Below are 72,089 nucleotides of genomic sequence, written 5' to 3'. Positions count from 1 at the left end.
TTTTGAGAACTTCAATGATCATTTGATGGGGTTCTCCTTATGAGAGAATAGTAGTAGCAGTAGACAATTGATAGCTTTAATTTGTGGGTTTAGGGTTTAATGTCTAACCCACATAGTTGAGTTCAAAAGTCCATAAATGGTCTAGCTTACTAGATGACAGAATGGAAAGTAGGGGTTAAATGCTTAACCTTTTGTTCTTTCCTCTATCTATCTAGGAGAAAATATTTGATCAATTTGGCACCCTTGATAGGTAGGACTTGTAATATTTCTACATAGATCATGTTGTTGCTTCCTTTGCAAGATCATGAAAAAACATCTCTCTAGTGTCTTTGTATCTAGCATCATATGGGGCTATTAGGACACCTACCCATGTGAAACAATCTCTAATGTTCCCCCTTATTGTGCATCTCATACTTGGATACTGAGAACAATAGCATGCCATTATCCTTAGTTTTTGGGTTTTGTTAAATGGATATCAAAGAACATATACGCACCATAGTTTTGTCTCATATGTCAATTTGGCTTCTAACAAAAAACAACTCTTTCTTTCTTTGGTGAAATACTTAAAAAATCACTACAGCTCATGACCGTGCCCCTACCTAGGTCCCACACCATGTTTCATATGCTTCATTCATTGCTTAGTAATCACTTTTCTTTTCTTTTTTTCTTCATGAAATCTCTTTCCTATTTCCTATTTTCTACATAAAAAGATTTATTTTCACAAAGGTGGAACTACACTGAATCTTGTGCATATGACATATTTGACCCCATAACAACTCAACAATGTGAGCCCTTTATGATTCACGGGACCAAATCAAATGGGGAACGAGATGCCATGCCAACTTACATTTATGGCTCTCCTCGTATAGAAAATGCCTTCACTTTTCTAATAATGAGAATAACCACAAAATAACACCTTCTTCTTTTTCATAAGTCAAGATTCATCGTGGTACTACCGAAAAGATGCCCAAAGGCTACAAAGTATCCATACAATCTATTACAACCCTCCTACCCACATGAATCAACATGTGTAGTAGTGGAAACCCTCATGCAAGGTCTTTTCAAGACAGGGGGCAGAAAAAGCCATCTTGGTGGAGCGTATCTTCATTTTATTATGTCCCCAAAATAGGTGAAAACCTCTGCCTTTTTCCAAATTTCGCGAAATTGTTGTTGCTTGCGAAACACAACATCAGGCTCACCATGTATTGCTTCATATTGACCTCTTAGAGTATGCAGGAGCATCAACCATATCTCCTTGACTAATTCAACCGCATTCGGTTTGACATTCTGAAATATACACTTACATCTTGCCTTCCATAACATCTTATAGTAGGCCAAACCTTGTCTTCTTCCAAACAATGGATTGGTGTAGTATAAGAGGCCTTCAACACCTGTCTTCCATCTTTCAACAAAATAACACCTTTCAACCTCACGAGTCACGATAAGAAGGAGATGTCTCATTCATGGTTACAAAAATGAGGTAATAGACATTTCAAATCCACATACAACAACACACTTGAACGACTATTTTGCAACTCATAGTTATAGACACCCATTTTGGCATCTAGACACATAACGAATTGATGCCAACTATGCTCCACTTCAACCAAACCAAACACGTAGCACTAGCACTAGCACTAAGTTGAAAATGGGGCATAGACCTTCCAAGTCCACCTATGTGAAAATTCATTCAAAATCGTGATTTTGCAACTCTAGTTAAAGATGCCCATACTACATTGATAAATTTGCAAACAATTATGCTCACATAAGAAACAAACTATGGACTATGCTTCGATTCAACTAAACCACAAAAACACATACCATTATTTTCTTTTGCTCAAAGCAACTCCAAACAATAGACCCCAACCGTCATTCTCTATATAACACCTTCACTTTCAACGTCATATGAGAAATGTCAAAAAAATATCCAACCACATCGTGTTATCCCCATGAACCTTGGTTCTAAAAGAGCCTTAACACTTATTCAAACTCACTTATATGATTTAGATTATGAGATAGCATCATGGCATCATCCCCCTAGAATGAAGATATGCAAGGTATGCAATGAAAACCTAGTAGAGAATAAATATCACCTAGTTAATTTGCGAGAAGTATGATGACTTGTTAGGCAGGCATGATAATTTTAAGTCTCATCCTCAAAGCCCACTTAGGAGGTTGCATGCATTATTTTCACATATAAAGTTTTTACTACAGAGTAATAACCCCCTCATCAGGAAGGAGTCACCTACAATATATAGTTATTTGATCTTGTAGGTCAATTTTGGCCTCCTTGTGGAGGATAAAAAATATGTTCTATTTTGAAGAACTCAACTCACTCTTTAAAGTCACATATATTTTTTAAAACACATTTTACAACTCTCTTTCTCTTTCTATGTCTAAATTTGAAGTGGATTTAGTGTTACAAGTTACAACTAGTAAACTTGTGTTTGAATCCAACCAATTTACAATTGTCATTGTAAATGGACATCTTGATGATGTGGTCATCCAGTCTCCATCTTAACTGCATGGTTTTGAATCAATGCAATTTAGTAATTTACCATATGGTTGTGCTAAACAAGATTTAATAGTTATTCCATCCAAATGTGTGGTTATAATAGATAGTTGGCAAATGTAAAATGAATCCCTAGTTGGATATGGTCTCCTTGTCAGGGTATCTCTTCTTTGTGAAATATTTAGATATATTGTCATATCTCTTGCTAGAGAAAGCAACACTTAAGAAGAAGAACATGTGTGGTCATGCCATTAAAACGTAATGTAAAGAACAATATCATACATGTTTAACGACTCGTCAAACACGCGTCCTTTGAAAATCAATCTATAGATGGTCATATGTGTGTGTACATGTGAATAAAAGATATTTTGATATTTTTAGCATCCATAAAGAGGCCAACATTGACCCAAGGGACCTAAGTACACAAGAATTCTCAATGTGTGTCTCTTTCCTAAGAAGGCATATTCATGCTTCAAATCACAAAATCTCAATGTGTGAATAAGGCATACACATATGAACTCAATTTTGTAGGTGTTCTTTAGTGTGGGATTCTAATCCATGAGGATATTCAATTGTAAAGAATAGAGGAACAAAAGTGATGCATTAGAAAAAGAGCTTGCATCATTGTTTCACTTCTTCTTGTTGTTATTTATTTTGATTCTCTTGATCTTAGTTGGTTGTATTATCACTTTTTTTCTAAACACAATAAAATTGTATCAAGGATTTATTACAACCATTGCATCTTGTGCATTGATTGTATCTAATAATAAATCTTTTTTGTGTTGAAAGATGTTGCTACAAAATTTCTTCCATATAATCATGTTATAATGTTCGTTTATTTCCAAACATTTTCGACCCAAAACATGGTTTTCATATCGATAGACTCTTAATCCGAAGGGTCACGGAGGGGGTCATAAGTACATTAATCTGACACACTATAGAACGATTGTTAAGAAGTTGTGAATTGGCAAAAGATACGTGGATAGTTTTGCATAATATTTTAAGAAGAAAACATTTCAACAAACTAGTTATAATTCAAAAGAAAGTTCAATAAGGATGAGTCATTTCACATAGAAATAAGGACATTGTTGTCAATTTGAAAATATTTTCTTCTGTTTTTTTTTTTAACAAAAGATACACCTTGGTATTATAAAATCATTAGCAATACAAAAGTTGATGGTTGGTTCGGTGAGAACGACAACAACATCAAAACAAAGCTAATGCCAACCATAAATCCATCCATCCATTCATGAGGAGAGAAGGACCCAAAAACATTTTCAATTCTACTTTTGCTTCAAACATGATGGCTGGTTCGGTCAGAAGTTCTTTCTAATTTTGCAATCCACATCTATTGAAGTATGTTAAGAGCGATGCAAAGATAGAGCTTCAAATCCAGACACATACAACTAGGTGCAAGTGTCGTTATCTCCTTGCTCATCCTATCAGAAATGCCAGGAAACATAGTGGATCCTCCAGTGAGCACAACATTACCATAGAGGTCTTTCCGGATATCGACATCACACTTCAAGCTAGAGTTGTATATAGTTTCATGGATATTTGCACCCTCCATGCCGATGAGAGATGGCTGAAATAAAACTTTTGGACATCGGAATCGCTCTACATCTATAGTTTTTTTTAAGGGATTGAATAATCCAAAATGCATTAAACAATTGGTTGGTTGGTGGCTTATAGGTTTCACATCCATTGTTTAGCCCACCCGAATTGAAAGATCATTGAATTTTTTTTGGGTTTTTTCAAGCTCGCCACATTTAGCATACATGTCCACGAAAGCATTCCCAAGCTCAATATTGTCTTCCAACAATCTCGTACTCACGATTTCATTGTGAATTTCTAGGTCGTTATCAGCCACCAGTACACTGCCACGAGCCTTTAGCAAACTTACAAGGGTGTTTGCATCCAAAGAAAGACCATCATTTTGCATTTGTTCAAAAGGATTCCATGCTTCCTGCCAAATCTATGCTGGGAATATCCTAAAATTAGAGCATTCCAAGAAGCCACAACCCGAACCGGCGGCCCCTTAAGCACTTTTTGTACTTTTCCTACTTCACCACATTTGACATACATATCCACCAAAGCAATATCTAGTTTCTAACCTTTATTGATCAATCTTTCACTTACAATTTCACTGTGAATTTGCTCACCTCTATATAAAGCCCCTATGTTTGAAGAAGCCTTCGATATGCAAATAGAGGTGATTGTATTTGGCAAGAAGTGACTCCACTACATCCTCTTGAAATAAGTTTTAGCTTTGCTTCCTTCCCCTCGTGGAACATATCCAAAGATCAAAACATTCCACAGACACAATGTCACGAACACAAAGCTCATCAAACACTTCTTGCGGTTTTTTCTAGCTCACCGCATTTTGCATACATATCCACCAACACATTGCCGAGCTCGACATGCTTGTTTAAGCATTTCATATGGATAATCTCATGGTGGATTTGTTTCCCCCTATCTATTCCACATGCCTTCATGATGCAAGTGAAAGTGATGCCTATCTGTTTGAAACACTTCAATGCACCTTCATTGTGGCCATGTTGAGCATATCTTGAGATCAATGAATTCCATGAGACCAAATCTTGAATAGGAAGTTCATCAAACACCAACTGAGCTTTTTCCAAATCATCACATTTGGCATACATGTCAACAAAAGTATTATCAAGCATAACATTCTCTTCCAATAAACTTTTACATCAAGATGTCAGTAAACGTATACAATATCTGCCTATAGTCTTCGTACTTTCTCAATGTCTCCTAATTAAAATGTACATCTTGTTGTTGGTTGACTGGTTTTAGAGACAAATTGCACTTTGTATTTCAGATTGGATGTATGAGATTCCATGAATTTTCAGCTTGATGTATCCCATTGTATAGTGACACATCTTTGCCCTTTAGTAAGGCTATTTATGAAAACCTGGCCTCTGGCTGATATAGTCCGATTACTGTAGTAGCATCTTCAAAAATGCCACATTTAGCATATGCATCAACTAGAATCACCACAGGACACAGATCTAAATCAAACTCACTTTCAATGATCTCATTATGGATTTCTTGCCCTCTTATAATAGCTTTTAGGTTTATGCATGCCTTCAAGGTAAAAATATAGGTCACAAAATTCGGCATAGTTCCTTTCAACTACTCTTAGACTGCTATAGACCTATGTATGTACCAAAACATAAGTAATAATAGTTATACATTGACGCATGCCTCATGTGAGTGGAGGAAATACCCAGAGTGGTGGTTGATACCTCCAACGTATATTACCATTAACCATGCAGAATACCTTCATCCTTTCCCATCTCTTCTTAAAAACTTCTTGCTTTCGAAAGACTACATGCGGATAACCTTTGATAGCATCATATTCTCCTTTTAGTGTATGCACTAAGGTCATCCAAATCTCCTTGACTACATCCACAACATTCCATTGAATTTGTTGAAATATCCTTCGACATCTACTAGTCCACAAAACCCATATGATTATTGAACTAATCGTCTCCCAAACCACGCCATTTTGGACTGAATTAATAGGCACATATGGTGACACTTCCTCAATATATCAACCTCTTGTATATAATGCAAAGTTAACATTTTCTTTTTCATAATCTTGTACCTCACCCTTAATATTAGCCCACATAATTGTCCCCCATTTATATATTCTAGAGCCATAAATCTCATGCAAGAGACGTAAAAATCTTTTCCAAACCAATTTGGCAGCCATACATGACCAAAATAGGTGATGAAGAGACTCCACTTCTAAACCACAAAAATCACACATCTTATCCACTTCTTTACAATACATCCAAGCCCTAACAGGAACCGCATAATTAACAATCAACCATCTAAATAAAATAATCTTCTTTGGAATTTGCATAGCCCATAGCCATTTCCAAAATGTTGTCATGTGAGTAGGATCTACATTATAAGTCAACCATTTTGTTGTTGTTGTCGGCCAATGGGGTACCCTACGTCTTATCATCTCCCTTCCCAATCGAACGGAATACTGAAAAAACGAAATCGGCCTAACATCCTCCCAGAATATGATGTAGGCAACCACTTCCATTCTCCTGGGTCCCAATCCAATTCACATAATGGTTTTTTCCCCACTACCCATAGATCCCACCATGGATGCACATCATTAGGATTAGGGTTAAGAACCCAACCCTTATCTATGTTAGCTAGAATTCTAATAGGTTTTAATATAACATTAGCCAAACATTCATCTTCTCGGGTAATCATCCCTAATCGCCCATCCTGTAGAACATCATAACTTAAGAAAGTACCATCATCTCTAAGACCACGAACTCCTAATAAAACCTGAAAATTTGAAAATAATCCCATCCACTTATGACAATTAGAAAGTATATTATCCTGTAAGGGTAACTGCAACTTCCTTAACTCATCAACTATCACCTTTCCTCCTCTTATTCCTCTACATTCTTGTTGAATAATATGAGTAGGGTTGTGAACAAATTGTTGCCAATTACTAAGTGATGAGGCAAAAGATGGGTCCACTTAAGGCCAATTTAATCTAACTCTCATCCCCAACATAGACCCTTCAACATCTAAAAATAAAGGATTCCAAACCAATGGCTGATGTAACCACTCATCCACCAACTTGGGTCGAACTTGTTGCAAGTTATCCTTTATGGACCACCAGGCTCGCTTTATCGCAGTGAAGAATCTATCATTTTGAAACAGTATCTTATGCAAATGAAAGTTAGGAATAAACCACCATCGGAGAGACCTTGTCCATTCACCTCCAGTTTTCGGGAAGACCTCTTTCATTCTCAATTGAAGAAGCATCTTCCATGGCTCATTTCCTAGCAGTATGTCATATTTGAGAACAAAATTAGATGTTGAAGCCACTATACCATAATTTTCTTGCTTAGACTTGGTACAATGAAGAATGCCCATAGATTCCAGAACCCAATAGAATAGAAACGTTGAATTAATAAAATCTATAGGTACAAGAGATTGAATCAAATGTCAAGTGGCCAAAAGTTGATTGAATCAAATATTATGAAATGTGGCCAAACCATTACCAAAGTTATGAAGTTTTACAAGGATACTGATTCAATGATGGACGATGCGATATTTATTTGACTCAACATTACATGTACATGTGTAATTCGTAGGTGTCATGTTTTTAAATGAAAACAATTCTCTTCAATGGCACAAATAAATGAAAAGATATGTTGATGCATTATAGTGCAAACACTATATGTATTGTTCAAAGATCCCATGGGGCCCTTTTGAGGAAGTGAAACCATTAAGGAAGTGAATTGGGTTGGCCCCTATGAAACTTGAGTCTAAAACCAAAACATGATTGTGGATTTAAAAGTTGTGAGTTCAAGGCTCAACAGTGTGTTTCATGATGCTTTCGTAATAAAAACTCTTCATAATTTTAGATTGTGATCATGCATAGTAATAATTTTTACACCTAAAATTTATGGGTTAGTATTGACATTTGATATATTATTTGCAATTGAAACGATGAAAACAATGGTATGCCTCTTAGTAATGGCACATGATAAGTAATGTGAATTGCAAACAAGAAAATCAGTTAATGAAAGAATTGGTAATAGAGAAAAGGGAATATGTGCTAGTGCAATTAACATATATAAATCAACACAAAAGTCATTGATGGTCATACACATTATAAGTGTTAATTCTCATTAATTCTCTTTGGCTACTTCAATGTCTACAATTACCTTAGAAATTTAAGGTGATGCTTGTTTCGGATGCTCTTTTATGTGGACGTTCGGTGATGGCAATGATTTCTAACAAGGACATTGATGATGTGAAAAACAACTAAAAATGGGAGTTCGGAGAGATGAATCTTGGAGAATTAAGATCTACCTTGAATGTAGACATCATTCAATCTAGTGATCATAGTAGCAATCGCCAACGGTTCAGATTTAACCACACTGAACCCCAAAACCACGACTTAATGGTTTAATGGTCGGTTCAAGTTCAAGATCAAGAATTTTTAAATGGTTCAGTTTTGGGGGTTAACAGTGTCGTGAAGATCCGTCACTACGTGCGGATCGTGAGGCGGAACCGTCGGGGTTCTGGACTGGAAGGATTCGAAGTTCGCACAAGCTTTAGCGAGAAAGTATTTAAGATAGATTGAAAGAGAGAGAGATTGAGATAAGATAGAACGCTTGATTTTAGATTGAGAGAGAGATTAAGATTGAACTCTTGACTTTAGATTTAAAGAAGAAGATTAATACATCAATTGGATAATGAATTATATTCTTAATATTAATTTTGATATAAAGTACAAAGCTTGCTTCCAAAAATTTTACATTAGTCCTTTCATCTTTTTCCTCCCCTCTTTTATAGATGGCCTCAGGCATTTGAGGGTACAAGACATACATAAAATGCATGTTTGCCATTTGGCGCTCATGTATTACATGTGGTGCATGATAACCATGTCACTCATTTTAGCTCTCATGTATGAGAATTTACATGTAAAGTTACAATGATAAAAATATAATTTCAATAAAATGTGTTGGCTTAGTGGTAAGCCTATTGACTCTCAACTTGGAAGTGCAAGGTTCAAATCCTTACTTTCCCTCCTTCTGTATATGTATAAATATTTATTTATTTATTTATCCATCTAGTCGTCGGATGTCGGATGCCGGTTACTATTCGGTCGTCGGATCCCAGTTTCGTCGCCAGATGTCGGTTACCGTTCAGTCGCAAGTTGTCGGATGTCGGTTATCGTTCGATCGTCGAATCCCGATTATGTCGCCGATCGTCAGTTGTTAGATGCCGATTACGGTTCTGTCACCGGATGTCGGTTACCATCCGATCGTCGATTATCAGTTACCATTCGGTTGCCGAATCCCGGTTCCGTCGTCGAACGTCGGATGCCGGTTACCGTCAGCTCCATCGTCGGTCCGGTTTTGGTTGGCCAAAACCTTTGCAAGTAGCCATGCCACACCCATTCATCCAATAGCTTAATTCAAGTCACCTTGAACTCTCTATGCTCCACACATAGACACAAAGATAATAGCTTTTGCTCTACCTTATATATTGTGAGATCCTTATTTCCTGTCTATGTGGGATATCTGACAATTTTATTTTTCTCTTTGTCTTTGCAAACTTCCTACCCACATAAGTTTACACTTAGATGTCTGTTTCTTATGTTGTAAAGTGCATCCAAAAGCTTCCATCTTTTTGTACTAAGATATTAAACTTACTTAAAATTAGTATCTTCACTATTATTGTTTGATATGAATCACACTTGATTTCGTACGTTTTATGTGATTTTCACACCGTCGCCAAAAATCTTCACGACAACAATTCGGATCAATTCAATTTAAATGGTTTGAAACCGTGGTTTAAACTGTTTGACGGTTTAGGGTTGCCACTTGATTATTTTCTTAGATTATTTTTAGACGACCTTTTCATTTTTAAGCCTAATCCTAACATTTTCAGAAAATTCTTTAATACTTTGAAATATTAAAAAATATAGCATTTTATAATTGAAAATTTGAATTTCGACCTAACTTGGAAATTGAAACCAAACCCCGAAACCACGGTTTTAACTATTTAACAATTTGTATTTTTTATAGCGGTTTTGTTTTAACGATTTTGGTTTAAATTGTTTCAAGTTAACTGGTTTTGTGGTTCGGTTCGCTTTAAGTTTTAAAAAAATTTAACGGTTTGAGTTTGACACTCTCGAACCGAACCGTTGTCGATTGCTAGATCACAGCAAACAAAGTCAACAAAAACTAGGACAATATGTGCAAAGCACGATGTGATAACTTGTCTATTATGACAAAGTGATGAATCACATGTTAGCTAGAAAGACCAATATTTATGAATTAGAGATAGAGACAGAGAATTAACATACGTAAAAAAAGTAATTATAAATTACAATTATAGGCATGAATTGTTAACATATTGTGACATTGAATTTCTTTGCATGAGTCTTGTGAAATATCTAACTTTTCCAAAATTTAACATGATTTCTAAAATAGTAACTTCTAGTAAAGGCAATGTGAAGTGTAATGGTTTCCATTATGAATATAGAGTAGCTTGTAGTTTACATAAATTTGCTCTTAACTAACCCAAATATTGCATTGTAGGCTATAGGATATATATATGGAGAGATGATGATGAAAGCATAATTAACATCCTCGAGAGGCAAGAAACATGACCTAAGGGACCACCTAAGAGCTGGGGAGGGGGTTAATGTGTTCGACTTGGAGAATTCGTGTGAGGTTGCAGTGCATATGGTAATTAATCGAGGGAAGCATTGTCAAATGGTGGTGAGTGCTTCACATAGTTATTAAAAAGGCACAATGGTTGAAAATATATAGTTGTGCATGCCTAAACAATTCTTTGTAGGTGTCCCAACGTGTTGGGTTTATATGAATGTAGTTGAAGTTTGTTATTGTAGGCATCATTATTCAATTTGGATGTGAGCTCATCTACAAGGCATAATTTGATGTTCTTCATGAGTCATCATTAGTGCTCAGCTCAAATAGAGTTGCGACATTCCATCCACTAAACCATTTGTGCACCCAATTAGAATTGACAATTAATTTAATTCTCTTTGTCATTCAGATTTTGTTGTTGGTATATCAAGCTTGGATTGCTAGGCAGGGTACCTCCATGAACTTCAATTCAACCACATTTTGCAATGGCATTGATTAAATTAGTATAGCTAGTGAGGTTTGGATCCTCATGCATCGGTTAATGCAAAGACATAGGTTATAAGCAAGGTATGACCTTGTGATGTTTTCCCGAATTGTGATGCATGGGCATAGCCAAAATGCCTCATTCATCAAGGAACCCATCGAGGCTTCACAAAGCAAGTGTGATGCATTCTATCTCATAGAGAGATAGACAAAGCCAAATATCATCCATGGGACCAAAGGTAAAACTTTTATCATGTGAGATTATTAGTGGTTCTCAATTTTCAAATTTCATGTTGTGTACATGGATTGAACCATATTGATGTTGTGTGGGAAAAAAGTAAAAATGTGGTTGAAGGCGGAACATTAATATTAATTTGTGATGCTCCAACTCGCAAATTTGTTCAACAATCTTGTTGCCTATGTCAGAATGCCTAATCTCACATTAAAGAGAATGTGTGCTAAGTTGTATATAATGGGGGCCATGGCAGGCAAAGGGTTGGTTTCTAGTGTCCATATCAATAAGTGTAGGTTCTTGGTTGAAGAAGATGGTTTGTAGCTTGGTGGCATCAACATATGATACATGAGCCTCCACATCTTTCCTAAGTTGTGATACATTAATGTTGCAAAAATGCCTCATCCATGAAAGAATCTATTGACGTACCATGAAGCGAGCATAACGTATCCCCTCCTCCAAACCATTTATTCATACTTTGCAACCATCCACAACTCAATTTTTTGCTTCTATGAATCCTTTTTTGGCTTCACATGCAAATCTAGGAAAACAATAAAAGGGGTTCTTTTCAACGGTAAGCACATACTTAACGAGCATAATGCATCCCCTCCTCCAAACCATTTATTCATACTTTGCAACCATCCACAACTCAATTTTTTGCTTCTATGAATCCCTTTTTGGCTTCACATGCAATTCTAGGAAGACAATAAAAGGGGTTCTTTTCAACGGTAAGCACATACTTAACGACCTTGTCCACGCCCACGATCCCTCACAACATTTTCAAACAAAGGAAGAAAGAAATAGAAAGTAAACATAATAAAATCGTTTTACTAAATATCATGTATATGCAAATTGTCCTTTATTCAATAGTTATGAATCGACAAGTGGATGATGAACCTTAACCACTTTAGGTACTTAAGAATTCACATTATTTCTGAAATCCTTTATATCAAAGCATTTCAAGGCTTATATTGTAATCTACGATTAGATGTAGACGTATATGAATCAATATAACTAAATAAACGTTTGATTAAATGCATGTGATAGGCTTATATTTTGATACAGGTCACCATGTCAGCGCATTACGAAAATGAACCATAAAATCTACACGTTTGACTTTTTGTTCATTTCAGGATTTCACATGTTTTTTGAATTATGTATATTAATACATCATAAAGATGATGTTAACAATGAACATTATGATAGAGATGTCACACAATTCTTGTTTGCTTTGAACACATGCTTTTGTTGGTGTGACATCTACAAGGGGTCCATTATGATGACTATCATACTATAAATATCATTCACGATGTGAGGGAGGTTGCAAACATCCAAAACATGGTACGTAGATCATGTTAGCTTTGACAACTTCTTTGATTGCCATTGTATCTATCATTATCTTGTACACAAAGAATGTGGCATTTTTGTTGATTAAAATCTCGTGTCATTTTCATACAAATTTGAATTGAAAGTTATGACTTGTAACAACTTTGGTCTCACCGAATAAATATAATTAGAAAATGCAAACACATAGTAAACATGTTTAAGCTATATGCATGTATGATCACTGTCAACATTCTAGATGGCGCATTTGACATATCAGAGCATATTGAAAAGAAAATGCTTATAGTGGCAAAAAGAACATGGCATGGCCTTCTTTACTAAATCCCTTCAACTTTTAAGCTCTATATTCTTATGACAATATAAAGTAACCATATGCAAGTATTCATGCATTCTAAAAAGTATAAATAGTAATTCTTTTGAGTGAAAGAGATTAAATACAGTAAAAGAAACTACATCAACTATGTGTCCTTTACAATGTTAAGCCTTGTTATGTAACGTTGAACAAAATCATAGTCACAAATAATTGTGAATATGTGTCTTGCTGAATCCATGCACTACTTAGATTGTATAGCAATGTTTATCATGACATTGAATAACATGATTGTGTAACCTGATGCATTTTGTTAGTTCATTTATATTGGCCAAAAGAAGAACATTGCATGGCATTCATCTATATGATTTTCCATTTAACGTCAATATCTAAATTTGTATCACCATAGTCAATTGTTTGGAAATCGAATAAGTATCTTGATGGAAAACACTTGTCCTACACCCATTACTCTTGTGTTCTAAAAAGCAAATGTATACATTCTTTTTAAATGAAAGCATGGCATGCCAATGTACATTGTGAAGGCATTGCCTTCACAAGTTATCCTTGTGTGTCTCTATGTATATGCATGAGTACTTTACCCCTTGATTTTGTGGTTTGAAAACAAACTACATGGTTGATTGTTACTTCGAGCAATGGACTCGAGATAGAAAGTATTGGGAATTGAACAATGAGTAAATTGGGATGTTGAACTTGTGACCATGAAGGTAAGATCCTTCACTTCCTGCTTAACACCAACTCAATTGCATTTGAAAGAGGTGACGATGCATCTCAAATTCGCATGGAAATATGGAAATCAAGGTAATTCTCCTAAGCTTGAAACTATTCATTGGAGTTTTGTTTTCCGTTGCCTTTAACAGGAACCTTGTAATGCATGTTCCAAGTTCTAACAAATGCATAAGGGTTGCAATGAATGTTTTTGAAGATGATATATTACATTTGTCAAATACAAGTTGAAGACATGGCACTTGTATGCATTTCTGCCCCAAGGGCGTGACCTTCAACAATGTATTTTGGGCAAACATGTCTTTGTTTTTGGGCAATTGACTTCTTATGCATTTTGGTTATTCATGTTGTTTGAAGGGGGTACATTGCCCATAGAATTAAACACAAGTTTAATTATAGAATAATTGAACATAAATATAAATTGAAGGGCAAGTTTGGGAATTAGTAAATCTAGCCCTTAAAATTCCCATCAATCACAAATAGTGTAAGACACATTCACAAGCCATTTTAATATTCACAGAAGGCCATCAAAGTTGCATGTCTTTCTCCCTTGAATAGCTAGAGAAGAGGAGCATCGATTCTTTTTTGGTTCTCTCTTATTTGCTTGATCAAGAAATATAATGTTATTGATTTGGTAAGTTTTGTTTTTAATCACGTATTGCAACCTTCGTATCCATCACAAACATGAAGTATGGTGCTCTTTGTGTGGTGGACAATTAGTGTGTCTTTACTTGAATAGACATGTATGATCCCCCCTTGGTTGTTATCTTCTAGAACTAATTGGAGATATCCTACTCATGGCCTATTATCCAATCGAGTGTTAGTCACCATATGTGACACCCTCGTAACATACACAATCATTTGTTTCCTGCCCATAAGAAGATGCATTGCTGTAAAAGCGTACGTGTGTTGTATGTTGTGTTACATAGTGACTCGATGTTAAGCAGTGAACCACAAATATTGTAGCATTAAGTTAATGGTTTTAAAATATCAAACTCCATTATTGGTTTAGATACGTATAAGTGTCAACAAGGATTTTAAGAGTGAAAGGTTGATAAAGAATCATTATGGATCCATGGTGAAAAGAATAAGTTGTGATAATAATAGCTTGAGGTTAAGTGATGAACCACGTGTTTCGTAGCTGTGAGGTAATGGGCTGAAAAATTTAATGCACATTATTGGCTTGTATACATTCATAGAGTCTTTAGTCGTATCACCATGGTAGATACTTGTCAACATTGATTATTCTCCTTAAAACACGTATTTACGAATTCAGGTGTACTCAAACCATAGTTTTCCTTAAAACATTTCTCTACAAATTCATGCTCTATCCAATCTATAGTTTCTCCTTGAAATATGCCTTTGCACAAAATGCACTTGTCACAACCCACGGTTTGAAATCAACGATAACATTTCCTCCCGTAGGGAATGTTATAAGCAATAGCAAGTGAAAATATAAAACAGATAAAAGAAACCTTTGGTAACTAAGTGATATGTTATCTTTAAAAAGAGTGTGCATTATTTAATATTGCCTGAAATCACAAGTTTGAGCTTCACAATTGTGCACATATCGTCACACTATTTTGGAATACGTGCATTTAATTATTCGGATTGTAAAGCCATTTCCACTATGATGGTGAATGAATAACGTCACAAAGTAACATGGTGCATTTCATGTATTGTATTGAGTGTGATATGTGCACATGCACACAGCCACACATGCACGCGTATATACATATGCTGAATCATATATAAATACATTGGGGTAACATATGAAACCATTGGTATTTGCATTACAACTAGACCAAGGAATCGAACGTAGCAAAGCTTGGCCTAATACAAACATTTCAATATTTTCTAAACTATGGTGAAGTAACAATGTAATTGCAAGTGTGTCCACGTGGGCATGCATGGAGAACATTTCCACGTTCACAATGTACAAATAAATTAGACTCGAGACATGTAGTCCTCCCCTCCCCCACCCAACCCAAAAGAGGGCATTACCCCCATTCAATCCAACTTTGCATAACATAATTACCTTTGTTTATGCAATCCCTTGTTTCTTCGTATCAACTATATTTTTCGGAAATACATATCTCGTGATTTAATCCTTCTATACATTTAAGAAAATTCAAAGCCAAACCACCTTGCGAAATCATGTTCAAATGCCCTTAATCAATGCCTCGCTTTAAAGTGATTCCCTAAATCAATCGCCTAAATTATATGTCTACAAACGTAAGTATAAAACATTCTATGTGATACAAATATAATGTTTATGAGAACTATAGTCTAAAGGTGGCAATGTATGAAGCCATTAAGTACGACAAAAGAATTGATAGCAATTCATCTATAAAAGGAATAGACAAAAGACAACAACTCATGACATGTTCATTTACATTGTTTGTCCGATATATGATTGTCTTGTATGCAAACCATGCGAAAAAATAATCCATCCACTCCGAGGAGTTATGGCAATGATAAAAGGCATATTTTCGTTGATATAAACAATGGATCGATAACATAATGGGCAAATGTTGAGCAAAAATGTGCACGTTTGACCAAATACTTGGTGATATATTAAATGCAAGCCTCAATATAGAGAAAATATCGAGGAAATTGTGTCTTAATCATGACATTGGTATTTATACTAGACAATGTAAAGCAATAGAGGTCTAGTAAATATTAAATAAGGGAACAATTTACTAACCTACAATAACAAGCAATGTCCAAATAAGAGTTAATTCATGAATTTTTGATGCCATATAGTGATCAACCTATCTTTAACACTAGTAGTCAATGTCCACAATTGCATCTACACTGCAAGGACCATCAACATCAACACTGTGTCGCATTAATAAGTGAGTATTGGATCCACAACGAAAGAGTGTTCAAACTTCAAAGGATTCATGGTCAAATTGAGAAATCAAAGTTCTTAGGGGCATCCACGTGTACAATTAAGGCATTATATGATGTGCACCATTAGTCCCCATGATGCCACCAAACAATAGATGGGTGTTTGTGATTAAAGGAGGAAGTTAGATGAATGAAGCATACAATCAATGAAATAAAGTTCCGCTTTATATGGAGATCATGGAACACATGATGAGAGATGAGGTATATTTATAAGTGGGAAACAATAAATACGTCGTATTGCATGCAACATTGTTCGTGTTACATGGGATGGGGCAAAGAGTTTGGCAACCATAGAGAAGCATGCCAAGTTTGGGAGTGATTAAAGCTTAACGTGTGGTTCTTCAATATGAATCATAGCCATGAGTTTGTTTGGGGGGGGGGGGATAACATGCCATGTCGGTGACCAAAACACATGTGATATTGATGTTCCAACAATTAGAAGTTGATTGGCATGATAATAGTCGAATGTTAACATGATATCTACCAATTGTAAGAAGTTGATTGGCACGATAAGGGTCGGATTTTAGCATCTCTCTATCTCTTTTCCTGAGTAAGTAGTTCCAGGCTTCTAAGCCAAAAACGAGCTTCCAAGCCAAAATGTCGGCGTAAAGCAGTTCTAGGCTTCCAAGCCAAAAAACATTGGCGTAAGAGCACTTCTAGTCTTTCGAGCCAAAAACATCGGCATAAAGAAGTGGTTCCAAGCGAAAACATCGGGGCATAAAAGCAGTTCCAAACTTTTGAGCCGACATGTCGACAGGCAGGTTGTACCGAAAACCCTAGGTTGTATGTACAAGTTGTTTAATTTTTAGTATTATTAGTATTCAAATTCTTCACAAAGAGCAAGAGCAAGAGCAAGAGCACACACATGTTAGATATATGTATATATATATATAGAGAGAGAATTTTTATAAAGAAAAAGAAGAAAAGAGAGAGAGAGAGAGAATTTGTGAGGAATGCTTCATTTTTTGTGATTCTAGTAAACAAAAAACAAAAACAAAAACAAAAACAGAGAGCTTCAGAGGAAGAAGAAGAAAGAGAAAAAGCAGGAAGAGGAATTTGCTGCAGCTGCTTTTCTTCTTCTGCTTCTTCTGCTTCTTCTTCTGATCCTTTCGTCTGATCTTTTCTTCTTCACAGGCAGACCACCACCACCACCAAAAAGGAAAAAGATTGAAAAGAAAAGAAAAAAGTGGAAAATCAAAGGAAGAAAGAAAGAAGGAACAGAAACTGGCGGCTTCCTGCTGCTGGCTATGGCGACCTCTCTCATCCCGCCCTTGAAACCCTAATTCTGCATGAATCTTTTCTTCCAGTCCTTCTTCTTCTTCTTCTTCTTCTCTCTCTAGCTCTTTATTCTCACGTGGAGACATGTGTTGTTACTGCTACTGATATCAAAGGTGCTCCTCCAGTGCTTCTTCTTTTCCCCTTCTATTTGCAGAACGAGACAGAGACAGAGACAGAGACAGAGATAGAGACATATTTCTCCTTCAACAAGGAGGAGAAGCAGCAGCAGAAGGAGAGCTATATATGTACTTACTGACTGGACGGAGAAGGAAGGAAGACTTAAAGAAAGAGATGTCTGCTGCTGTTTGAAAGGAGGTTTTTGTAGCAGGCATTGTCTGTCTGTCTGTCTCTTCTCGAAGCACGGAAGGGAAATGAAGCAGAGAGTAATGAAAAACAAAGAGATGGTTTTCTATTGAAAAACAGAGGGTTTAAGCCAAAAACCTGTCTATTGTCCTTCAAGGTTTGTTTAATCCAATATCTTCTTCAGGAAATCTTCTACTTGCTCTCCGCCGTTTTTTCGTTTTCGTGCTATTTCTTTCACCAGGACGCCATGAAACCTCCTCCTAGGGAGAGAATATCTCTCGCAGAAAACTTTCCAAATGCTTTCAACTTAAGCTAAAGGATTGATTTCAGGAAATGTTTAGATCTCGAGAAGAGAAACGCTTTAAAAAGGTTGCAATTTTCTGAACTGATTTTATCCTCCACATTTCATTATTTATTCAGAAGAAGAAAAAATCTGTTAGAATTAAGCACAAGGCTCTCCTAACTGTTCTTGCTTCTGAAGAAATCCAAAACCTGTCAATTCTCTGAAGATTATATTCGCATACAGTAGAACAAAAACTCAGACATTTCGTACTTTGTTGAGAGGATGGCGAAAATGTGAAAAATCATTCAGAAAAAAGCAAATGTTCTCATCATGTTTGGTGACTGAAGAAATATTAAAAGCTTGTGGATTCTCTGAGAAAGAATTTGGTTTCCCTTTTGGATTAAGCTATGGTTTCCACTGCACTTCATTTCTGGAGAGAAATTCTCTGAACAGGATTCAGCGTCAGGTTTTAATCTGAAAACGAGTTTCTTTCCATTCTCTTGAGGCCCATACAATTAAACGGGGAGATGCAAATATTTCTGAAGGATTTCTGATGATCTCTGATAGGTTTTCTTTTTTCATTGAGTTTCATCTCCAAGCAATTATGAGCCCTGCAAATACTCTGAAAGATTTCCTAATATTGAAAGCTCAATGATTTCATCGAGTTTCAATATGTCATCTTCTCCCCCCCAAAAAGTGAGCATAGCAACAGCTTTGATCATGCGTCTGTTCCAAACAAAAGATATTTCTGAAAGGGTTTCCTTTGAATAGGGAAAGCTCAAACCTCTCATTGTTTGTTGAAGTTAGAATCTCTTATAAAAACTGTCAGAACTAGCACATGTTTCTCTGCATTAAGTTGATTCAAAACCATCAAAAGTTGTGAGTTTCCTGAGAAACTACTTCCTAACCGGGAAAAATCGTCAGGCATTCATGTTGGTTATTTGCTCATCATTCACAAAGTTTGTCTCATACCTCGAAGAACATGTTAATCAAGAAATATCAGCTCTAACTCATCCCTGTAGGAACAAAAATAAGAGTTGAGTGCATTGCAAAGGACATTCATCAAGGTTGATGATCTCACATTTGGCAGTTCTGCTTGATGACTGATCATGAATCAAGGTTGTTTCACATAACATTTCTTCTGGATGAATAAATGCTAACTCACTCTAGTCTTGTATAAAGAAAACGAACTAGAAAATGATGTTACCCAGGGGTTTGTTTGGATGGTCACCTCCTCATGTTCAGCCGTTAACACCTGTTTCGGAAGTCTCAGAGCCTCCTGAGTCACCATCTCCATACTTGGATGTTGGAAATGATGCAATTCCTATTGATGAAGACACGCCCATAGAAGAAAGTGATGAGATAGAATCTCCTCCTGCAGCTGTTCCATTCTTCAGATTGTTTGCATATGCAAATCCTTTTGATTGGTTTCTGATGATCATTGCTTCTATAGCAGCAGCGGCTCATGGGGCTGCGCTTCCCATCTATCTCTACTTCTTCGGACAGATTATCAATATGTTTGGGTCTGCAAATTCGGAACCTGATCTGTATAATGAATTCATGAAGGTGTGGATGCTCCTCATTGTATTGCTCCTTATCTATTGCTAGTGTAATTAGATTGCAGTGTTGTGCAAGTTTTGAATTAAACAAGATAGAGGTTCATGTCAAGCTGCCAAGTTTGCATATCCTTGATTTTCACCTTCGTTTCATGCTAAATATTATTGGATAGTCAAAAACTTGAGTCGTATAATGAATTCATGAAGGTGTTTATGCTCTTATGTTTCTTGTAGATATCAATATTCTGATAATCTATTTTCGCTCAGTGTAAATGGAATATAAATACACTGAAGCTGCCTGACTTGTATAAGGAATCCATGAATGTGTGTATGCTCATCTATTTTCTTCAGATTTCTAGATTCTGAAAATTTATGAATTGCCCAGTGAAATAGAATGCAAATGCTCCAAATCTTAGTTGTACAATAAATTTATGAAGGTGTTTATGTTCTTATATTTCCTTAAAATGTAGGATTTTCGACTTTTTTTCAATGGAATGAAATTCAAATGGTGTATAAGTTTCTAATTACAAGATAGATATGTAAGACAAATTGCCTACTTTGTGTCGCCATGAATTTAATCAAGTTCCATTGCTTTCATCATTTGCTGGTCGATTTAGAATAACAGTAATGTTGCATCATAATGCCATTTATATTCTGCATGATTTGCATTGTACTTAAATTGTGCTTTCCTTAGATTAAAGAAACATGCTGGCTCATTTGATTTGATAACCATTTGCAAGTGTGTAATTAGTTCGTAAATTAAATAGAAATTTGATGGAAACCATCTCTCTTGTAAGTCATTGGTACATCAGGGGTTCTTATCTCTCATAAACCCCTTGTTTATATTTATACCGAGGCTTACTTTTGATCAATTGGGTGAATTATTTGATTTTGACAATGAGTGTATGCTTTTGGTATCCCTGTAGTAATGCTTTGTGTTGCTAGCTTTAATTTTCCAAAATATTTTATGAATTTATATCGTATGGTTGGGATCCAAAAACTAAGTCAATCAATTTCCCACCTGCTGACGTGTGATGCCTGACTTCTGTGATCTTGCAGCATTGTCTTTCCATATTATATGTTGCTGGGAGTGCGCTAGTTGCAGGATGGATTGGTAAATACTTAAATTTGCATAGGAATAGATGCTCTATTTTCTTTATGATACTGATCATCACACGCTTGAATCCTTTATGTTAAACAGAGGTATCATGCTGGATCTACACTGGTGAAAGACAGACAGCACTCATACGTTCCAGTTATGTTCGAGTCCTTTTTAACCAGGATATGGGTTTTTTTGATACTTATGGAAATAATGGGGATATTGTCAGTCAGGTTCTGAGTGATGTTATCCTTATACAATTCACCTTGAGTGAGAAGGTAATTTTTTATTTTATCTTATGCAAAGAAAGTTTTGTTGTAGTCTGTTCATAACCTATTGGGTTGAGGACCGATAATAATATTTATGAATTCCGAAATTTGGTCAATAACATTTCAACACGCAAAGCAGGTGGGAAATTATATTCACAATATGGCAACATTTCTAGGGGGTCTTGTTATAGGCTTTGTTGGCAGTTGGCAAATTGCTCTTGTCACATTAGGCACTGGGCCATTCATTGTTGCTGCTGGTGGAATTTCAAACATCTTTCTACACAAACTCGCTGAAGACATTCAAGATGCATATGCTGAAGCAGCCACAATAGCAGAACAGGTATTTGAACATATACATGTATAAGATCTCAATTGTCTCGATTGACTGTATTCTGTTCTTAAGCCATGTATGATATGTGATGATGAAAACTCAGGCAATCGCTTACATTCGGACACTCTATGCTTTTGCAAATGAGACACTTGCGAAATACTCCTATGCTAATGCTCTTCAAGCTACACTGCGATATGGGGTGCAAATTAGTTTGGTACAAGGACTTGGTCTAGGTTTTACATATGGTCTTGCTATATGTTCCTGTGCCTTGCAGTTATGGTTTGGACGATATCTTGTGTCAAAAGGAGCTGTAAATGGTGGCGATGTAGTGACAGCATTATTCTCGATAATTCTAAGTGGCCTGTAAGAGATTCCCCTATTTCTAAATTATCATTTTGTCTTAAAAGCTTTGAAGAATAGGAGATCAGTTAATGAGCTATTTTTGATGTATGGTGGATTCCTTATGGATCTTCTAAGAATGTACTCTTATTATTGCAAGGGGCTTGAATCAGGCAGCAACAAATTTCTATGCATTTGAGCAAGGAAGAATTGCAGCCCACAGGCTCTTTGAAATGATCAGTAGGTCGTCTTATAATGACAATGAGGATGGAAAGACTCTGATTAATGTTCAAGGAAACCTTGAGTTTCGAAATGTCTATTTCAGTTATCCATCTCGCCCAGATATTCCTATATTAAGTGGCTTCTTTCTTAATATACCTGCTAGAAAGACAGTTGCTTTAGTTGGTCAACATGGTTCTGGCAAAAGCAGCGTCATTCCTCTTATACAGCGGTTTTATGATCCAACACTTGGTACTTCCCTTATTTTCTACTTTCTGTTTTGAGTTTATACTTCTGAGAAATTAATCTAACTAAAAATTCTCTTTATTTAGGTGAGGTTCTGTTGGATGGAGAAAATATCAAGAATCTGAAGATGGAATGGCTTCGAAGTCAAATTGGCCTAGTAAGCCAAGAGCCTGCTCTTTTTGCCTCCAGCATCAGAGAAAATATTCTGTATGGTCGATCTGCTAGTATGGATGAGATAGAAGAGGCAGCAAAAATTGCTCATGCACACGCATTTATCAGCTCCCTTCCAGAAGCTTATGATACTCAAGTAATATACATATCAAAACATTGTTAGTAGAGCCGTCTTTATCCATCTTTATGTGAAAAATAATAAACATGTTTTTGATTTGATTGCTCTTTAGGTTGGTGGGTCAGTCATTCGTTTGTCTGAGGATCAGAACCTGAAACTAGCAATAGCTAGGGCAGTTTTAAAAAATCCATGCATTTTATTATTAGATGAAGCTACGGGTGCTCTTGACATCGAGGCAGAGCGACTTGTACAAGAAGCATTGGATTTGTTAATGCTTGGTCGAACTACTATTGTGATTGCTCAGCGTCTTTCAGTAGTTCGGAGTGCAGATATAATTGCTGTCTTAGAGGAAGGTCAGCTAGTTGAACTTGGAACACATGAGGCTCTACTGGGTGCTAATGGCTTGTATACAAATCTTATTCGTCTTGAAGAAGCTGCAAAACCCCCAAAGCAGTAAGGAAACACATATGACCATGGTTAATTCTTAGAAAAATGTTGAAGCTCTTGTGCTTTGAATTTGGTCTTATGTTAGTACTTCATTGTAAAAGTATTTTGGTTAATTGGTAAATAGAAGTTGAATATGTTTACCTGGAAAGTTTGTAGTTTCTGTTGGGAAAAACTCTGAAATACCCTTAATGTTTTTCTTTATTTTCCCAAGTACACGACTTTCCCAATGGTTGACCAGAATACTTGGAAATACCAAAATTTTAGGGGCATTTAAGGAAATAAAGAAAAACACTGGAGTAGTTTGGAGGTTTTTCCTTCTCCTTTATGAACTTTGGAAGCGTACTAATGGAATAAATTTTTTACTGTATATTTTTTCCGCCATCCAGTGTATCAGTGAAGCCTGTAAGAGAACTTACAACTTCTCAGTCGCAGAAAGAGCAGATAGTTACTCCTTTATTCAGGGAAGCACCTATATCACCAGTTCATCAGCAATCACAGCCATCACAGCTTCTGAAGTCTCCTTCACTTCAGCGTCAACAAGGAGTTCATACTCTCCAGACATATGAATATGGCATTCAAGGTTCAGCAGAACTACTTAGTCCAAACAGTCCACCAATTGATCAGAAACAAGATAATGGTGTGCCTTTTGAGGGAAATGAGAAAGTTCCTAACTCAAACAAGTGGCATGATAGTTTTGAAATATGTTTGCCCCCTCTTCCCAAACTAGACATTAATGCAATACAAAGGCTTTCATCTGGTCACTCTGATCCAGAATCTCCTGTATCCCCATTGTTAACATCTGATCCGAAGAACGAAAGGTCTCACTCTAAAACATTTAGTAGAGTTGATGTCCAATATATGGAACTTGGTCCAGATACAAGATCAAATATGATAGAACCTATAGAGAAGATAAGCAATAAGCCACCATCTTTGTGGCGACTTGCAAAATTGAGCTCTCCGGAATGGCTTTATGCTATCCTTGGAAGCATGGGTGCTGCAGTGTTTGGATCGTTTAATCCTCTTCTAGCATTTGTCCTTGTTCAGGTTGTGCAGAATTATTATGAGTTGGAAAACGATGAGAAGCATGCTAAGTCAGAAGTAAACAAATGGTGTCTTGTAGTGGTTGGGATGGGTATGGTTACAGTTGTGGCCAATTTTCTTCAGCATTTTTACTTTGGCATTATGGGGGAGAAGATGACAGAACGAGTTCGAAGGATGATGTTTTCAGGTATCTATCTCTCTCATGACCAGACATTCATTCTCTAAGATTCACATGGATGTAATTGATCATTTTGGTCTTTTGAAGATGTTAATTTAACATTGCAGTTGCTTCCATTTCTTTTGAATTTTGCTGCAAATGCATGTGGAAGATAAATTTTATGTCTTGTTATTGCAGCCATCTTGAGGAACGAAGCGGGTTGGTTTGATAAGGAAGAGAATTGTACAGATTCTCTTAATATGCAGCTGGCAAATGATGCTACATTTGTTCGAGCAGCTTTTAGCAATCGTCTCTCTATCCTTATCCAGGACTTGACAGCCATGATTGTGACTTTTGTAGTGGGAATTACCTTAGAGTGGCGGGTTGCTCTAATAGCCTTGGCTACTGTTCCCTTTCTCACAATTTCTGCAGTGGCTCAGGTATGTGAGAAAAGATTCAAGTTGTTTGAGGTTGTACTATACCTCATAATAAATTCTTCTTCTTTTGCCCATCATGAGCATAAGTTTATATGCGATACAATGATTTATGCCATCTTTCTATGTAGTCATTATTAAGGTTGCCACCTTTTTGTAACATTTTTCCAATATACATTCTCCAATTTATTTGGAAAGAAAATCTAGTTCAACTTCTCCTGTTTCTAATAATTTGGAATGTATGCAGAAGCTATGGCTTGAAGGATTTGCTGGTGACATACAAGAGGTGCACAAGAAGTCTTGCACAGTACTGGAAAATGCAGTACGGAATATTTATACTGTAGTAGCATTTTCTGCAGAGAAAAAAGTCATGGAAGTCTACGATAGGCATTTATCAAATATATTGATGCACAGTTTTGTGAATGGACAAATTCGAGGCATTGCATTTGGGGTCTCTCAGTTTCTTCTTTTTGCTTGCAATGCATTTCTTCTATGGTATGCAGCTGGGGTTGTGAAGAGAGATGAAACTAGTCAAACGAGAGTTCTAAAGCAGTTCATCATATTTTCTTTTGCAACTTTTGCCTTAGTGGAACCTTTTGGCCTAGCCCCTTACATCCTAAAGAGACGAAAATCTCTGATATCTGTGTTTGGGTTTATCGATCGGAAACCTCAAATCGATTCAGACGATTCATCAGGACTAAGATTACCAAATGTCTATGGAACACTAGAGTTGAGAGATGTTGATTTTCGGTATCCTTCTCGACCAGAAGTTATGGTTTTAAGTGGTTTCAATTTGAAAGTGACTGGAGGACAAACTGTGGCCATTGTTGGAGCATCGGGATCTGGAAAGAGTACGGTTATTGCGTTAGTCGAAAGGTTCTATGATCCAGTGTGTGGGCAAGTTTTTCTTGATGGGAAAGATATAAAGACTCTAAACCTAAGATGGCTAAGGAATCACATGGGTCTTGTCCAACAAGAGCCAGTGTTATTCTCCACTTCTATTCGAGAGAATATCATATATGCAAGGCATAATGCCACTGAAGCTGAAATGAAGGAAGCGGCACGTATTGCAAATGCTCATCATTTTATAAGCAGTTTGCCTCATGGTTACGATACTCATGTAGGTATGAGAGGTGTGGAGTTAACATCAGGACAGAAGCAAAGGATTGCTATTGCAAGGGTTGTACTTAAGAATGCTCCAATATTGCTGCTTGATGAAGCAAGCTCTGCCATTGAATCGGAATCTAGCCGTGTAGTACAAGAAGCTCTTGAGACTTTGATTATGGGAAATAAGACAACAATATTAATTGCTCATCGTCTAGCAATGATGCGCCATGTGGACATGATAGTTGTGCTTAATGAAGGGCATATTGTTGAGGAAGGTAGCCATGATGCTTTGATTGCAAGGAATGGCCTCTACGCAAGGCTGATGCAGCCATTCTTTAAACCACCCCTAAGACAACCAAGAGTATCATAAAAATGAAGAATATGCAAATATGCTCGAATTAGGGTTTATTCTAAATACTAAGCAAACAAGCTGTACATGTCTCAGAAAATGCGGCAATACACATATGGGGCATTTCTCAACTTGCAGATTCTATTTATGTGTTTTAAAGCTTCTTTGCGGTTACAATGTAATTCTAAGTCAGATTCTCAACTTTCTGGTGAGAACTGATTAACAGAAGAGAGCTTTATGATGCTTTCATGAACTGCAAATGCAAATGCAAATGCCTGAAAGGCAAAGAATGAAGTTGAGGAATAAAGAATGATTATTGTCGACAAATGAAAGGTAGCTATGCTAACTAGAGATTCTGAAAAGTGGGTTGTAAAAGTATGTGTATATATGATGGTGTTATATGATAGGGCTCCATTGGCCCTCATTGTAGTATCACACTATTTACTAGTTCATTGACTACATACAAGAAGAGTTTATGAAGGCACTTTTGTTTGTCTTTGAGGGTCTCTCTTCTTACTTTTGGAGATGAGTTATTTTTGTAAACACATATATGGATCAACCATCATCTCCACTTGGAATTGAGTAGTGACACTTTGGAATTGCATCTCTCCTGGCAATTGTTTTGGGTGACAAGAAGCCGATTCTTATGCAAATTGTCAAATTTAATTGTCTTGTAAGATTCCATTAACTCTGTTGTCTTGACTCAAAACTCCTGATGATTCTTGACTTGATTACTTGCTATTTATGCACACATTGATGATGCAGATAATCCATTTATTTCTTGACTTTTTTAATACATGTGAAATTATGTTGAAATATCCATTATCAGTACTCTGTAAGTGGTCTACTCCTTGGACTTGGTCTTGAATGCTTTGTTGCACTCTTATAGCTAGGCTTTCTCCTCTAAAACGAGATGTTTACTTGATATGAGAGCTTAGTGTCAACTGATGCATGCATTGGATTCTTGGAGGATTACGTCAGAGCTATGCAAAGACTTGGAAGCTATTTCCTAAACTCATATTTTGACAACAAACCCTTGGGAATTATTTGGTATGTCCTAAATTCACACAGAACATTGTTGAAATATTCATACTTTGGTTTTGACGCAAGTTAAGACCAGAAATACATATAGCAGGAAAACTACTAATTAACTTTACACATTTGCATGTGTGGACATAAAAATTGTGCATGATTCATCCTTTCGTTTTAGTTGTTATCAACCCTACAACAATAGAAAATTATGCATCATTTTATCAATTTGTTTGACACTATTCTAAAATGAGGTATGCATTATGCTATGAAGCATGACATTATAGCATTCCCTTCCTGTATCCATTAAATGAATAAATGTGATGGTGTCATGGTAAAGTTTATGATTTAGAGTGCTTGGATTGTTTGTCCAAGTCAAAACAATGTAGTTAACCATAATTTATAGTATAAACATTCCATAATTGCACTAACAACAATAACACTTGGTTTCCTTGAATCAGAATCTAAAGTGTGGAACATGATCTCAATCTCCATATTGTAGGGTTAATGCATTATGTTTAGAGACCAAAATCATAAATAAATATGTATGCATGTGCATGAGGGGCAATTTAATAAAAAAATGAGTTTTTAACTTCTAATCAAGTGAAGATTATGCTCTCAATGGTTGATGTTGTTACATATCAATCAATTTCATAATAATGATGTGGTTATGGTGACAACCTTCTTCGAAATCATGTAAAATCAAAATATAAAGGGTAAATTGAACAATGCTTATGATATGCAAACCATTAGGTTAGATGGAGTCAAGGCAAAAGAGCAAGAGATCCAACTGTTTTTCACATCCTTGGTCTTGCATCATGAAAATCTACTTCCTCCATTGATACTAAGATTGAGATACCTACAAATATGTCTTACAAGATCAAACCACATATATAGCACATGGCCATTTTATGCCCTTGCTTTTGGTTACCATATCATGAACATTGAACTCAACAAAGTCATAACTTTTTTTTTGTATTTAATGTATCCATGTTTTAAGTTTGACACATCGATGAAAAAAAAGATTATTTTCACTTGTTTGTCACTTTATTATTATTACATGAGGGTTCCATTTTGAGATCCCAATAACTCCTCACATCAAGCCTTAGGCCCTTATCCTCTTTCTATTTAATTTTTAGGGCACATTAAACTAGAAGAAGTTTGAACTTTTTTTCATTAACGAGATTGGCAACAATCTATCGCGTTACCAACAGATGACCTTTCACAAATAGTGGCTTAGATCACATGATAAGTTGACACATATTAATTAGATATGAATGACAAGTTGACAACAATTGACAATGACAATAATGAATATTTAACGTAGGTCAAGACTCCACATAGAAAACCAACTCAAATTCATGTATGAAGTTGTCATGCAATGGAAGAAGCCTAATGAGGATTGAGCAGTATTGCCAAGTGACTTGAAACCTCATCTAAAAGAAACAAACGAACAACTTGATTCATGGTAGGCCTATCTATGAACCTATTCGAATGCGGTATAAGTTCTCAGCCATGCTTGTTACACATCACCCGCCCATTGAGGAACGAACAAAGAACAAAGAACAAAGAACAACTAATAAAGAATAAAGAATAAAGAATAAAGAATAAAGAATAAAGAATAACAAACAACAAACAACAAACAAAGATCAAAAGAACAAATGAAAATGATTAACTTGCATAAAAAAGCATGGACTAGAACAAAGCCACTGACAACTAGGTCCATCAGACCGGGTCATTCCAAGGGTTCATATAGAGCATAACGAGAGCAATGAGGTCCATCAGAAGGCAAAGAGCAAGTGGGTGGTGTATAGAGGTCCATCAATGTATGAAGCATCCAAAGGGCGACATTTGGGACCATACATACATACATACATACATACATACATACATACATACATACATACATACATACACACATATGCACACGTGCATACATACATGATACATACATACACACATGCACACACACACACACACATACATATGCACACGTGCATACATACACACACACACATAGATACATACATACACACATGCATGCATGCATACATACATACATACATACATACATACATACATACATACATACATACATACACATAGACATGCATACATACATACATACATACATACATACACACACACATACATGTATGTATGTATGTATGTAATGTATGATGGGGGCATTCCAGCCCACATCACATGCCACTGATTATGTGGAAGTTGAGAGGAAGGAGGATGGTCTTGACCAATCGTTGCCTTGCCTGTTTCATTAGTTTTTCTCCCTTATTTGGGGGAGGATAAATGCGAAAGCAGAGGGATGTTTCTACTCCTTCCATTCTCCTGCACCTGCACCTGCACCTGCACCTGCATGCTGTGTGGCGCGTGCGAGAGATTAGAGCTTCGAATGTGGTGTTAAGCCTTTCAAGGTTTGCTGGCTGCAAGAGATGGGGCAAAGATCTGTGTCTTCCGATGAGAATAACGATGACCAGACCATTCCCCTTCTCTTGCATCAATCTTCCGAAACAGAGTTCTATGAAGACTGCCCTGGTTGTCTTCTTCGCCTCCGGAAAGCTACTTCCAAAGGTCCACCAAGGAAGGAGCTTTCTTTTGTTGCATTCCTCGTCCTTTGCAACGGTACGAGGATTTCTTATTTGCATGTGTGTGTGTGTTTTTGTGAATTGATGAATGATGATTATTATCTTTTCGTGAGGTCTGCATGACCAATGAGACCTCCAAAATGAATGAACCAATATGAGAGAGAAAGAAATATATATCATCATCTATCAGAGCCCAAGATCGACCTATAAGACAAAATCATGATTGTAAATATGGGTGAATTCATTTTATGGATACTAAAACAAAAGTAAAAGCTCTAGGTTACCCAAAGCTGCATGCTCATGATCTTAATACATTTGGTGGAATGATTTTGGAGTAATTGGTTGTCTTCTTCAGATGAGTGGTGGTGTGAGGCAGTGTTAAAGTACAGTAATTACATCTTGGTTTCCTTGAGAGGCTGAGACACTTTTGAGGTAATATAAGTGTCAATTCCCTTTGCTCTTGATGCTCGGGCAAGCCTTAGCTTGAGTGATATGGGTCAGACTTCTCCATTATTTGTGGAATGGTGGCGAACTCCGTGAAGAGTGTGGGATGGCATACTTCTCTTTGTCGTGCTTGTGAGTTGGACACTTGCACAAAGTATTGCTTGCTCTTGGACTCTCCTGTACATAACGTGCAAAAATATGTGAGCTCTAGTTATGCAAAGTGCATCTCTTACCTTCGATGTCTAGTTTGGGGGAGGAAACTATGTGTTGGCGTATTGCTTTGTGAGCACTATGGGGGGGATCCTTCCTGTTTTGGTGGACAATTTGCCAAGTATTGATAGCCCCAACAAGACAAAGCCGGACATGAAACACTCCACCAGACAAATTTGGGTTCCCCAAACACAAACCTTCCACGCTACAATGCCTAGATAACAGTGTCGTGATGTGGTGCAGCCAAAGGTAGAACTCAGGTGAAAGGGAGGAGAAGGAAGGAGTAAAAGCATGATTAATTTATTTTCTTGATTATTCTTTTGAACAACCTTTTAATTTTGAAGCCTAATTGTATGTCATTTTAGGAGAAATCCTTAAAATTTTGAATTTAGAAAAATTTTAAATATGAAAATTTGAAAATTGAAAATCTGAATTTTGACCTGACTTGAAAACCGAAACCAAACTGTGAAACCACAGTTTTAATGGTTTGAAAATGTCTAAAACCATTTGGTTTGAGCTTAGATTTTTTTTCACGGTTGGGTTTGAATGGTTTTATGGTTTGGTTTGGTTTAAATTTCAACTTTTTTGAAGGTTTGGGTTTGACACTCTCAAACTAAACTGAGCCAAACCAAACCGTTGCTGATTGCGATATCTATGACAAAATTATGAATTGTGATCACTCTATTCATGTCCAAGTGTGAATGCGGAGGCTTGGAGTGCATATGGGTGCACCCTACTTGAAGGCGGAGTTGGTCATGTTGTTCCTTGAAATGTGCTTGGTGACGTTGTTGTTCTAACATGGCCTTTTAATGTGACATGGTTAGGGTTTAGGAAGAAATAGCAATCTGATGTGCTAGAAAAAAAGAAATATCGATGTCTAGTAGAGGCCAAAACAAGCCAATGAGACAAGGAATGACTACAAGTATGGGTGAATTCATGTTGTCTATACTGAAACAAAAATAACGCTCTAGGGTTCCTAAAGATTCATGATCATGGTCATGATCTTAGTGCATTCAGTAGAATGGAATGCATAAGTAACGTGTATGGTTTGACTGGTGGTGAAGGACATGGTATCCAAGGTTGGATGGTGCGGTGGAGCAAGCCTATGAAGAACCTTAACAAATGCATCTGGGTGTCCTCAGGTGATGATGATGATGTGTTGGAGAGAGTGTCGACCACTTATCGGACAAAAACCGGGGCAGGCAAATATCCAGACTTTTGAGAGACAATAGGCTCCAAAAATCCAAAAAGATCTATGAGATACAAATGGCCTATGGTATGATACGAATGTTGGATAGAAGCAAAACAAAGTGCAAACCTAAAGCTCACAGCTAAGTGGTGCTCTACATACTAAAGGGAACCATAATACATGAAGAGTGCAGCGCCAGATTTCTCTGCCATCCAGTACTCTACCAAGGTTTCTCTAATTGCGTCAATATCTTTCTAAGTAGTCCATGTCTCCCATGATATGATGGAATTTGTAAATTTTCTTCATAAAGAGATCTTTATTGAAAGAGTTGTAGAGATCTCTTTGAAAGATTTATAGAGATCTCTGGCCATGATAAACCATGAGTCTACACAGGAATCAAAGCCTATCATTGAATCTCATAGTATGCTGTGCTATGGGTATAGTGATCCTATGTGTTTATCTCCTTTAGCACATTTATTTTGGGGTATACCCAATCTCTATCTTTAGCTAATGTGTTGAAGTATGTGGCTGTCTAATAACACACCTAGGCCCATGATGCAAGTGGGCATCATCAAATAAAACCATCATCTGTACTGATGAGAAGACGACTCCTGTGGAAATCCATTATTGTCCAGAGCTTATGTGAGGGCATATCCATGGCCTTCTGACATCCAGCTGGATATGATCCTGAATGATTACCCGAGTACTCTCAGAGAAAGTCATGGTGAGGAGGGTGCATCGGAAGAGTACTACGAAGGTTGCAGTCTGTCTATATTGAAAGTTAGAATCCATGCAACTTAAAACTAAGATGTCATTTAAGGATAAGGTTAAGTATCCACCTAAATAGTAAGCTGTCATGAAGATTTAAGAGCCAATGTCGCAATTTTGTCTCAAGGAGCCCCCATGTGCTCTGAATGTAGGACACTGATATGGCATGAGCCACTACTGCTCTTGAAGGTGCATCCATATATCAACGCTAAAAAGCTCATGTTGATAGTGGCAATGAGGACTTAGCCCTGTTTTTCTTAGAGATCTTGGATATAAGAGGCCTCTCCATCTATATTCATTGATAGTATATGTGATGAAATAATTTGCAATAGGAAGAAAGAAAGAGATCTCTTATATGTGCTTGTAACATACCTGAAAAGTTGGCACAATTTTCTTTGCATAGTGAGGATTTAATGCGTATTTGAAATTTACTTTTTCTAATACTTGCTTATTTTGTATCTTTTGCAGCATTACCTATTGCTTCACTATTTCCATTTATCTACTTCATGGTATTTTTTTCTCCTTTATTTTTGGTCATCTTTAGCAAAAAAAATGTGCATAAATTTGATAAAAACCTTGCACAATATATTTGCAGGTTCGAGATTTTGGTGTTGCAGATTCAGATACGAAGATTGGTTCATATGCTGGCTATATAGGTGAAAAGATATGTTTGAATAAATTTGTTTACAGGAAAAAAACTGTTGAAATTCAGAAGATGAGAAGAGATTACAAGTCATATACTTTGTAGGTTTTCCATGGAATACAAAAATTGATGCGTCTATGCTTGATTATACAAAATCACGAGAAATAAGTTTCATAACAGAGGGATCTTAATAGTCTGTTTAGATGAATATGATTGCACATATTATAAATATTTTTAGTAGAACTTTACCTAACTTGGTGCCAGACTTCGTCATGGTTGAATATGCTCATGACTATTAGGAGAAATGGTAGAAACTCATTATTGTGTTTCATGTATTTGGCATTCCTTTTTGCTATTCGTGGACATCTATGATATGAGGATGGATAACATAGAATTTACACTCATTGAGATGACTTATCTAGTGGTGTAGATTGGGATAAAAAGCAAGTTGTGGTTGTAGGAGTTCACTGTTAAATGTACTTTTGTTCTTGATAAATGGTATGAAGGCTGTTTATGCACTTGACCACATATGCTAAGTTATAGTGAACCATTGGCAAGATATCTCGAATGTGGTTGCACATTAATGCATGTTGAAATGTGTAACTAGAGACTTTTGATGTTGCGTTGGTAGAACTTTTGAAGCTTATAGTGAGACCAAAATGAAGAAATTATAATGAGAGAATGTGATATAAATGAAGGTCCTTGGAAAATACAAAATTGCTTGTAAGTATAAATTTTGCTCTTGAAATGTATCTTAAGGCAGATTGGCAACGGCGACAGTTTTGGTTCCAAAGAGAAGATTACTGCGAATGTGTTGAAGGCTAAGAAAGTCAAGAATAAAGGTCAACATTGAGGGTTCAATTATCACAACAGTCAGAGGAAGAAGAAATTTGAATGGATAAAAATAGAAGGCAATTTTTTAAAAAGTCAAAAAGTAGAAAAAACACAAGTCGTGGATAAGAAGATTCAGATAGAGGAAAACACTCATAACTTTGTCATCTAACATCCAAATTGAGAAGAAAAAGATTCATTAAAAAGCTAACGATGAGACCTTTTTAATAATATCTTGTATCCCATAATTAAAGCTACAAGGAAGAAATAGTGATGGAAAAAGAAGGTCTGTGTCAAAGGAGGATAACTAGATCTATATTTAGGAGATATTTTAAAAATCTTGAAGGCCTCACAGTATCCATTAGAAAACAAGGATAGCTGACCAAGAACACAACCAAAAATTTAGAAATAGGAAGGGATTCTTAGAGATTTGGTAAGAGAAATAAGAAGGATTAAAGTTTGAAACAAGTGTGAGACAAAGAAAGATATAATAGAAGAAAGGAGATGAAGGAAGGACCTTTATGAGTTTGGGTGATTGAAAATCAAGTAGTTCTTTGGCATCTGGTTGTGTCTACAATATAAGAGTTTTATTGTTTTGGTAATAATAAATTGTAGAGTTCTTTTCTCTTTTTTATTATCACTCTTCATCAAAATTATAAAGAGTAATAAAGAAAAGAAAAGAGAGAGAAGAGAAGGAGAAAAGAATACTTCAATTTATTATTATGATGAGAATAGAAACTCTTTATATCATAAATACAACCACACATTGAAGCACTGCTTAAATTTTAATCACACTAAGTCATAACAGTCTTTCATTCTTCCACCTCTTTCTTCTATTATGTTTCTTCTTACTTTTTCTAAACTTCAATCCTTCTTTTTTTTCTCTTCTCAATCTCTTAGAATCTGCTCCTACTTTAGGTTTTTGGTTGCGGTCTTGATAGACTATCCTTTTTTTTCTAATGGATATACTTGAGTCTATATAAGGGCTTCATGATTTTTAAAATATATCTTATAAAAATAGACCTAATTATCCTCTTTTGATATTGACCTACTTTTTGAATCACCGTTTTTTATTTGTAGCTCTAATTTTGGCACACAAGATATTCTTAGAAAGCCGTTAACTTTTTAGTAAATATTTTTTATCTTAATTTGGATATTGGATGAAGAAGTTATGAACGTTTTCCTTAAATTTGAATCTTCTTATACATGACTTTCGTTTTTTCTACTTTTTGACTTTTTGGAATGATGCCTTTATGTTTTATACATTCAAGTAAAACCCTAATTCTTTGATTGTGGTGGTACTTGAATCCCCAGTATTGACCTTTATACTTGAGTGTCCTAACGTCCAACAAATATGCAGCAATCTTTTCTTTGGAACAAAAACTGACTTTACATGCACTTAAGTAAATATTGGTTTACTTAGATTTTGAATTTCCTGATTGAGAAGTGAGGATTACTGATGAGTCCTTACATTTTTCAAATGTAGGCCATAGATATGTCGGCTCTTGTGTGCCTCCATCTTATCATGCCTCCCTATTGATATATAGATACCCCTTCTATAATGTTAACCAATACAGTTGAATCAGTGGAATTAATTGACTATCAAATTTGTGGTTGTTATTTATAGGATCCGCCATGATGCTTGGTCGTTTCATGACTTCAGCATTATGGGGTATGGTAGCAGATAGATATGGACGCAAGCCTGTCATGCTTATTGGTACCGCATCAATGTAAATGGCAAATCTGATTGACAATAAATATGTATGAAAACATGTTCACCTTTGTGATTGATATTTTCATGAGCAAGTCTCCATTTCTAATGGCAGAGTCGTTTTCAACACACTATTTGGTTTCAGTAGCAACTTTTGGGTTGCAGTAATATCACGCTTTCTTCTTGGTATTTGCAATGGAATACTTGGGACAGTAAGGGTATGTAGTGAGATCATGATGTTAATTTCAACATTTATCCACATCTCAATATTTAAATTTTTTATTGTCTAATAGCTCTGATTCTCATATCAATTAGAATATATGAGAATCTATGAGCTTGTATGGCGTCTCTGATTGGAGTGACTGAATGAGTAACTAGTAGAGTTTTACAGGCATATGCATCAGAATTGTGTAGCAAGGAGCATCAAGCATTGGGTATATCGACGGTGGCTCTCACAACCATTTCGTCTTATTTTTTCTTTTCTTTGTCTTTTATGGCGACAGTTTTTGAATTGTCAGTTTTATGTAGGTTGGTACAATGTGGGGAGTTGGGTTGATAATTGGACCAGCTATTGGAGGATACTTGGCTCAGGTTCATTTTGGTTTCCTTGAAAATCTCTCATGAATATGTGCTAAATGTGCAATATCAAGCCTGAACTCAATCTTGTGCGTTTAAACTTTTGGACTACCCCAATCCTAAACGTGGCCATGGGTCACCTGTACCCCTTAACCTCATCCATTGATAGTTCCTTGACTAGAATGAAATGTAGCATTCCCATTCATTGAACCAGTGCAAGAGATCACTTATCCAATGTAACCTCCAAAAAATCTGGCATATCTGGCCTCGCAGAAATAAATGTATGAAAATGTTTTGTACTGAAGATCAAGACCAGGAAGGGAAAATGCAGCCATTTGACCATCATCATCAACAAATGAATTAATATAAACCAACTTATAAGCAATTGGCATCACATGTCCATAATCTTGATTGTGGATTTTACTTTCGCATTGGTGGTAGTCCTAAGTAGAATCTGACGTGCTATAATTGAGGATGCCTAACACATTGAACTGATGTTTGGTTACATTCGAAATATGGAATGACTCCTTTCTTATCCCTAAATTGGAAAATCTGATTAAACTAGATATAATATGTTGGAATTCCTTGTTTTTGCAGCCTGCTCAGAAATATCCTATTCTATTTCCAAGTGGTTCATTATTTAGCAGGTGACTATTTTCAGTAAGAGAAAGGAGTTGAAGTTTAATGACAAACCATGTGATTCTGTTTCTGGTTATGAGATTGAATATGTGCTTTGATTGCAGGTTTCCTTATGCTTTGCCTTGTATATGCATATCTGTGTTTGCATTAGCAGGGCTTTTTCTGAGCTTTCACATTCCAGTAAGTAATGCCAGATCGAATATATATTGTGAAAATTTGATGAAATATGTTAACAAAAAACATGCATCTTTTCTCAAATGTGTTAAATAGTATTGCATGCTATTTACAAACATGTGTTGGTAGTTGGTTGTATTCCAGTCTATGCGGAGAGCTTGCCATTATAATGGTGCTAAGTATGTTTACTATCCCCACATGTTTAAGAGCCTAATGAAATACATCTTATGCATGAATATTACTGCTGTTGTATTGCATTGATGGGATTTTAATGAGAACTAAAATTAAATTAAAATGCTTTTCCTTATGCTTTACCATCCTGCGAACCGAATAGATATTCTTGGGTATGGAAAGAACCCTGAATGTTACTATAGCTACAATACGTTCTACATGTCTTCATCATTGTTCATTCATTTCAATTTCTGCTTCAATGTCTTCAGTTGTAACTCCTGATTATATTGCTTACAGGAAACCTTACATAATCACCCAAGACATGTAATAGTTCTTGATGAGAAGATAGTTGATAGGAAAAGCAGTGATGTTGAAAATGGTAAAGAATTGGAAGACTTTGATGGTTCAAAACTTGCTACAGAAAAGGCTAAAAGACCACTTTGGAGAAATCGGGAGATGATAGCTGCAGTATGTGTTTACTGTCTTTGGGCACTACACTCCATGGCATATTCAGAGGTGAAAATTCTAAACTCATCTTACAATTATGGATTCCCTTCATGATAGAAGTCTGGTATCATGGCTTAGAAAATAGTTTGAATGTGCAGATCTTTTCTTTGTGGTCTGTTAGCCCAAAGATTTATGGTGGTCTAGGATTTACTACTTCTGAAGTTGGTGATGTTCTTGCTGTAACTGGTATGAGACATGAATATGGAAACTGGAAATGCCACCTTCCTCATGTAGTATATAAGAAATCTTCCTGTATATATGATGTTTCTTCTTGCCTTCTCTAGGTGCGTGTCTTCTAATGTTCCGGCTTTTCCTCTTTCCACGGCTCGTCAAAATCTTTGGTGCAATTCAAGTAGTTCGTTTTCCAGCAGTAAGAATAGTGCAGTAGTATATCCACTGTATCTCCACTATCCTTCTTTTGTTGCTTGCTGTAGTGGTGGAATGATGTTCCTGCTAATGTAATTTTGTGGTGCCTTATGATATTTCAGTTCTTGTCAGTATGTCTTATTGCTATATACCCACTGATTGCAAGGCTTAATGGGATCACACTTTGGGCTGTGATCCTTCTTACAGCTGCTGTGAAAAATATACTTTCTGTAAGCTCTCTCACTCTAATTTAATTTAGTCACTTTGCTAGCATTTCTGGAATATCCACATGGATGTAACTTTTGGTTTCCTAGGTCGGTTTGGACGTTTGAAGACATTACTATAACATTTCATTCTCTGTAGTATATTTGTAAAAATGCTTTAATCCCGTAGATCGTTGTGGGTTTAGTAGCATTAATACTTTATTTGGAAGACCATTTCTTGTAGCATGGCTTTGATAGTCCTGTTTGGTACTAGCATAGTTCTTTCATTTGCATAATCGTACATTTTTTGTGTTTTGTGAACTCAAGTATGGATTTGAGATGTTACATAACAATTTATGACTAACATTTTCAGGTCTCAAAGCCCACTTTGGCCTTCATAAAGACATTAACATAGTTTTTCTTTTTTTGTTTCCCTATCTCCAAGTACATTGTTCTTATGCTAAAAAGCAAGGTTCCAGTTGTATCACATAAATATAAATGTACGACCCTCATTCCTATATAGCTTGGACTGTCCACATCTAAACATGACCAAATTGGGAAGGAATAGAGTGATCCATACTGATATCATCAAATTGGATAGTGAAAGAACATGGATGAACCCCATGGCATCTCTTGCTTGAAGATGGCTCTATAGGACACTCTTTTTACTTACGTCGCAGGATGCATTCTTCATCAGGAACTTTTATATGGATACACATCCATCTCATACACGCCATTAGAAATTGATGGGGCAACTCAAGACCTCTTAAAATTAGTTAGAATTTGAGATACCCCACGATACAAAGTAATGGAATACAAAGATCAATCGTGATTCATACTGTTCTTGCTAAAACTAAAGCAATATGGAGAGTTGCTGAACGACAACAGTACAACCGAAAGAATCATACCTTGGTTTATATATATATATATATCCTTCTTTCTAGATGCACTTGGTGTTCCCATAGAAATGCAACTTAGAATCTATGCACTGTATCAATCTGTGTCAGGAAAAGAGCGATCTCCCAATGGGGTGTAGGATTCTGTGTCTAGCACTATCGGAGAAAAACAAAGATCTCCACTGTTTTATATAGATGAGGTATCACATTACATAAAGATGTTAGTATATGCTGACGACATTGTGTTGATCTGACTCTTTGGAGGTGCGACAAAGACATCTAAAGGCCGTGCAATTATTTTCTGTGGAGAAAAGGTTCATTGGTAACCTAGATAAAACTAAAGTGATGATGTTTATGCATTGGTAACAAGATCAGAACCAGAATTCTTCTTGGGAGAGGAAAAGGTGGCATACACACAATCTTGCCCATACCTAGGAGTAACATTTAGAGGGCCTTACTTTTCCTTACAGGAGGCATCCTGTGCTCGACTTTCTAGTGGATATGCAGGCCTTAGTGCTCTTGCAAGACAATGTGCACAAATATCAAGAGCCATGAACTAAATTGTGGCTATTTGATACCTGTCACATTTACTATTCTCTACTGAATAGAAACCTAGGGACCAAGTCTGCCCAAGTCAAATAATTTGAAAGATTTGGAGAGACCTTTAGTCTTGATGATTACCCACATGATAAGGAGAAAAGCAGTGGTGCCCCCATTATAAAATTCTGCAAAGATGGGACCGGCCCCAATAGTCATCGAGGCAGTAAATCTTATCAATGACTGGTAACCAATGACTTTGGGAGCTCCCTATATGAAGATACTCAAATTTGGCACTTGTGTCATCAAAACAACTTGCTAAATGTAGAGATAATCATTGTTCATATACTGATACGTAATACTGGTTTGAGTCACATGACATAAGCATAAATGCACTACCTCCGTTCCGATATAGCTTGGATTCTCCCTATCTAAACTTGACCGAAGTGTAAAAGAATAGAGTGATCCACACTGATATTTTCAAATTGGCTAACGTAATAACATGGATTAACCCCACAACAACTCTTGTAAGGAAGATGGCCTAATATGAGGCACACATGAAAGGATAGAATCATTATCAGGGCCTCTTATAGGGACATACATTTATCCATGTGCAGTGCAGTGTAATAGGGCAGCTGTGGACCTGGTCACATCAGATAGAGGTTGAGGTAAGCAGATATACATGCACAGTCCTGTAAGAAAAAATCTGCCAATTGTGACATTAGGTAGTGGAATTTGAAGAGTACTAAGTTTGCCATTGTACCATTTTAATGAAATAAGAGGGAGATAGCATGAAATAAGGTAATGGAATATGAGGACCAATGGTGGCGGCATGTAAGGTATACAGGAAAGTGGCTTTTAATTATTCACTCCTGCATTGATGTGTGCATTAGCAGTTTGGGCACCAGGACTAATATGATCATCTAGATACAGATAAACAGCAGGTTCTAATGCTTTCTTATACAGCCAGAATGTTTAAGTGGAATCATATATATAGACTTTGCATCATTGGGAGATCTTAAAGATCTGCACAATGAACCCATAGAGCATTGGGGAGAGAATGACGTACATGAGCATTGAGATCATTTTCAGAGAGTTTTTCACATGTCGCTCCCTATATACTGCATGCTCCAATGACCACAGTTTGCATGGATATCGAGATAGCAGTTATTACATTATTATCTACTATCCCACATGTTATTTTGTTAGAAAACCACACATATCACCAAGATTCTTGTGGTATTAACAGACATTTAGAATTTCTTAGCGCAAAATATCTCTCTAACTACAAGTGAATCAATGTCTAACATAGTATGTGGTTATTAATCACTAACTTCCATGATTGTTGAGATTATTGTTTGTATGTAACAAATAGAACATGAATTTGGACTTGGATTAACTCATTTTCAAGTGACATCAGTTTATTTGTTGTTAATGTCCACAGACTTGCGTTGTGACTGGAACATTTATGCTGATTAATAATTCGGTGGTATGTAGCAAATTTTACTATTTGGCATTTGTGTTTATGCATCACAATGAAGGTGTATATAATGAGATTGGATAAAAATCATGGGGTCAGGATCATTCCTGTCAAATTAATGCTCTAATATATGAAAATGGATAGAAAAGAAATCCCCCAAATTTGGCAGTGGATAGAAAATTATTACAATATGATACGCTAGAACTTAAACATGATTATATAACAGCATGATTAATAACATTCATATCACATTTCTTTTTTGGCATTACAGGATAGTTCAAAGCGAGGAGTTGCGAATGGCATTTCGACAAGCTTGATGTCACTATTCAAAGCTATCGCTCCAGCAACTGCCGGAATGATGTATGTTAAATAATAATAATAATAAGGATCATTTTCAGCTAAATTCTCATTTACATTTTTCATGTCTGGAAATTCTGGTTTACAGATTTTCTTGGGCCCAAGGACGGATGGGCGCATCTTTTCTTCCTGGTAGATATGCTTACAAAACATGTTTAATTTCTTTAAAGTAAATAAATAATTATATAAACAGATGAATAAGAAATAAAATTCTGAATAAATAAGAAAGAAATAAAGAAATGACTGAACAAATAACTAATCAAAGTAGCGTTTCTTTGTTGTAGTGATAAATAAATGACTGTCTTTGTTGTAGTAATAAATAAATAAATGAGTAAATGTAGTTTGACATGTAGTCAAAACTAAATAAATAAATGAGTGCATGTAGTGCTTGTTTACTAATCTAACATTTGCAGATTATGTGCTTGACTGTAGGCATGTGGATGGTGTTCTCTATTTTGAGTTTCTTGGCCTTGATCACCGTTGTGGCTACTGTAGAACCATTACTACCAAATTATCTTAATGAACCCCTGACCGAAGATTGATTGGCCCTTCATTGCCTAATGAATCATCACAAATACATAATAACTTGTTCCATGATTAGAGATTCTTCGTGGGATAATTTGTGTTGATGGATCTTCCTATATGATGTTTAAGTGTAGATTCTTTACAATCTCATTTTTGAGAATTCACTTGGTCAAAAAGCTGGTGACACAATTATAATTTGTTTGCTTATGGCCAATCAACTTGAGGCTTGATTGTATATAAAGATTAATATAAGCTAATAATGTAAATACATTAACTCCATGGAATCATATGACAATTGAAGATAGTCCACATCCATATGATTGTCTGCTTGTTTGATGTTCACATATCTCTTCATGCATAATATAGCACAATCACATGCATTGGGGGTAGAAAATAAAAAAAAGTTGAAAGAATGGTGAGGTAACAAATTACAATAGCAAAAAGACCAATACCCTTGGGAAAATACCATCCTAGGAGATCAAGAAATGTTATCTCTTTGTTCAAATTAAGCATTTGTGAAACATATATTTTTAAATATGTTTCACTGATAGGAAAATCCATACATGGTACTTTCACGTTTGTTATTAGCAATACTCGGTGGATGCAAATGACTTAAAGCTTTAAATTGTTTGATCTTATTTATTTGATTGCATGTTTTTGCATGTTACCAAATCATTTATGCCCTTTTTTTTAGTGATCACAATGAGTGTGATCGATCTATTTTAAGGTAACCACTTGATACGATAAAAGAATTTGCTTTTTGACCTGAGGAGATCTTGAGCACAAACATTCCTAGTAATCCAAAGCACAAATGTGATGAAAGTGTATAGTGATTTCATTGTGATCTTGCTACTTTAAATGGTTTTAGAAGTCGGGCAACAATTTGGTCAGAACAAAACATTACCATTAGAGGTAAAGAATTTAGCTCTCTTGCTCTTCAATTCATGTTTTTCTTTGAGCACATGCTTGTTATATTGAATGTGGATGTTTGTCTTTCAAATCAGATTTATCTTATTGTATTTTTTCCTCATGATCTCCTCTCTTTATTGCATATTATGAGACTCCCATATTTTTTTCATGCTTTAATACCAAAAACCGATTTCCTATTAAATGCAAGTGGTAACTGATTAGTTATTAAAAAAATGCAAGTGATAAGTGTAATGTCATTCAATAAAACTTTTCGGATAAAGTCCACATCATACATCGTATGCCTTACGTTGTAACTTATTAGAATAATAAGATATATTTACCTTACGTTGAATGATGATGAATTTACATAGCTTTGGTTGACTGCCTCACATACTTTATATCGAATGATGATGAGCATAGATAGCTTAGGTTGAATGACAATGAGCTTATATACCTTTTGAGCGACCACGAGATGATGGAAGCAATAGACAAACATGGTGCCTAACCAACTTTGTCTATTGGCCAACTCTAGCCTTAACCTTTGAGTAACTTCAAATATACATTCTAGCTTGCGAATTATTCCTTTCTAGTTACATCCTAAGTTTGTTGGCCTTGCGTTCTATAGATTTAAGAGTTTGCAAAGTAGATTATAGTATTTACACTTCCATTTTTTGGTAGTTTCAAAATGACCTCCATCACTATGAAAACCTACTTCCCATTCTTCATTCTAAACATATTAAGAACAAAAGTGTGTGTGGATACACCTCTACCGACATATAAAACTCATTAGCAAACCCTTGAACCCAGAATTGCCCATACCTCATGAATTTTCTTTATGTTTTTGGCAACTCAAACATGGTAATTGGTTCATGAAAACTTCTTCTTGAGGTATCCATTAAAAAAAACAAAACTTGACACCCATTTGCAACTCTTGCCATTATTCTTACATTGTATCTATCAAAGAACCCATTCTAGAAGATCATTATTTACTTACGTTTTGTTTTGACATAGAGAACCACCTACACTCAGACATGAATAAGCTAACAAAGAGGAGTGTATATATCAGCTTCTACCAAGATCTTGGTGGCTACTTCAACCCTTGCATAAGTCTCCGCCATATCATGACCTTTCATTATGATTGATGACATTTCTACTTTCAGATAACCATTTGGATACACTTGCCAAATTTAAACTCTAATCAGATAGGACCCTAAGTTGTTATGATTGTGCAATTAAAATGAATGATTTCAGAACCCTTGGGCCCTTCTTTTGCAAATATCATTTGGTCATCTGTCTTGCATCGTGTCAAATCTTCTTTGATTGAATTGGGTAGCTCAAAGCCTAATCTTAATCTACGCATTTTGTCTCTTGCATCATGTTTATATTTATGATGGTTTGTTGTACATCTTCCTTTGATTTCTCTAAGATTCCACTATTTATGATAGGGCAAGCATAAATACAAATTTGCACCATTTCTTCTTAGCCATGTGATCTCAAAGATGTTTCACTATTTTGATGAACTCCATTTATCCCAATTGAAGTAGGGGACTATCTATCCTTTGACCATGAGTCCCCCAACTAACAAATTCTATAAGTTCTTTTGATTCTAGAAAATTCTCCAAGAATATGTCACATTCTATGTCTTAAAATGGCATTCATATCGCATCTTCTCTATGCTTACATATTTAAAGCATTGTCAAGAACTTTGGTCTAGAGTTTTTTCGACCTCGCATTAAGTTTGACCACAATGTGCAAAAGCTCAAAGGAAAAAAATGGCCATTATCTTGAACTTCCACAATGTATCGTTTGTGCTCCTGAGCTTGGGTCCTCAAACCATTAGCAATCAATCATTACCTCCATATGCAAACGGGTCCACTCCCATTTGTTAATGTCCTCTATCTACAAGCAATGAGTCACGCTAAAACTGTCTCTTGATTATTGTTACCTCATCTCGAACCCCTAAGTCCAACCCTTATCGTTGAATATGTGAACCTGTATATGCATGATGCCTTGTGAAACTTTTCATGGACCACACCCCAACACAATTAGAGTGAACAACACAGACAATTAAAAAAACAAAGGGTGACTAAGCAAAATACAATGGAGGATGGTACAATGGTGTAAATTCATGTACTCCCATGAGAGACATATAACAAATGGTCTGAAGTGCCTCAACAACAATGGATTTCTCACCCTAGGTTGTTTAAATATATAAGATTACTAACCCTATTAATGCATTAACTCTAATGGCCAAGTATGATTAATGCATTAAGTTGTCAATCGCCCACTCTTGTTGATCACAATCAAGAGTTTGTTAGTTCTTACATCACACCAACAAATCATACATTATGTTGGATGATGAATGATGACCTCATACATTACATTGGATGATGAATGATGAGCTTAAACCTTACGCTGAATGATGAGGTCATAGCTTATACTGAATGATATTTGCTTATATACCTGATGCTTAATGATGATGATCTTTCATACCTTATGCTGAATGATTATGTGCTTATATATATACTTCATGCTGAATAATGGTTAACTTACATAATTTATGTTGAATGATAACCTTGTAACTTAGGATGAATGATGATGAACTTAACAGCTTATGATGAATGACAGCTTATGATGAATGATGATAAGCTTAAAACCTTACAACCACGAATTGTAGCGAGCTTAATACCTTACGTTGCAATAATGATAGGTATATACCTTACTTTGAATGATGATGGGCTTATACCTTATGTTGAGTAATGATAAGCCCATGATCTATACTAAATCATGATGAGCCCATATACAATTTATCTCCTAAAATGATGAATGGTGACCTTATCGACACTGAGCTAAAGCTAAGCTAAGCCATAGCCATAGCCATAGTCAGATGTTCCTTGTGATGCATAAGTGATCATCTTGAGCTGAGGAACTACATCATTCTGCTGGTTAATGGGAGTATAAAGCTCAGGACCAAAGACAACACCATGGTACAGTCTATCTGCGTCTGAACCAATTTTAATGGTCACAAGATACCCAGCATCAAAGGCCCCATCTATCACTCCGTCTACATACTCACCCACACCTTGCTTGATATTGGCAACATGCACCACCCCTTCTCCTTCGGTTTGTTTCTGCTTCTCATGTCCTGTTAAAATTCCCTCCAAGTCATTCAGAGAAATCATTTTTGTTTTTTTATTTCTGTCTCTGCAAATTCCTAATTTGTCAATAACATTTCCAGCAGCTCAAAACCCTAAATTTTAACATTTTTCTTCTTTATTTTCAAAACCACTGTTGTGTATTCTCATTCCCTATCCAATACCTCTCAAATCTTGTGGATCAATCGCCTCTCTCTCTCTTATATTCTAATTTCTATTCTTTCAGAGAATCACTGTCTCATTCCTTCCAAAACCTCTCAATGTTTTTGAAGCAATCACCTCTTTGTTTATTTTCCTACTTCTCAGACCTCTAATCATTCGGAGAATCACCTCATCAGTCTGCTTCTCAGACCCTCGAATTTTTCATAGAATCACCTCATTATGATTTTAACCTTTCAGAGAATTTCCTGCGTGTGTAAACCCAATCTTCCAGATCATCACTAACTTCTCAAAACCCAACCTTTCATAAGACCATATTTTCTGCTTCTCAAACCCCTAACCATTCAGAGTGTCCCATTTTTCCTGCTTATCAAAACCTTAAGCTTTGAGAACATCTCATTTCTCTGCATCTGAAAATCTAACTCGTTAAAACCTCAATTTTGAATGCTCATAACCCTAACTTTCTAGACAATCGTATTTTTAATCTTCTCAAGATTCCACGCATCCTAAACGCCCAGGAAAACATTATTTCTGCTTCTCAAAATCCTGCATCTTTCCGATGGTCCACATACTTTCTACAAACCCTAATTTCTTTAAAACCAAAAATCCTAATTCCCAACACTGTAAAATGTTTTACAACAAAAAAATCCTAAAGTTACCAAGAGCCTAAAAGCTGATTTCCCAAGAGGACGTGAAAACTGTTCACAACAACAAAACCATAAATTTCACAGGGAGAAGAGTGTAATCTTTCTCAGAGAAAAAAACTCAACCTAGAGAATTATTTGTTTGAACAAGAACTAAATGTTTTTTTATTGTGTGCGTATGCATTAGTTGCAAGAAATTAGATTTCTCTCACCTTTCATGAGCAGTTGCTTCTCTGAGTTTGCACCTGAGGTCTCCATGAGCTTCCACACATCATCTTCAGTAGTTTGTGAGTGTAGTTCCTTCTTCTTCTTTACAATTTTTATTACCTGTTCTGATTTTCTAGGTCTCCCTCTCTTCTTCTTCTCCTTCTCCTCCTTGAATGGAATCTGACCATCTTCTCCATTACCAAAGCTAATATTCTCCATCTCTGTCTAACCCTTCTTTCTACTTCTGTTACTTGTTCTTTTTTCTTCGTTCTTATTTATTCTTCTCCTGCCATCCTTCCTTCTTCGTTTGCATCTACTGAAGCAAAGAACAAAAAGCATCACAGAAGAAATTTAGTTCTTACCTTTCGTTAACAATCCATCAAAGATTGAACAGTTCTGATATCTAATGACGAACTCTATCACCTAAGGAGAAGAAGAAGCAGATGATGGTGATGATGAGTAGTTACCACTATGCTCTTTATAAAAAAGACTTACATGTAAGCCAGATATCCATGGAAGCTTGAAAGATGCGCATAGAAGAAGAGGAAGAGGAAGGAGAATTCACCTGTACCGCTCTAATTAGCAGAGCTGTGGAGCATGGAGACTCTTGATGAAAAACGTTGAGCAGATGTCTTCTGTGCATAGGCTCTATAGATCAGCAAAAAGCTTTTGTCGGATATGGCGATTCGGAGAGAAGAACACACAAACACACACACCCCAAAACTCTCTCTCTAGCTTAGCTTGGCTCGGCTCGGCTTGGTTTGGTTTGGCTCGGCTTGGCTTGGCATGGCTTGGCTTGGCTTGGCTTGGCATGGCTTGGCTTGGCTTGGCATGGCTTGGCTTGGCTTGGCTTGGCTTGGCATGGCTTGGCTTGGCATGGCTTGGCTTGGCTTGGCTTGGCTTGGCTTGGCATGGCTTGGCTTGGCATGGCTTGGCTTGGCATGGCTTGGCTTGGCTTGGCATGGTTTGGTTTGGCTTGGCATGGTTTGGCTTGGCCTAAGGTGATCCGACCGACCTGTTTGGGCCACGAGAGCCCAAAAGACTTTGGGTTGGCTTTCGTTGAACAAACATACATAGATTGGCTCCCTACGTTTGAGGTCATGTGACTCGCAATTGGGTTGGATTCGTGAGCCTTTGGGTTGGAACCATCAGACTCTAAGTTGGTTTGGGGGGGCCATCAAACTCTGGGCCAACTCACCTTGCCTTGGTTTGTGTTTGCGGTACACCCTTATCAAAGAGACATAAGCTCTTAGCTTGTCTTTATTCACTTTTCGGCATTGTTGCCTATGGGCGTTGTTATCTTATCGAAGCAAGTGTGTGGAGATGAGCAAAAACCCCAAGGATTGTCAGGGATAATGGAAGTGCATGATGAATCGAGGGTATGTTTAGGGAACTGAATAAACTTACACAAGCACATGTTTTATGAGCGCCAATAATATAAATTAAAAGAGAGATTGTTGTTATTGAAGCCAAGGACCTTGTTATTATTGGTCATTTGTCAATTAGAGTAATAAGAGTTCTTTATTGCAGACATGAGGTCTCATGTAATATAATGAATGCATCTACTTACAGAGACTCCATATGGGACAAGTTGCATGACACATTTCATGCATGCACTTTGACACATGAATGTATAAAAACATTTATCCCCTCATATTGAGTACAAAAGAAATAATAAGATACTTCTCTATATTTACTTCCTCCAACACCTCTTAAGACATAACCAACATTGGTACCATAGTCATGCGCATCCCCAAATTAGGGTTTTTTAAGAGGTCATCCTAGATTGGTTGCATCATGATGAGAAAAAAGAAAGATGAAGTAGGATACTTTTTGTCATGTGCAAATTGCTAACAATGCTTACTCTTTGAAGCAATTGGGTTTATTCAACCATCTTAAGGTGACGACAAACATCTATTGGAGAATTTGCTAGTCAATATCTTCTCTTCATTCACTTGAATCACATACTTGGTTTGCTTTACGCCGTTTTTGAATTAGTGGTAAAATCTTAGATATAGTTTCTATTTTATGAAGTTCCTTCTATCGTAAACCCAACAATCACTTTCAATGATGATTTGGTATCTCTTTTGTGCCCAACTTGACACATGTGAAGAAAAACTAACCCTCCCTTTTTTGTTACAAAAAGAAGAAAAGGCAAAATTGACACTTCACTTTATAGAACATACCTTCTACATATTAATTGTCCTCTCTTCTAAGTTTTGGAAAGACATCATGACATGATGATCATGGAGGCATTTAAGATTGATGAATACAAACGGCAATGGACGCAATATTACCATCAATACCTTACAATGTACCCAACATAGGCACCATCAAAGCCAACAATGTGTAGGTGTTGGTGCAATGGGGAAAGGGGTCAATCTATAGTTGAGGAACATTAAGAATCAGCAAATACATTGCACCTACATCAATTTCGGGTGTAGGGTTTTAGGCACCAATGCATGGGTCTAGGTACATAGGTTCTAGGCAACACTTTTCTCTTTCAACCTTTGAAGGATGTTGCCATTAATATAATTTCCCTTTCAAGAAGCAACTCCATATAATCAAAAGTATATAATTATAACATCATGTTTAGGTTCTCAAATATCTATATGTTGATATTAGATATTTCACATTATTAGAGAGACTAGGGATTGTCTATATATTGGTGATTTTATGACTACACGTAAGTAATTTAGTGTCTTATTAAAATCATTTGCCAAATTGCTCTCGGCACACATTGCATGATTGGCATTATGTCTCAATTTTCACTATGGAACCCTTTCAATTTTCACATTCTAATATCATATATGTATGAAAGGAGACGTCTTTTTTAAGTTGATAATCATATTTAATGATTGCCAATTTGTTTATATGCATAATGCTACTAAATCTTCACAACGTTCTCTGTTTAATTCTATGTATATCAATCATGTTCGCTTGTAAGGGCGAATATAATAGGCATTATTCTTGTTAAGCTCTTAAGAATTTCTTTGATATGAATCTAATAATTAAGCAAAGACAAGAATCAATTAGTGATGGGATAACTACGTCTCTCCACTATTCCCAGTCCTTACTTCAATGCCACTTTCTCCTTCTTCAAACATGTACAATTCCATTGTGCCTCATCATGGTCTCTAACTTACACATCACAACAACCATAAATAACAACTAAAAGGCATTTTGTTTTTTTGCTTCCTTTGTCCTCAACCATGGATCCAAACTTTGCTTGTTCATTCTTTTATCCACTCTATATTTTGCTATTCATCATCATCCATCCTTTTATGCACTCCATATTACAGCTATCATAGTATACTTTGAACATACTTTGGTACATAAAGAACCATGTAAGTTTTTTTATGCCACTTAAAATGTTTAAGAAATCAAGGCATCCTAGGGGTATTTCCATTACCATTATTATTGTTTGGCATTCATTTATATAGAAGTGTTACATTGTGTACAAGCACAAGCACTTAAAATGCCACTTAAAATGTTTAAGAAACATTTTAAGTATTTCCTCTACTTTTGGTACAAGCACTTGAAACTTATGCCACTTAAAATGTTTAAGAAAGCAAGGCATCCTAGGGGTATTTCCATTACCATTATTATTGTTTGGCATTCATTTATATAGAAGTATTACATTTTTCCTCTACTTTGGGTACAAGCACTTGAAACTTATTTGTACGTTATTGACTATCAATGTCCAATAATAAATGGAATGCTCTTCTTCCACAAATGTTTAAGAAAGCAAGGTATTTATAAAGCCATTTCAGTTGTTGCCAATCACCATTCATTTTTTATAGAAGCATTCACATTGTGTTGTTTACCCTATTTTGTGTACAAGCACTTATTTGTACATTATTGATGGCCACCCATAATGAATGCAATGTTTTTCCCCAAATGTGTAAGAAAACAAGGCACTCCAAAGGTATTTCTGTTAACATTTAGATGATATTGCTATTCTTTTCAATAGAAGTATCACTCTTGTAATTCGTTGTGCTATTTCCCCTATTTTGGCGCATACACTTATTTGTACTTTATTGATGTTAAAAGTTCAATAATAAATGGAATGCCCTTCCTCAAATGTTGAAGAAAGGTATTTGTATTGCTATTAAGAAGATTTGCCATTCATTTTGATAAAAGTATCACATTGTGCAATTATTTATACATTATTGATGGCCAACATCCAATAATAAATACAATGGCCTTCCTCCCTATCAAGTTTGCATCTCTTAAATTAATGAATAATTCCTTATAATATAGTGTTACTTAGACTCATCATATCAATGTGATACATAAACATGACCAATACAATGGACAAATAAATGTTTGCATAAATTATACTTTTAAAAGTAAAATACAGGCTACATATGCCAATTCTTCGTTATAGATGCAAACAATACACTTTTAATTCTTACTTATCCACTTCATATCTATTGAACAGGTGTGAAATTCAGATTTTCTTCTCAATTTGCTAATTTGTGCTAAAGATAACTCACAATTGAACATTCAATAGAAAAGAAGATATTTTCTATTTCCGTATAATATATATAGGCCTTCATAATCCCCATGGAATAGACAACTTATGTCAATCCAATGCTGGTTTATGATGGCATACAATTGATTTGGAGTTGAGCAAAGACTTGGAAATAGGTTGAGATTTTACATCATTTTTTGAGCCATATATACATTCTAAGGAGCTCACCTCATTATTTTGATCTTGCAAGTTAGTTTTGCTAATTGACTTGATCACATTTGATGGTAATATATCCTTATCATTTGTATTTGATGGTAATGCTTCCTTCCTACAGAATCCATCACTGTAAAGTGGGTGCAGTAAGCAAGTGCTGTCATCTAACCTATCATTACCACTTATTTTATCATTAGTATTAATTCTATTTTGAGTACTTGTTTGCATTCCTTTCACTGAACTGCAATTCCCTTCCCAGATATCAATCTTACAACTGTTTGCTTGATTAAGTTCATTGATCTCAGATCGTCTACTCAATGACATCTTCTCACAAAAAGTGCTGCCGTTGATACTATCATTACCACTTGTTTTATCATTAGTATTAGTTCTATTTTCAGTACTTGTTTGCATCCATTTAGCTGGACTGAAAATGCCTTCTCTGATCTCAATCTTAGAACTATTTGCTTGGTTAAGTTCATTGATCTTAGAGCGCCTACTCAGTGCTGTCTTCTCACTATTCTTCTCAACACCGACAACAGAATTGAACACTGACCTAACAATTGGCGTATACACATCGTGTGATCCTGAATTCTCTTCATTTTCTTCTCTATTCGCAGTGATTCTTCCATTCAGATGCCCACACTCATCTTCCATAGTTATTAGAGGAGATAGTTGTGCTCCTGAAATGTGAGGATGACCATCTGGATTGTGATCAAATTCGCTTGAAATGTTAACACGCCCATCTAAATTATAACATGTCATTTCCATTCCTTCATCAGAGGAAATTCGCCGTGTTGATAATGACAGTGTGAAACCTCTAAAAATATTTGTTGTCGCTGAAGAAAAAGTCTTGCTGTCTTGGTGTCTGTTGTTGGAACTTTGCACATGCGATGGACTCGGAGCATTTCTCTTTTCCTTCGATGAGCCAGCTGGACTAAAGAAGAAAAATAGAAACCCTATTAATAGACTATAAGCTACAGATAATGTTCAATTCAACAAACCATCAGCATGATAATGTTGACAGAATTGATCAAGCTACAATTTACAAATAAAATCGACTTTCACAGCCATTTCTTAAGTGTCCACAAGGGAAAGAAGGAACATGTATACGCAGGAACAGATTATTAGCATTGTCTTTTAAAAAGGAAGTTCTATTATTTTCAACCTTTTGGTTGTGGAAAAAATATTTAGCACATCATGATTTATTTCTTATTTATTTGGGAATTTGAAAAACAGCACTAGAGTCCATTCCCAAAAGTTGCCTCCTCTTCACATTCATCAAATCCTCTAACTCTAGTTCATGCCAATCTCTACAGATCAATGTGCATACTATATTTTGGAGGAGCCCTTTTACCCTTTTGTACATGGAGTTTCGTATATGATGTATAAAGAGATGTTTACACATTGTATGGTTCTCTGTATGCTTGGACTTGTGCAAACTTGTGTCTTTCAGCTATTACTCATTTTCAGTCCTCTCTTCCTTTTCAGCCACCTGTATTTGAGAGTCTTCTTTCCAGCAGTATATGCTCACACTCTGAATAACTCTGCTGCTGCGAGTTTTCATCCTATCTCTATTTTAATTTACTTTGTGTAGCTATCTTACCTTTTTATTCAAATGATTCTTTTGAGATAACAGTTGCATACTTATCTTCCTCAAAGAAAAGTAAAATCTGAAGATTTTCCTTTTTATGTCCTTAAAACCATCAAACAGTAGTGACAGTACATTAGAAAAATAAACTGGCTATGAAGAGAATAAGAATTACCTTGAAACTTTATGCCTGTGTGTCTTGTGTACCAAGAAACGACCTCCAGGCTTGGGAATCCTCAATATGTGGTGCCCAAACATTTGAAGATCTGTCACCAATCCATTAGCTTTCTTTATATCTGCAACCTGATAAAAATTCATTTTTCGTTTGCACAAATACAAATATCAACAGGAGAAATTTGAATAACCGCATTGCTTCAAACTTTTTCCTTTTTCCCATCTTATCAGGCATGGATAATTAGAAAAACAACCATGCCCTATGTTCAATCCATTAAATCAAAATTTTCTGAATGGCTTAATAGGACAATAGTCACTTTTAAAAGATTTAGTTTCCAGACAGTTTTTTCTTACGCCAGGAATATCATCAAAGGCCTTGCCACACAATAAGAGCTAGATGACCTACCATTTAAGAGACATATCATCATTTCAGAAACGTAATATGGGTGATTGGCAAACATTAAACAAAAATGGCCAGATTCTGTGCAGAGTCCTACCCAATAGGACTATCATTTCCATTTCTCAATTCGCTTATTAATTTGACAACAAGTTATTTGGATTTACGGGTTACAATCAATGTAGTTAGCTGCTGATATTCAAACTTTACCAAACAGAGTGTTGCTAATCAAAGCAGCAGACTGAGTGTCCTATAAACATTATCTCTTACTCTTGGAGTTACCTATAGAGATGCAAATATTTTTCAAAGAAATTAGATCTCTTTATCATTTGAATATCGTCCTCAACGAATGCCCTCAGTAATTGAGGTGCTCTTTCAATACAATAGTATTCTAAGTAAACAGCACAAGACCGTGCACATATTAATATAGATTATCATCGTACGCATCAAGTCCCAAATTCTGCCAAATTGACATTCTCGTGAAACCCCAAGGACGCAAAGATATGTAAGAGTGCCAAACATACTCCTTGCTTATTGGGGTTTAGAGTTTCAGGTTTGAAGGGAGGGTCAAAAACTTGAATGTGTTGCTCTGCCAATTGCGAGGGAGTGGTTGACACGCTCTCATGCACACCTCACTAGCAATAGGGTGTTAACCGGACCCGATTCCCCTTTTATAACCAATGATCCAAAATTTATAGTAGATCAAAAGAAGGGAAAGAAGAGTTCAAACAAGCGTTCAGTGAGCTTGTTGTAAGCTTCGGAGGCATGTTAAGAGAACAATGGTGAAAGGCACCTTTAATCTCAAACTTTTTCTTTTACTACATTTCAGTAAATTTCAATATCAAGTCTTTCTCATAATATTCTTTGTCTTCTCCATATTTTTCTTCTACTTTTTGGCAAAAGTTCTCCCTTTCCTCTAATTTTTCATAAATGTTTTTCTTTTACTATATTTTAGTAAATGTTTTGGTAGTTTTTAGCATTAAGTCTTCTTGTAATATTCTTAGTCTTTTCCATGTTTTTCTTTTAATGTTTTGATGCTTTAACTCCCTTAAAGCATATATTACTCACAATATGTGGGTACTTGTGAGAATATCTCCAAGCTAGTTGAGGGCTTGTGACTGAAGTGTGAACATGTGACTTGGTTTCACACTTAAGCCTCAAGATTCTTCGATATTGACCTTAAACCTTACAAAAAAAAATGTAAGAAATAAATAGAGAAAGAAAGGAATATATATTAACATCTCTTAAGAGGCCATAATTGCCTATAAGAAAAACAAAGAGATTACATCTTATAATGTTGTCTCATCTGTCAGAAATGACAAGCTAAAATAAATAAGTAAATGTAGCTAAGCAATAGAGAAAGGTAGAGAGAGAGAGAGAGAGAAAATGACATGATAGTTTTTTTAACATCCACAATAAACCGATTGTAGTCTATGAGATGGGTCTAGCCCATGACGAGAATTGAACCTGCGTTCTCTCAAAAAACTGACTTTGATGCTACGGTGTAAACCACCAAGCCAACAACTAGAGAGGGGGTTTAGAATTTATGGTGAGAAATTGAAGCAAACCTAGGTCACAATCATTCATTTGAATTCAGCCTCCCACTACGAGCTCAACCTCGCTCAGTCAAGCTGAGTTCACTCCTCTGTGCACAACCCTCTCAGCTGAGTCCGCTCCCCTGTTGTCACTATTTGAAGAAAATGCAGGGATCTTAGACAAACTCTCACACAGAAAGATCACTTAGAAGACTTCAGGACAAATCAGCAGATTAGGAAAATCGAGCTTGTGATTACAAAGATGTAGAATGGTTTATACAATCATTATTCTACAGGTAGCTGGAAACCCAACAGTCACTTAACTAGGTTCACAATATTCTAACTATGTTTACACCAAATCTTTCATAGGATAGAAATTTAGTGCAACAGCCTCTCTCTTCCATCCTACACAAGCAAGTTGTGCCCAAATGAATAAGCTCAGCTTAGCAAGGATAGTTTGGTTTGGAAGTCTCAAACTGGTGATTTCAAACCAAACCATTAAAAAGACTTGAAACTTAAACCAAACCAAACCAAGCTGTGCAACCTTAAACCAAAACAATTCAAACCGAACCATGGGATTTTCAAGCTCAAACCAAACAGTTCGAGACATCTATCAACTGTTAAGCAGTGGTTTCATGGTTACATTTTCACTCGAAAATAAACGTTTGGAGACTGCCCACGCAATTTTCAATTTTTCAAGAAGTGTTACTTTTTTAAAACTCCAAACGGAAACTAAAACTTAGCAGGATTGTTAGGGTTCAAAGTTAAAACTTCAGAATACTTAATGTATAAGGTCAATTTACACATTTAATAAATATTTAAAAAATGTTACCATAAACCATTAAGCCCCGCATAAATGGTAAACTATTAAGCCTATAAAAGCTAAAAACAAATGGGACTGAACCGTTTACAAATTTTTAAACCTCAACTGAACCATAGAGAGCCAGTGAAGCCGTTACACCGCAATTTCATGGTCCGATTCAGTTTGATGTTCCCTAGGAACTCATATGAGGGACGAGCATTGGGCTTGAAGCAACAAGCTCAGCTCAGATGAGAGGGTTGGGTTCGAATGAGGGAGCTCAGCTCTACTAAGAGGGTTGGGCTGAAAAGAGAAAAATGAATGAAGCTCAAATGCAAGAATACGGCCTGGTTGTGATTGGGTGGGCTAAGTTAACTTCAATTTCTCTCCCCCTATATCTCTCTCTTTCTCCCTTTCTCTCATCATTCTCTTTCTAAATTTGTTTTCCTTTTTCTACCCTTTTCTCTTTCTCCTTCTCTGTATTTATTTTTTTATGTTTTTGTGTAAGGTTTAAGGGTGAATGTAAAACAATCTCAAAACAAGTGGACATTGAGGCACGTGTTTGTACTTCAATTTGTATTTCTTAACTAGCTTGGCGATATTACTCACAAGTACCCACATACTTTTGAGGAATATATGCTTTAAGGGAGTTAAAGTATCAAAAAAATATAAGAAAAATATGAAAAAGACTAAGAAAACTAGCAATGCATTCAAAAAACTATTGAAACAACAACTAGAAATTATCAAGAAAATTAATAGAACATAGCAAAAAATAAAAAAACTTGCCAGATATCTGGATCCTATTGATGAAAGTTACCCTAAAGAAATTTGAGATTAAAAGGTGCTTCTTCACCCTAGTTTTCTCTCCACACACCCCACGAGATTATGAAAAGCTCACTGAACGTTTGTTGAGCACCATCAAGTCTTAAGCAGCAATGCCAAAGTTAAGAAGAGAACTCATCTTTCCTATGTTTTGATCTACAACAGATGTTTACGTTGGACATAAAAAGGGGAATCAGGTGGATTAACACCCTATTGCTAGGGCGACGAGCAGGAGGGGGCGTTAACCACCCCCAAGAGACTAGCGCAGAGAACGAGCTCACTTATCTGTGTTTTAGGTTTGTGACGAAATAATCGACATAAAATGAGCTATGGCGAAGAATGTGTAGCATCATTCCTTTTCACAAACTTTAAACATAGACTTTTCTAGACACTCCATTCCTCCGGATGATTAGGTTTCATAAAGATCTTTGCAAAAAATCGAATATTACGATATCTGATAGAATGCAGTAACCACTGCATTTTTTCTTCGCGTTTAGGTTCTGTAAGGCCATTAACAAAGAAACCAAACTTATGTAAATCTGGATCAACTGCACAAAAAACAGATGATGCTTTTTATTCTCCATTTACAGACTTGTGAAGAAATTCCCAGAAAAGCAAAAATCCTGTGAATCTGATCACTTGATGCTTTTTCTTTGCGTCTAGGTTTTGCAAAGAAATTTGCAGTGAAGTGGAAATACTATAAATCGGATGTTTTCAACCGCTTTTAGCCAAACAAATCTCAAAAACCAATTTGATCAAACAAATTGCAGACAGGGGGGAAAAAAAAACTGATGTTTTTTCCACGTTTTCGGTTTGTGAGGGAAGTTCGTGGATACTGATGCCTTCTGTGCATTTTAGATTTGAGAAGAACTTACGCAAAATCGACACGCCAATGGGGGGGGGCGGGGGGGGTAAACGGAACAGGAACAAGAAAGGGAGGGAGAGGGAAGAGAGAAAGAAATGGTAGTTTACCTCGACGCCATACTTGATAGCGAGACCAGCAAGGGTATCGAGGTTGGAGACGGGATGCAGAAAGAAGCTTCCATCATCGCCGCAGCTGCTGCCAGGGATAGGAACAACAGATGAATCTGATGAGCAGGAGGAGGAGGGGCGGCGGGTGTGCATCTTCACAGACAGACAGAGGATCATGAGGCAGACAGACAGAGACACACACAGAAAGACACAGAGAGAGAGAGAGAGAGAGATGGTTCTCTCAGAAATGCGAGCAAGAAGAATTGATCCGATTCTCTCTCTGTGGCTCTCTCTCTCTCTCTCTCTCTTCTCTCTTTCTGTTTAGCTCTGTCTGTGTGTGTGTGTGTCTCTCTCTCTCTCTCTCTCTCTTCTCTCTTTCTGTTTAGCTCTGTCTGTGTCTCTCTCTTGCTCTCTCTCTCTCTCTCTCTTCTCTCTTTCTGTTTAGCTCTGTCTGTGTCTCTCTCTTGCTCTCTCTCTCTCTCTCTCTTCTATCTTTCTCTCTCTCTCTCTCTCTCTTCTATCTTTCTTGCTAGCTCTCTCTGTGTCTCTCTCTCTCTCTTTCTCGCTAGCTCTGTGCTTGTGTGTGTCTCTCTCTCTTCTCTCTTTCTCTCTATCTAGCCTTCTCTCTTTGTCTCCCTCTTGTGTGTATGTGTCCATCAGAAAACCCGAGTAGTTTTCCGGGGCCGAAGTGTCCGTCTCACAAGTAGCCGGCCGGCTCCCCGGCCATTGGCGTGTAAGCTCATATAGGTTGATTATGACATGAGACCATTTTGGACCAGGCACACAGATTGGTCTCATTGGTCTCGTCCCATATCCAACCTATATCCAGGCTTACGCACCGCCCACCTACCTGACTCGTGGAACGTGTCCATCCTTTGCCTCTAACCCTGCCTACCGCAAACACAAATGCAAATGCAAATAGGGCCCCATCTCTGAAGGTGCACCTGACCCTTGGACTCGAAACCCCCGATTAACAATTGCCGGACAAGGATAGGATAACAAACTCTATGTTCGTTCTAGAGGTTTGATGATATTTGCAACACCTTTCAATTTGTGTATTTTTTTTTTTTAATCCTTGTCACGGTGGTTACAACTGCCCTTTCTAGTACTATCTGATCATAATCAATGGAGTCCAGAAAGGAATCCTGAAGTGGGACTCCCCTAAAGAGTCTACCTAAACATAATCAATGGAGTTGAAAAGGAATCCTACCAAATATTACAAGAATATAAGAATCCAATGCCTTGCAAGTTATTTCTTTATCTTATATAGGATTGTAATACAAGGTCTTTCTCTATCTTGAGAAGCCCACTTTCTCTATCATAAATCTAAAGTTGGCCTTCATTTTTTTTTAAATATAGAATCACAATAAGATATATGTACAATGTGTTATGCGTACTACTATCTTACATAACTTGGGTGTTCCCGTGTCCTTATATTGAGGCATTAAAATTATTTGTAAGTTTTGAGTTATGTGATTGGTATTTTCCACATTAAAGCTTCATGCAAGAGCTTGAAGCTAATCTATACTTTATATCTTCCAACACATAACACTTAAGGTGATCTACATATAACTAGTTGTATAGTGCAATTTCCACGATAAAAATGTAACAAAAATGAAGTGTCTCTCAAAATTCTCTCATGAAATGTGGGCACTTATATCACATACCAAAAGAAATGAAAGTTAAATTCTCAAGAAGAGTGAAAATTCGGAATGAAAATTGAGTACAACCTTCTAAGATATATTTATTTATTATTGTGATTCATCAAACCACGCTCATTTTATTGGTGAAGAAGAAAAAATGACAACACAATGCACATGTATGTCGAGTAGGAATCGACAACATTTCTGTTTGGGCTCAACAAGTTTAGCATTGTCCAAGCCAAACCAATTAAGTTTTAACTAACATAGAAGATGTCAAACCTAAACCCAACCCAACCCTAAACCAATTAAGCCCAAGTTTAGGCTTAGCATCAATATTAGGAGTCAACAAAAAGTGTGTTCATAGCTCAAAGAGTTGACAATAAGACGTGTTACAATATGCTACTCAGTGCTCAATTGCAAGTGCTCACGCTCGTTAGAGTAACGAGATGAATAACCTCTCTTCTTTTTTGTACTATGGACTGAATCGAGCCTGGGTGTGGAAACAAACCGTGTGACAACTCCCAGATTTAGGGGAGTGAGTTAAACTCCAAGTTGGGGATAATACATTCTTTTATAAATGATTTAACAATCCTATCTGGTTTTGCGACAATAGGGCTCAAGCCAAATCAAACTGAACCAAGCTCAAACTAGTTAAGGAAACTTGGGCTGGAACCAAGCTGGATCGAATCACCAATGCAATCAACAATTAAACGGTTTGGTTCAAGCTTGAGTCAAAACATTTGTCCACTCCTAATTTTGAGTATCCCATGTGTTAAATATGTTCAAGATAAGAAATATATTTATGGTGCATCAAGTGTGTGAACCTTGAGGAGCGCACTATGTTTCAAAGACTGATCATCTTGAAGGTTACCATCAAGTAGGTATGCATGATGAGGACGCTCACAAAAGAACAATTCATACACTTTTTGGCCATTATGAGTTTTTTTCAGTCCTTTGGCCTTAGTAATGTTTTGACTACGTTTATGACCCTAACAAATAGTGTGCTTAAACCATTTACAATTAAAGAAGCCAATAGAAGGGACAAGAGTCGGACAAGACGGGACACACAAGAAGCCAAAGGTGGAAGTCAAGCCAAATATCCAAAGTGGAGAGAAAAATCTAGCAAAACATCAGCTTGAGGACAACAATGAAAATGAATTAGAGCGAGTGTTGGCTGAGTGGATTTGCCAATAAAGGCACTTGATGAAGTGGAGAAGCAGAACATTATACAATGTTGGAGCAAAGTACCATAAGAAGATGGAGGTGGCCCAATGGAAATAAGACAGCCTCAAAAGAGGGGAGAAATCAAAAGGATGCACATAGGATGAAGGATATAGAGCAAGAGATATTACCATGAAGAGCATGTTTTCCCAAGAGAATCTTGAGGATGTGGTGCTAAAATGGGCACAAAAGCAACATGATGAATTATCAAATTCCAAACCAACTTCTTGAAATGCAAATGAGCAAACAATATTTTCGGTTCCAATAAATATACTGATTTCTGAAAGAATTCTCATGTAACTAATCCTAACTCACTAGCACATTAGTTGATGTCAAAAGAATACTTTAAGCTATCATTGTGAGTCATGACTATTGATCATTACACCTATATTACCTGGTCTTTAATTCACAATATCAAATGAGCAAACATCAATTGAAACTTGAAAGGGACATTAAGATCATTACAAAGAATACAAATAAGGTCACTTGCCCACCTTATATTATTTCTTAATCCAATTATATCTCAAAGATTTGCATACATTTGTAAAACTTTACCATAGCAACCGAAACATTCAGATTGTCTTCACATTTCTTAGTCTCTTTTTTAAATAGTTCATGTTTCCCAAATCTAAGAATTTCACCACAGACAACGAAGCTGCACAACTAGATCCTTATTACGGGAACTCTTTGGACAACTGAAAAATTAAAGATGCCCCTTTAAACCCTTGATTCACAACTTTTTCTAATGATAATGTGGAGGGGAAATTATTCACATCAACATCTACAATTTGTAGGAGCTGCAAACCAATTTCTACAAATGAATACATTTGTATTTATACATACAGGATGTGGTCTTTGAACACATGAATAAAATACAAGAGATGGCTAGATCAACTCATCACCAAATAACCTAACTTCCATTTCAAAGTTACGGCCAATTGAGAAGTTGATGGATATTCAACGTTGGCATTCACATCATCAGAAGAGGTCTTCCCCATGAGTTAAGCCTCGCGTTTAGGTTTACGTTTTAGGATTCCTTAGATAAATTGGTCACTACATTAGGGGTTTAGAGCTCAAGGTTGAAGGTTTCCTAAATCAAACCTAATCTTGGGATAAAATCTCCAACTCGGCCCACAATAGAGGTGAAGATTTTGGTACCATTGGTCCCTTCAAAGAAGTCAGCGATGAACATAAACGGGAAGATATTTCTCTCATCGTATCACAGCCCTTGGACAACTCTATTTGCAAACAATCATACGCTATTGCACCGATAGCCTCCACTTCTTCCAGATTGTAGGACACAAGTGTTGGGTCAACATTATGCCTTACATGACCTCGCTCGCCAAAGCAACCATGTGCCTATATGACAAACCGCCCAAATGCAAAAGGTTACAGCTGAAAAAATCAGTTGATCCAGTTTCTACCAAAATATGAAGAATGAGAGAACATTATAATTAACCAGGGAAGAACAAAAAAATGGCCCCAACTTGTTAGGTATTTACGACAATCCAAAAGTAGAAGTTTATCCATCTCTATTACTATATAGGGTACTCTGGTAATTGATGGAAACTTAAGGATATTCTCTAAATTATTGAAAAAATTAGGCTTGTCCTGGCAGGAACCCAAAATTTTATTACACAGGGGCATGTCTCAAAACTTTAGGAGTATTCTGATAAATACTAAACAAGTTGGGGGCATGTTGATGTTTTGCACAGGCTCGTTCAATTACTTCTTAACCATTCTGGCAATTTTCCAAAATGTAGGGTTATTCTGCTAATTATTGAAATCTTAGGGGTATTCCCAAAATTTTACTACTACATGGGTATCCTGGTAATTTTTCAAACTTACGGGGGTATGGGGTAGTTCCAGTTAAATATGCAACAATTTGGGGAGACATATTGTGTTTTCCTCCAAATAACACTAGTTTTTCAGATCAGTTTGGTTAGTTTCTTACCCATTCAGCTAGAGACTCTTTGGTGACGTTGTTGGGTGACTGTCCAGTGATCATTTCCAACAAAAACACTCCAAAATCATAGATATTAGTGTCTTTATGTGATATTCGTCTATCCGAGAGCTCCAAGTCTTCTTCATCCACTCTTAATGCCTTTGTATCGGAAGATATAGGCTCTGATTGTAAATCGGATGCCTTCCAGACCCCAAAATCTGCAACCTGTTCACAAATCCATAAAAAAATCGGTCCAGATCTAGAATTTACGGTTTAGGTCATTATACTTGAGGTTTAGGATATAACAATTAGGGTGCAGGATTTACAGTTTAGGGTTTAATAATTGGCATGTCAAAGTATGGTGTAGGTTTAATACTTAAGAGTTCATGATATACAATCACTCACTTTGGCAGTGTATTCCTCTGACAAAAACACCGATTTGGAATCCAGTTTTGTATGCTTGATAGATGATGCAAGTCCATGATGCATATAGTCCAATGCATGAGCTACGCCCATGATGATACGAACTCGAGCCTCCCAATCTAAATGATCTGCTCCTTCATCTGGTATAAGTTAAGAGTTTATGTACAAACAAAAATATATCAAACAGAATATCTCAAAAGAACCAAAGCTTAAAGCCATACTGTGAAGACGTTCATGCACCGTCCCATTTGGGACATATTCAAAAACCAACATTCTTATAAAGGGATTCTCCTCTGCACAATATCCAATCAGGTTGACAAGGTTTTCATGCTTCATTTGTGAAAGTATCTCCACCTGTGAATTATAATGCCAATAAGTTGAATAAGGTAGCATTAATTGATAGAGACCACTACCTCAATTTTGCCTCAATTTTGCACATATAGCACGACACATACCCAAATTCACAATAAACAACCATACGGGCAGACATAAGTGTTACTTGCATACATATAATCATATGTTACAGGAGACCATTACACTGTAAGATCAGCCTACTTGAGTGATATTTGGTCGGCCACAGATGCCTATGGTCTGGAGTATGGAAGGTTAATTGGTTTACATTAAAGTAGCTAGCCATACATATGTATGCATACAATATTAAAAGATTACCAACCATAAAAGAATTTCCCAACCATCTACTTGCTCCCCTCACAACCCCATGGAAGCCCATGATGGTTTTTGGCTCTCCCTCTTCTCTATTTTGATTTTGTTGCTAAAACAATGTTTTAAAGAATCATATTTATGTTATGTGCATATTCCAAGAGTGCATGCAAGTGCATTTGCTAAATAATTCGATTATCTGCATTCCATAATATTAATCACAAAAAGAAGCATGTCATTGCATGGCATAAACACTGAGTGGGTATTGAAAAAGCCATTTAAATTTCTTCTTCTTTTTCCTCTTCAGCGGTAAGAGTAGGGTAGAAGAAGATTCACCTTTCTCCAAAAGATCAACTCTGAGTTTGTTGACCAACTCTTAGCAGACTTTCTAATGCTAGTTACAGCAATTTCAACACCATTCACTAATGTTCCCTTAAAAAGGACAATATCCGTGGAGAACCCAATTATATTGCTAAAATCCTCGCATGCGGCTTCCAATTCTGCCTGCCCGAATACTGGAACACCTGCGAAATAACATAAACTATCATTTATTCATCAGATCATAAATTAAAAATTTCTTCCCCCTCTTATCCATGCATGCACATGTCTACTATTCAAAGGGAAGATTGTATATCATTGGGAAACTCGAACTGACGTGAAAGTGGGGATTAGTGACATTTTTCATCTGAAATACATTGAGTAAGTAGAAATCTCCAAATTTGACTCTGAGAAATATATTTAGAATAATTAATCAAGATCTTTCTAATGACATGTCACATGTGATGACTCTATATTACTTTATGTGCATTGTGCATTAGTTCGTTTCTCTGAACTATCTAGTGTGCTGTTTTAACAGATGTTTAGTTCATATTCAGCAATCTAACTGATTTGGGAATGAGATTAATGACTCTGTCTTTGTTTTTTGTTTTCTGTATATAAACTCTCAAAAGTTTACAGAGAGATAAATGTTACCATCCGCTGCTCGATATCTTGCTAAATGTCTGATTGTTCTAAACTAGTTTTAATGCATTTTGCAATACTCTGTTTCTCAAAGAGGAGTTTCCCAAATCATCTAACATGGTACTTTCCTGATATGTTCCTCACTCTAGTAAAGAAACTTACCTTTTGAGAAGCCTTTCTGTAGCTCACCACTCATGCTGCTTTTCCAAGGTCGAACAGTGGTGCCTTTATGACAATAACAGAAGAACACGACAACGAACACAATGGAAAGGAATACACCCAAAGTGGTGACCATAACAATCAATAGAATATTGGGTTTTTTTTCAGAACTTGTTGAAGACCCCAACAATGGTATAGGTGATTCAGGAGATTCCAAAGAAGACTGAGAAAGAGGAGGTGATGATGGAGAAAAGATAGTTGCTAATGGAGAGGGAGAGGGAGAGGCAGATGGTGATGGTGATGGAGATGGAGATGGAGTCACAACACTATCCGATGTAGTGATATTTCCATTTCCAGGGTCTTGTGTAGGAACCCCTGCAGCACCTTGACTTTGAAGAAGACGACGTCTTTTACTACCTGGAAATCAGCACATATCCATATCAAACCTGCACATATATATACAACAGAGAGAAAATAAGAGATTTGATATGTCAGCTATTTACTTGAAACGGATGCTTTTGCACAATCTTCGATAGGGCGCTGATGTAGTGATCCTTTCCTCGACAAACAATTGAGGCTAAAACTTGACCTAGCAAAAGAATTCAAAAATCACTACTTCTCAAATGCCTAATCATTCAAGAATAGAAAACAACAAAATCATTTCAAACAAACCTTGGCAAATAATGCAAGCAAATAGGAGGATCTCCTTCAAAGTAGTTGCTAGAGAAGTCTGCAACCTGCAAGCCCTTTAGCTTACAAATTCCACTCTCATGTATACTTCCAATTATCTGAGAACTGCACACACATGACTTACAAACTCAGTTTACTGGCACCCAAATGGACTTCCAATTCTTGGGTTCAATATATGAACTTAGAACCGATCTTTCATTCCTTGCAAATCTCAATAACTTCTCACCTCTCACTTTTTCCCAGTAAAACTCCACTTAATCTGTTCTCATTGACAGTAAGTTCCTTTAGTTTTTTCAGATTCCCTAGCTCAGATGGTATGCTGCCTTCAAGATTGTTGTTATTGAGGTATCTATAAGGAAATCATTTAGCACATAATACCTCCTTGATATGGAGAAACACCAGAAACAATCGTCTTCAGAAACTTACAATTTACACAAACTGGATAGGTTTCCAAATTCTTTGGGAAGTTCCCCAGAGAGCTTATTGTAGGACAAATCAAGGATCTCCAACTTATCTAATTCACCAAGCTGAAACGGAATGTTACCCATCAGTTCATTTCCCCTAAAACGCCTGCAAGGAAATGTAATCGAATGGATATCTGCTCAAGGTAAAATCTTGATAAAAGAAATTATTATCGTTGCACAAATCAGCCAATAATATTGTCAAGTCGACAACTTACAGTTCCCGAAGGTTTGTGAGTTGACCAAGTTCGGACGCCAAAGTTCCTCTCAAAGAAAGTCCAACTAGATTACTGCAAAACAATAATAATATTACTATAAGTATACGAATACGGGTTTATTATGAAGGTTAGAATTGGCACATTAACTGGACAGAGTCCAGATAGCTCCATGATCCAATACTGCAGAGTGTATCAACTAGGCTTCCAAGTTCGAAACTCCAACAGTCAAGATCACTCTATGATCCAAAGAGACTTGATAGGAGTTCTGATTCCTTAACCTCCCTTGACGTAAGGTTGCATTCACACATCGAATGTCTAGCCTCTTAGTATGGCCATGTCTCTGGACATCTTTAAAGCGCCGTACAGTATCTGAACTCTGGTCCATCATGAAAGTTTCATAATACCGCCTCTTTAATACTTTGAATATACCTTTGTCTTTTTCATATCTTACTCTCAACTAATATTCTTCTAATATTCTTCTCTTTAGTGATTGTTAGTAACGTACACTTCGGCTACATGTTTTGTGCATTCAGCCCTTAACGACCTCTTTTCATTGTTCTAATGGGATGTGACATGTCTATAGGGACATCAAGGTTATTCCCCCTTCTGCAAATTCTAAATATCAACCTTGCAGTTCTCAAAGAATTCATGCTGACTACATTTACCCAGAACATTCTGTAGACAAGGGGTTGTTTGTGGTCATGCATAAAACATATTCGCTTTACATTGGTATAGAGAATCACAAAAGAGGAAAGACAAACCACATAAGTTTAACTGTTAATAAGAAGAAGATTTGCTCTTACATGCTGGTCACTTTTGACTCCTCACATTCAATCCCGAACCAGCCACATGGGTCCTTATCAGAAGCATTCCAATTTGATGGTGCATATTTTGGGCCATCATTTAAATTGGACCAAATATGAAGCAGTGCCCAACCTGGAACAAAGAGGATTTTTAGTTATTATATACACACAAGCATATAGATGGATTTTCTGGACATAATTTAAAGCCCATTTGTATATATGGATGTATTTCCTTCGTAATTTAAGATATGGATTCTCAGTTTTACACAAACATATCTGAGTACATGTACATGTGAATCTACATCTACATGTATATATGTATATGTATCTAAAAACATACACACAGATAATAACATACACACACGTATGTGGATGTATATATATAATACACACACACACACACACACATATGTATAAATTTTAAGATATGGTTATTGAACTTATAAAATCAAACTATGTTGTTAACTTTACTTCTGGGGAATTAATACATACGTATAGAATTAAGGTGAAATTGTCACTTACCATCTGATGAGAGAGAAGATACAAAACCACAGCAGAGTAGGGTCAAGATGAAGAAGAAGAACTCCATCACAAGAGCAAAACCGCCCATCCTTCGCATAGAAACGTGCAAATACACAAAAATGTCTAAAATCTGTAACTATAACTATATATGGGTCTTTATAAACGTTCTTTATTACGATGATTTCTCGTAATGATTCCTGTTACCGAAGAAAACAGGGGGGGGGGGGGGGGGAATCGGAGGTTTCAGATGTTTTATTCTGAGAAAATAAACCCTAGATTTGGGTAAACAGAGGGGAGGGAATGGAAGAAATGGATTTCGATCGTTATTCAAGAAGCTATGGTGATTCCAAAATGGGTGGGTCTGTGTGGAGCTAACCAGGCAAGCAGAAAGAAAAAGTCTTTCTTTTTTATGTTTTTTAAAGTATTTTTGAGTGTTGGTATTAGTCTACCTAAACCCCCCCCATTCAAAATAAAATACATATAAACAGGAGACACACACACATTTGTGTGTGTGTGTGTGTGTGTGTGTGTGTGCATATGTGTGTGCTTATGCTAGCCATCTAACCAATAATCCAAGTTATTAGTTTTGAACTTTTCTTTTGCATGACTCTGGGGAGTGCCACTCTTAGTTCTTATGTGAGAGACAGACGGATTGATAGATCTTATCATTGTCCTCTGAGGGCAAACAATCACGTATATATGATCAGCACTAAAAGATTTCCATGTAATTCGATGGAGTTGAGTTGAGTTGAGTTGAGTTGAGGTAAGAGAGAAAAAGAAAGAAAGAAATATATATATATTAACGTCTTCTAGGGAGGGAAGGGAGGAGAGGTTCGGACTGCATCCACACTAACCCCGCTCGCTCGCACGCGCACCGGATTGCCAAACCCCACTTGGCTCACATTGAATGAATGATTCACTTTCTTTGCTTTTTGTAGAGAGTGTTACTGCCATGACTTCTAACTTACTCTACGCACAAATGCTCCGTGATCACATAAGAAGTTCTAATTTATTGTATTGTCTCTATATGGATATCAAGTCAAACAAAAAACATATGTGCATAACTTGTCTACCCTTTGTATTTTAACAAGTATGTATTGTAGTTTTGAAAGCGACAAGTACTCGACTTTCCCAAATTGGTATTCTCTCAAATATCCTAATGAGGCCTATGCAAATCATCTTGATTATGTGGTGATTTGGATCCTTAATTCAATCCATCATAATTTAGTCACTTTTTTGCCGCTCAAACCCCACCTCCCACTAGAGAAATAATTGTGTGCTTGAAGTCCAATTGGCACTTCAAAACTAGGTGTATGACATGTATCAAGAATGGAAGATGATAACATCTGACTAGCTCAAGCTCATTAAAAAAACATGATGATAATATATGTTGTTTGAGAATCTTTCACATTAGCAACCCAAAAACATACTTATGGCCCAAGCGAGAATCAAATGCACAAGCTTTAATGTGCAATGTGAATGTGATAAACATTACACACATAGGACCAAATAGGCATTTGCAATTGTACCTATAGTTATCGTAATTATAGTTACAAAAGAAGGCAAAGATGTTTATGTGTAACTTGGGAAGAGCAAAGTTTCTCCTTTATCAAAGTTGAAGTACCATAATTCGCAAGACATATGCTCAACATTGGCAATTGTGTATGCATACTTTTTCCATAGTCATTCGAAGTATTTAAACCACATTTGTTTGACTATCCACGTGCTAAACAATAATGGAACTCAACAATTAAATAACGGAAAGAAGGTGCACTCATTGACAATTGGTACAAGGGAGCTCATAATTTTGACAAAAAAATAATTTAAACCATAGGTTACAAAAGACCATGCATGTTGTTGAAGTTTCATTCCAATGGGCATAAACCCCTAAGTCTAATTCAAATGAATCATTTGATAGACACATGACAACATTATCTCCAAGGTGAGTCCCTCAAAAGCATGGATTAGATCATGTCAAAACATTTTCACTAGCAATCAATATAACATGACCCATACCTTATAACTAATGGATGCGATGTGTTACACACATTTGGATGTCCACTGCATTAAATGGGTGTGAAGAATGCATTTCTCAACAAAGGTCTAAAAGGAGGACTCTACATGGAGTCGCCCCTAAAACTTCACTATGCTTCACTCTAACAACATATGCAAGCTAAAAAGTCCTTATATAGGCTCAAGTAAATACCAGTAGCGTGATATAACAACATCAATAAGTTTCTTCTCATTAGTTTAAAACATAGTCTCATTTATCCTACACTTCATGATAAGAATGGTAATAATGATATACTTCGAATCATTCTTTATGTGGGCAATCTTGTGATTACAAGCAATAACACACAAGATTTTCTCTTTGAAAGAATTATATGATGTGAAGGACCTTGGAGATCTATGTGCTCTATCGGAATTGAAGTAAACAAGGATACACTTAAATATCACTCTTTCTTAACATAAATGTGTTTGAGATATTTTGATTACATTTGAATATGAATTGTTGGAACCTAGCTAATATAATATATTGCAAGGGAAGGATCAAAACTAGTTTATATAACAATTTATAGGGCTCTTATTGGATAACTCGTGACATAACTTACTTTTGCAAGATTGTATATTTCTTCGTGAGTGGGTTGTCTGAGACAATTTATGCTAGATCCTAGACACTCTCATCGGTTCACAACCAAGATGATCTAAAAGGTAAATCAAAGGGACATCTAATCATGGGATGATTTATAAATTTTGTTGACGCTATTTGCATATACAATTGTTGATTTGACTTGGAACATCGGTTACTCAAGCCTCTAACATTTCTTACAAAAAAGAATGCATACTCATGGCCACCAACAAAAAATGAAACTCATGTCTTTCACATATAATGCAAACATGATGGTCCAATCAACACATTCAAATCCGAACTTCTTGTTTATTGGCATTATTTTACTTTCCCGGTGATATAGATATTGTTCTCGACCTCATAGAACACAATTTGCATAACCTAATGAAGTGTAGCATCATAGATTTGTATCATTTTCCAAGCATAGTCTAAACCTACTCTAACATGTATTCCATATCAACACAACCCATAGAATAAAATCCCAATGAAAGTGGAACATTGTCATAGGAAGGAGTATATATAACAATTCACTTTCCATGATTGAAACCTTTCTACCATTTCTTACAAAAGGGAATACCCCTGTTTCCTTATGTCAACATCGATTTCCTTCCCAATCTCAAGAGACCTTACCATACCACAAGCTTTCAAGGTGCAAACGTAGTTCACTGTGTCCATACGAACACCCTCATCTTGCATCATATCGAAGCATTTTAGGGGTTCCTCACCAAGGCCAAAGTGGGCATATCCACCTATCAACATTGCCCAAGATACCACGTCATGCTTTCAGATTTGCTCAAATACTTTACAAACTTTCTCTAGCACACCACATTACCATACATACCAACCAATGAATTGTCAAGAGAAGTGTTCTTACGCAATAATTCTTGGTATCTAACCTCCGAATGTCCGTATTCTTCGACCTCGATATTTCTTACAAGATCACAAGCTTTCAAAACACAAGCATAAGTCTTTGCATTTGGGTGGACACCAGAATCTCTCATACATATATTGGAAGCAAGAAATGGCATCGTTTCCCGGTCCATTCTTGACATAGCCACTGCTGAGAGCATTCCAAGTCACCACATTTCGAATCAAATTTGATTTGAACACCTTTCGAGCTCTCCCAATTGCATCATATTTAGCATATATGTCCACGAAAGTAGCCCCAAGACCCACATCTTCCAGTAAAAGTCCTTTTGACCAACATCAAGATATCATAATTTAGCACAAGCTTTGAAAATGTACCTTCATCTTGCATATACTTAAATCATTCTAAAGCTTCCAGACTACGACCAGATTCAATGAATCCGGATAATAAAGCATTCCATGATATGACATTTCGCACCGGAAGCTCTTCAAACACTTGTC

At 36.3% G+C, this 72,089-nt stretch overlaps 5 protein-coding genes across 8 annotated transcripts; 2 read left to right on the top strand and 3 right to left on the bottom strand.

Annotated features, from left to right (window-relative positions):
- The first annotated feature begins 19,282 nt into the window (after nt 1-19,282).
- On the top strand, nt 19,283-27,208 carry LOC147868005 (ABC transporter B family member 20-like). Of its 2 annotated transcripts, none has more exons than XM_087315932.1 (11): nt 19,283-20,160; nt 21,210-21,264; nt 21,352-21,527; nt 21,658-21,858; nt 21,953-22,212; nt 22,349-22,659; nt 22,740-22,960; nt 23,055-23,395; nt 23,776-24,617; nt 24,786-25,027; nt 25,269-27,208. In XM_087315932.1, exons 1-11 carry the CDS (start codon nt 19,792-19,794, stop codon nt 26,496-26,498), a joined length of 4,248 nt encoding a protein of 1,415 aa, XP_087172058.1. In that variant the 5' UTR covers nt 19,283-19,791; the 3' UTR covers nt 26,499-27,208. The 2 variants fall into 2 exon arrangements, with proteins under 2 accessions (XP_087172058.1, XP_087172060.1); XM_087315934.1 differs by lacking the exon at nt 19,283-20,160 and adding an exon at nt 20,337-20,357.
- A 2,657-nt stretch (nt 27,209-29,865) lies between these two features.
- LOC147868004 (protein ZINC INDUCED FACILITATOR-LIKE 1-like) lies at nt 29,866-42,602 on the top strand. The gene is made up of 17 exons (XM_087315931.1): nt 29,866-30,146; nt 33,189-33,229; nt 33,316-33,376; nt 35,822-35,924; nt 36,021-36,123; nt 36,297-36,350; nt 36,434-36,496; nt 37,079-37,128; nt 37,225-37,300; nt 37,763-37,981; nt 38,071-38,158; nt 38,257-38,342; nt 38,461-38,568; nt 41,419-41,463; nt 41,726-41,814; nt 41,900-41,943; nt 42,244-42,602. The coding sequence occupies exons 1-17, from the start codon at nt 29,957-29,959 to the stop codon at nt 42,351-42,353; spliced, it is 1,530 nt and encodes a 509-aa protein (XP_087172057.1). The 5' UTR covers nt 29,866-29,956; the 3' UTR covers nt 42,354-42,602.
- Nucleotides 42,603-45,916: 3,314 nt separating this feature from the next.
- LOC147868003 (uncharacterized) lies at nt 45,917-48,128 on the bottom strand. Of its 2 annotated transcripts, none has more exons than XM_087315929.1 (3): nt 47,976-48,128; nt 47,416-47,726; nt 45,917-46,390 (listed from the first exon to the last, which is right to left on the bottom strand). In XM_087315929.1, the coding sequence occupies exons 2-3, from the start codon at nt 47,627-47,629 to the stop codon at nt 46,101-46,103; spliced, it is 504 nt and encodes a 167-aa protein (XP_087172055.1). In that variant the 5' UTR covers nt 47,630-47,726; nt 47,976-48,128; the 3' UTR covers nt 45,917-46,100. The 2 variants fall into 2 exon arrangements, with proteins under 2 accessions (XP_087172055.1, XP_087172056.1); XM_087315930.1 differs by having other exon boundaries at nt 47,416-47,723.
- A 3,795-nt stretch (nt 48,129-51,923) lies between these two features.
- Nucleotides 51,924-58,555, bottom strand: LOC147868002 (uncharacterized). Of its 2 annotated transcripts, none has more exons than XM_087315927.1 (3): nt 58,388-58,555; nt 53,864-53,991; nt 51,924-53,034 (listed from the first exon to the last, which is right to left on the bottom strand). In XM_087315927.1, the coding sequence occupies exons 1-3, from the start codon at nt 58,538-58,540 to the stop codon at nt 51,999-52,001; spliced, it is 1,317 nt and encodes a 438-aa protein (XP_087172053.1). In that variant the 5' UTR covers nt 58,541-58,555; the 3' UTR covers nt 51,924-51,998. The 2 variants fall into 2 exon arrangements, with proteins under 2 accessions (XP_087172053.1, XP_087172054.1); XM_087315928.1 differs by having other exon boundaries at nt 53,864-53,954; nt 58,388-58,509.
- A 3,476-nt stretch (nt 58,556-62,031) lies between these two features.
- On the bottom strand, nt 62,032-68,486 carry LOC147868001 (putative LRR receptor-like serine/threonine-protein kinase At1g63430). The gene is made up of 13 exons (XM_087315925.1): nt 68,093-68,486; nt 67,571-67,703; nt 66,768-66,839; nt 66,515-66,658; nt 66,315-66,437; nt 66,071-66,193; nt 65,902-65,987; nt 65,402-65,815; nt 64,616-64,803; nt 63,841-63,973; nt 63,602-63,759; nt 63,206-63,421; nt 62,032-62,610 (listed from the first exon to the last, which is right to left on the bottom strand). The coding sequence occupies exons 1-13, from the start codon at nt 68,187-68,189 to the stop codon at nt 62,353-62,355; spliced, it is 2,145 nt and encodes a 714-aa protein (XP_087172051.1). The 5' UTR covers nt 68,190-68,486; the 3' UTR covers nt 62,032-62,352.
- Nucleotides 68,487-72,089: the final 3,603 nt, after the last annotated feature.

Source organism: Azolla caroliniana, unplaced genomic scaffold (genome assembly GCF_043228905.1).
Source record: "Azolla caroliniana isolate FFs.n. ecotype wild unplaced genomic scaffold, voAzoCaro1.0.p SCAF_2, whole genome shotgun sequence".
NCBI lineage: Eukaryota > Viridiplantae > Streptophyta > Polypodiopsida > Salviniales > Salviniaceae > Azolla > Azolla caroliniana.
This window is presented reverse-complemented; position numbering and strand designations above follow the sequence as displayed.

Bases quoted from the DNA above. Each gene is read 5' to 3' on its own strand.
- LOC147868005 (XM_087315932.1), top strand. From the start codon at position 19,792: ATGATGTTACCCAGGGGTTTGTTTGGATGGTCACCTCCTCATGTTCAG. The intron at 21,859-21,952 runs GTATTTGAACAT...ATGAAAACTCAG, and splicing joins CAGCCACAATAGCAGAACAG to GCAATCGCTTACATTCGGAC. The intron at 23,396-23,775 runs GTAAGGAAACAC...TCCGCCATCCAG, and splicing joins GCTGCAAAACCCCCAAAGCA to TGTATCAGTGAAGCCTGTAA.
- LOC147868004 (XM_087315931.1), top strand. From the start codon at position 29,957: ATGGGGCAAAGATCTGTGTCTTCCGATGAGAATAACGATGACCAGACC. The intron at 36,124-36,296 runs GTATGTAGTGAG...AGAGTTTTACAG, and splicing joins GAATACTTGGGACAGTAAGG to GCATATGCATCAGAATTGTG. The intron at 41,464-41,725 runs GTATGTAGCAAA...TTGGCATTACAG, and splicing joins TGCTGATTAATAATTCGGTG to GATAGTTCAAAGCGAGGAGT.
- LOC147868003 (XM_087315929.1), bottom strand. From the start codon at position 47,629: ATGGAGAATATTAGCTTTGGTAATGGAGAAGATGGTCAGATTCCATTC. The intron at 46,391-47,415 runs GTGAGAGAAATC...GAATTTTAACAG, and splicing joins GAAGCAACTGCTCATGAAAG to GACATGAGAAGCAGAAACAA.
- LOC147868002 (XM_087315927.1), bottom strand. From the start codon at position 58,540: ATGCACACCCGCCGCCCCTCCTCCTCCTGCTCATCAGATTCATCTGTT. The intron at 53,992-58,387 runs GTAAACTACCAT...AATTTTTATCAG, and splicing joins CTATCAAGTATGGCGTCGAG to GTTGCAGATATAAAGAAAGC. The intron at 53,035-53,863 runs GTAATTCTTATT...TTTCTTCTTTAG, and splicing joins CACAGGCATAAAGTTTCAAG to TCCAGCTGGCTCATCGAAGG.
- LOC147868001 (XM_087315925.1), bottom strand. From the start codon at position 68,189: ATGCGAAGGATGGGCGGTTTTGCTCTTGTGATGGAGTTCTTCTTCTTC. The intron at 66,438-66,514 runs GTAAGTTTCTGA...ATTTCCTTATAG, and splicing joins CTATCCAGTTTGTGTAAATT to ATACCTCAATAACAACAATC. The intron at 64,804-65,401 runs GTAAGTTTCTTT...GTTATTTCGCAG, and splicing joins ACAGAAAGGCTTCTCAAAAG to GTGTTCCAGTATTCGGGCAG.